The sequence below is a fragment of the Camelus ferus genome, chromosome 2 (assembly GCF_009834535.1).
Source record: "Camelus ferus isolate YT-003-E chromosome 2, BCGSAC_Cfer_1.0, whole genome shotgun sequence".
NCBI lineage: Eukaryota > Metazoa > Chordata > Mammalia > Artiodactyla > Camelidae > Camelus > Camelus ferus.
In genome coordinates, this window is record NC_045697.1 from 35,330,831 (window position 1) to 35,391,778 (window position 60,948).

The 60,948-nt window shown below is 41.1% G+C and overlaps 1 protein-coding gene across 6 annotated transcripts; it reads left to right on the forward strand.

The window, feature by feature from the left end:
• Nucleotides 1-4,805: 4,805 nt before the first annotated feature.
• Nucleotides 4,806-58,157, forward strand: CWH43 (cell wall biogenesis 43 C-terminal homolog). 6 transcript variants are annotated; one of them, XM_032497264.1, is made up of 16 exons: nt 4,807-5,027; nt 19,494-19,685; nt 23,089-23,209; nt 23,579-23,733; nt 25,892-26,093; nt 29,284-29,372; nt 34,030-34,287; nt 36,617-36,742; nt 39,717-39,796; nt 41,025-41,130; nt 42,180-42,315; nt 43,957-44,106; nt 48,325-48,469; nt 52,331-52,392; nt 54,794-54,949; nt 57,903-58,157. In XM_032497264.1, exons 2-16 carry the CDS (start codon nt 19,532-19,534, stop codon nt 57,979-57,981), a joined length of 2,019 nt encoding a protein of 672 aa, XP_032353155.1. In that variant the 5' UTR covers nt 4,807-5,027; nt 19,494-19,531; the 3' UTR covers nt 57,982-58,157. The 6 variants fall into 6 exon arrangements, with proteins under 6 accessions (XP_032353147.1, XP_032353155.1, XP_032353142.1 ...); XM_032497251.1 differs by lacking the exon at nt 4,807-5,027 and adding an exon at nt 17,664-17,856 and having other exon boundaries at nt 48,340-48,469; XM_032497245.1 differs by lacking the exon at nt 4,807-5,027 and adding an exon at nt 17,668-17,856.
• Nucleotides 58,158-60,948: the final 2,791 nt, after the last annotated feature.

A 60,948-nucleotide genomic window follows, 5' to 3' on the forward strand; every position in this document is an offset into this window, starting at 1 on the left:
AAAATAGGACTGGACTTGTAGCAAAAGGCAGTAGCAGGTAGGCAAGTGCTCAATTCTTGAGCCAGGCTGCCTAGACTCAAAGCCTGGCTCTGTCACTTGCTGTGTGACCTTAGTCAGTTATCTAGCCTCTCTGTGGCCCAGTTTCCTCATCTGAAAATAAGAATGGTAATAGTGCTACGATAGTGGCAGATTGTTGTGAGGATTACTTGAGTTAATACAACAATGTGAAGAACTCGGGACAATGGCTGGCACAGAGCCAGCCCCAGGGAAGTATCAGCTGTTACTGTTAATAGTTATGCCAAGGGTCTTGGGCGTCAGTGTTGGAAAGGACCCTGGGGTTTAACTGACCATGACCTTGCCACCTGCCACCAGCTCATGTCGCTGCTGTGATTGCGTTGTCTGTTCTTCATCAACATGAAATTCTTTTAAGATTTGCGCGAAACAGACCCTGCAGATGAATATTTGCTTTTCACGATTAGAAGAGGCTGTTCTGAAGTTGAAAAACAATGGCCTCTCCTGCAGGGTACTAAGGAAGAAGATACTCCTTAGGAGAAACTGGTTTTGGTGCAGTAAAACTCTGAAGCACGTGCTCGTAATTGTAATACGGCAGGGGGATGGGGGTTTAACGTGCTATTAAATATCTGGCTCTTTGGATTTATTTTAACTGGTGAGGGAAGCTATGCTTCATATCTGTCTTAAAACATTATTCCTCTAAAATACTCCAAAGCACCAAAGCAAAACATCTGGTACCAGGCAGTGTGCAAAAATAACCTTTTATCTTGCTGCTATTAAAAAAATTTTTTTTCGATTTACAATGTTGTATTAGCTTCTGGTGTGCAGCATGGTGATTCAGTTATATGTTCATATATACATACTCTTTTTCATTACAGGTTTACTACATGCCATTGAATGTAGTTCTCAGTAGGACCTTGTTGCTTATCTATTTTATATATAGAAGTTCATATCTGCAAATCTCAAACTCCCATGTCTTCGGCAACACGGGCTGTGATTTGAAACTGCTCTACTGCACTTGCCACCTGCTGGCCAAGTCTCAGTACAGCCCACAGCCCCGTGACCACACTGGTCAGCCTCTGATGGAGCGCTCTCAAAAGGCTGCAAAAAGATACCCTCATTTCTTTCTATTAAGAAAATATATTGCCATTTTGTTGTTTGGGTTATTTTGCAGGGTGGGGAGGTAATTAGGTTTATTTATTTATTTTTCGTGGAGGTACTGGTTCAACCCAGGACCTCATGCATGCTAAGCATGCGCTTTACCACTTGAGCTGTACCCTCCCCCGTACACTGCCACTTTAACTTACACCCTGGCCAGGTCCTGGCTTTGTGGGACCTGTAGTTTATTCAGTTCAGGAGACCCTCTTTTAGAGGAAAGAATACAAACTTAAAAATACAAAGTCAAAGTTGGAAGAGACTATTTTAAAATGAGGAAAGAAATGACAATGGTTACAAATTTCAAAATGCTGACAAATGCCACAAATAAAATATTTTTTATTAATTAGTTATCTTATACACCTCCCTAACACTCTTTTTTCCTACATTAAAAAATTCTTTGTCCCTTCATAAAAAAGATTTTGTAATATTTTCTCTGGTGAGAATAGAAATTTAATTCAGATTTTCCTTGATTATGGTTCATCAAAAATTTTTCTCCTGTTGATAGCTGAGAACTTCCCTCAGCTTCACAATCTGTACGGTCATGTGCATTTTACATTGGTGGGGAAATTTGGGGAAATGCCTATGATCCATATATGAGATTTCAGGACATTTTCTAATTTTCTGGTATAAGATGTAAACTTGAATACTGTTTGAATTGATAGCTCTTATTAACCGGTTTATTGCTATGTCCCCCTTGCAGTGATATGTGATGATTTCTATTATCTTTTTAGATGGCAGCATTTCATGTCAAAATTGCAAGAAATCAAAGTATTTTTCCAATCAAATATATTTTTCACTTCTCTTCCTTAATGGGATTATCGAGCAATCTCAAAATCGATTTATTACTTCCATTTGAAAATTTTCTCTTTCTCTTGATGAATTATTGCTTTTGGTCTGATCTGGAATTCTTTGGTCACAATTTGCTTTTCAATGTCAGAAAAATTCTAATTTCTATTGGTTTCATTCTTGATAATAACCATATTTCATATTCCACTAATTTTTTTAATCTGAATTTTCTTTCAGATGATAACTAGGTGAAGTGATGGGAGTGTTAGCTAACTTTATTGTGACAATCATTTCACAACAGATACATATATCACCATGTTGTACACCTTAAGTTTATACAGCTTTGTCAATTATACCTCAATGATGTTGGGGAAATGTTTTCCTTTTGGCTTTTTAATAAAATAAATAATTCAAATGCTGTCTGTCACTTCTCACTTGTTTTACTGAAACTTTCCAAAACAACTTTCAAAATTGTAGCTGACACAGTCCCCACTCTGTTTCTCCTCAGCAGGACCTAAAACTGCCTGTAATCACTCTAATGTCTTTGATATAAGGGAAATGACAGACAGGAAGTCAAGATGGAAGGGGACAGCTATCTGAACCAATTGGGGTTAAAATATCTTACTTTTGAAAAGTTTACGTAAATGTCTGAGCACATTGCTGGGAACCCCTGCGGGGTCACTGGCTTCACAGCGCATTTTCCACCCCTCACTGTAACTCCTTCCATTCCCAGGAAGTGCCAGGGTTTGGGGACAACTTTGTACTATTTATTGATTCCATTCTGCTGTTCCTGTCCGTGCAGAAAACTGCTTTAGTTTAGATCAGGTGGATGGAAAGTCTAAAATAGAGACAATTCAGAATTAGGAAATATTTTAAAATGCACATTAAAAAATAGACAAATCTAACATTATATTTGGTGATTTCAACTCTTTCAGTAACTGATGGAGTGGGTAGGCAGTAAGGACACAGTAAACTTGAACAACATAACGAGTGAACGTGCCCTAATTGATATTTATAGAACACTGCATACTTGAAAATGTGCATTTAAAGGTATGAAGCAGAAATCAAGAAACTGGTCTAGATTTGTCTCTGCAATAACTTGACCTTGGGTATGTCACTTATATGTCTGTAAAATGAAAGAAATGCGGATCTGCTTAACTAAATAACTAGATGGTTTCTAAGATCTCCTTTAATTCTAAAACTCTATGAACTTGATATACATATGGAACACATACTGGGCTGTTTGCAAGAAGAGAGCAAATCAGACTTTTTCTTAAAGAAAAAACTTGCAATAATTATTTGCAATTCGTGTGATTATTTCTTGTGTGCTACTAAGCTTGAAAATTTTGGTTTAATAAATGGGTTAAACATTTGCTCTCTCTATATTATTATATATATTATATTTAATATCTATATTATTAATAGGCTTAGAATCCCACATTCTTCTATTATAGTGTACAATTTACTTACAGCCCAACTCTATGGTGTTACCACTGATTCAATGTTATCAAGATAATATTGTGTGAGTATATGTCTAGGCATAGCATCATTGGATCATTAGGCTTTTTTTTATTGTTGAAAATATGCCACCTTCTGGTGAAAAAGTATTTTTTTTAAAATAATTTAAATTAAAAAAAAAAGGCCCTTTACTATAATCTCAAATTTTACTGTATTCTCAAATTTTATTGTCTCTTGGAAAGATCAATGCTACTTCCATCTGGCCAGCCAGTCTGCAAGTCTTTAGATTTCTGAAAGCAGGTGTTGAAGCCTGAGTGTTGGGACCCCAGTTCATTTTCTCCCAGAAGGCCCTGGGCTCCTTATGCAAATTCATTCCATCCTCCCCCAGCAAACTGCTTTGCATTCTGGAGGTCTCCCCGGTGAACAGTTCCAGGATTCCTCCTGCTACACCCTTTGCCCTCCTTCAACGCTTCCTGGACAATGCATTGCATAAGTAAGAGGGGCGGATCAATTGATTCTTTCCAGGACAACAAGGTGTGCTGCGACGTCCTCCACAGGACAGAGGACCAGCTAGAATAACTGAGCACCTTTGCTCATCAGGCCTCTCGTTTCAAGTTGGCCTTAGTAAAGTGCTCATCACATAGACAATCCAACGCACACATCTGGGGCACACAACACCACATAATGAGGGTGGGGATGTCTTGGCCTCTAGGAACACTTTATAGGACAATACATCTGCCCTTTCATGCCTCCTTGCTCCAATCTTCCCCAGGGAGATGCAGGTGGCTTGGGAAGGAGTTGCTGGCATCCAACCCTCAGATCTTCTTCTTCCCTTTCTCTGGGATCAGCCTGCAGAAAGCACATGCCTTGTTCTGCAATTGGCTACCCAATAAAGACTCTGTCTGGTGGGGTGAGACCTGCAGTTTTCTAGGTCGGCTTGTGGCTGAGTGGGTGGGTGAGTCTGTCTAATCCTTGGTTTCAATTGTTAGGACACCCACTGTTGCTGCCCAGCTAAAGCACATGGTCCCATTCAGTTTTTCCAATAATTAAGCTGCTCATTTTTTTTGACCTCCATCTGTTTGCTCCCTTTGTATCTCAGACAGTTCCGAGATTGGGTGGGGAAGAAGGGTGCTGTTATTGACTCCTTCGAACCTCGCACTATGTGTCAAGACACAGGGAATTAAACTAAGACACAGTTCCTTCCCAGCATGGGTGGACAATATAGCAACTGTGAAGAGGTAAAAATTACAAACTTGCAAGGGTAACACACACCCAAAACGAGGCAGTCCTAATCCTTTCCTGCTTTATCCACCAGCATGTTATTCCACCTCGGAATGAGTCATCTCATGGGACTACTCCAGACTGAACTGCATATAGTGAAGTTAGTGGTGTGGGGAGTATTGCAAAAGATTCTCCAGGTGTGTGTTTGGATGCTTTTCTAATAAAGATGGAACAGTTTTTAAAAAACAGAATGGGAGAGAATAGACAGAGAGGTGCAGGAAGAGGAGGAGGGAGCAAACTGGAAACATGTCAAGCAGACCCTGGAGCTGAGCTTATTCTGACTTGCCGGGGAGCTGTGGAGAACATCATCACATCTGCCGTGTCCTGCCCGTGTAAGTCAGCAAGTGTCCCTTGATCGTGTGCTAAGTGGCAGGTACATGTCACATTCTTTGTCCTTGATTTCAAAGTCCCTCCATTGGGCTGTGCTGGCATGCTGGGTGAAACTTTTGTTTTAGATCAACCAATTACCCCCTGAGCCCCAAATACAACTTCACTTTTCCTGACTTTGTCCCTTTTCTAGATGTCAGTCCATTTACCTGGAACGGCCTTTCCCTAATCCCTGCCCTTTGTAATCTTCTCCATCCTTCTAAGTCCACCTGCCTTGATAATCTTAGATGTGAGCTTTCGCTCTGTGTAAGAAAGACCCATCTTTGGCTATTTCTGGATCTGTTTGCTTAGTGACTTATCTGCTGAATTTCATTTTCTTCTCCAGGTTTCTCTAGTGGGGCCCCTGAATTGGTTTCTCATAGTTCTGTCATGTCAGGAGTCTAATTTAAAATGACTTCACAGAGGTGAGCGTAGCGCTCAGTGGTAGAGCATGCTTAGCATGCATGAGGTCCTGGGTTCAATCCCCAGTACCTCTGTTAACAAAAATGAATAAATTTTATTGTGTTTTTTTTGGCAGGGGGAGGTAATTAGGTTTATTTATTTATTTTACTGGAGGGACTGGGGATTGAACCCAGGACCTTTTGCATGCTAAGCACATGCTCTACCACTAAGCTATACCCTCCCCCTGTAAAAATGAATAAATTTAAAAAAATAAAATAAATAAAAATAAATAAAATGACTTCACAGACACAGAGCAATCTCTCACACTTCTCAAAAGACACGTGTGTGGATAGCTACTTGATTCATTTGTTAATGTATCTTGTTTGTTTCAGTTCAGATCATATACTTTTGGAGGGATGTATATTTTGCATCTTCTAAGATACTTACTTAACAATTGATGCTCAATTAGTGGCAGAAGAGAATGAATAGATTCTCCCTGAATTCTGGAAGACATAAATCAAAGAAGTCTACTATAAAGCCCCAAATACTTAATCCTAAAACTTTGTATGCATTTGGCATCCCTGTCTGAAGCATACCCATATTTATTTAACATAAAAATGTTATGAATTGCTTATACTAGGTGAACTTAATGCTTTGAAAAGCTGTGCAATATTGAATTTCTGAGTCTATTTATCCTCTGATACATGGCCACTGTTGTGTATTCCAGTTTGAGAAGCATGGTTAATAGATGTTCAATAAATATTTCTTGGATGAATAAATGAATGAAAAATCTGATAATACTAATGGGAATCTTGTATTTAGGTAGCTCCTTCCAGAGATTTACATACTGAGTTACTGTCTTCTGGGGAGCTAACTCACCAGCAAGAGTTTGATCTGCACTTCTTTCAAGTCAGGCCACCGAGGGCAAGGATGCAATCATTTCTTGCTATAATTAGCTTCCCTTTATAGGTGGGAAAGTGGAGGCTTAGGCAAGTAAATGAGCACCACATTAGCTGCAAGTAAAATAGACCGTAATAGCCATGACTCCCAGGGCCCGCAGTGCCCCCAGCTCAGGCCTTCACAGGGCCCTCTTCCTGCTGGGTTGACATTGCTTGAGCACTTGAAACTCCACCACTGGGCCAAGAGCTCCTCCTTGCCCAGATGATGTCTTGATCATCTCTGTGCAGTCAGGCTCCCAGGAAGTGTGAGAATGAATAAGGAAACACGTATAAATCCAATAAATTGCTGAATGAGTCTTGATTTTCCAGGCCTGGCTTCTAAGTAAGTTTTTTTTTTTTTTAAACTTGTGGTAAGATGGTTTTTTTCTTTTTTTTTTTTTAGTTATTATTTTTTTGGCTGGAGGAGGTAATTAGGTTTATTTTTATTTTTAAAGGAGGTCCTGGGGATCGAGCCCAGGACCTTGTGTATGCTAAGAATGCGATCAACCACTTGAGCTACACCCTCTCCTAGGCGTTCTTAATTATAAGTCTAAATGAAAGAAAATCTAAATGCTTGTATTAGAACATGAACTCAATATTTCTTCAGACTTTCTTATTCTATTTTTGTTGTATTGAAAATGTTCACTCAAGCAGATCTTCTTTACTTTGGATTAATTCCCTTCGATTCTTTGGGAAGCCCTCGTGACCCAGGCCATGGTGATTGTTTTTTGCTGGTCTCTGAGAACAGGCACTTCTGCATCTTCTCTTGCAGGAACAAAGCTTACTCGTCTTCTGTGGGGAGAACACTAATGGTCCCAGCCACCACTCTTACAGGACACTGAATTAAACTAGCTGTAGGTAGATTTAAGGAGAGCCCCTTGCTAACTATTTTAGAGATACAGATGGCAATTCTACAGCTTATAATAGTTTTTAAAAACAGCTTGATTGAGATACAGATCACATACCATAAAATTCACCTATTTATATCAGTCAGTAGCTCTTGGTGGATATGCAGAATTGTGCAACCATTACCACCCTCAATTTTGGAACATTTCCCCAGAAAGAACCATCTACCTTTTGGCCATCACTCCCCAATTTCTCCCCCAGCGGGGAAACTAGCTGTGTGCATGATGAGAAATCTCTGTGGCAAGTACAAGAGTTGGCTTTGTTTGAATATGCATTAGTCAGGATCACTGTGTTTCCAAGTGACAGAAATCCAGTTAAACTGGCCTGGGCAAAAAGAAAGATTTATTAGTAGGATTCATGACAACTTCAAACAAGTAAACCACAGGGAGGACATACAGGCAGCTGGGTCTTAGAAACAAATAGAACGAGGGACTTGAACTTGGCCAAGACTCTTCTTTGTTTTCTGTGCTTCTTTTCATTTTTTTCTCTCAAAGAAACCACTTTCTCCCACAGGATGGGAAACAGTAGCATCTCCCCTGCCTCCCATTGCATGCCCTTCACCACCAGGGAACTTAAAAGCAATTCTGACCCCTGAAACCTCCAACATGCACAAATGCCCCTGGAAGATGACCAGGCCAACCTGCCAAAATTATTATTGATTTGTGGGGTGGGTTTTCTTCTAGGGGCTATGATGATGTTGTGCTTCAAACGTAGGATGATCTATACAAGAGAAATGGTGGTTAATGACAGCCAACATCTGGTTACAAATTAAAAATGGAAAGTGATACAAATTAAGAGGCATGTTTACTTCACACTATGTGCTTAAAATCCAATAATAGTCATGATGCAGATATAGGGGTACGATCAAATCTGTGGGAGAGATCATAAAAATAAGGTTAGAAACAAGGATGAAATAAGGATGGAAAGTTAAGTGTCACATAGTCAGGACAAAACAAGCTGTGTGTGGAGCCTTTAGGAAGTGTCCTTCAGGGATATCCTTTTTCTTTCTACCCCCTCTTTCTTATTCTTGATGGTCTGAATGAGGATGTGAAGCCTGGGGCTGAAGCAGTTATCCTAAATCACAAAGTGGAATCTGTCTGTTGGGCATGGTGAGCAAGGGGATTGAAAGGGCTGGGTTCCGGATGGCTGTGGAGCCATCGAACCAGCCCGGGGTTACTCATGCCAAAGTTTCTATGAGAGAGACAAGCCTCAGTCTTGTCCAAGCCACTGTTCTTTTGGAACTTCTGTTATACTTGGTCAAACTTTGGGATGAAAAATTGCAATAAAGTATTTCCTAGTCTAATAACTTTTCAATCTCAATGGATTACACTGACAGGGTAGCACAATGATTTTTGCAGATAAAGTCTCAAAAAAAAAAAAAAACCCAAAAACCAAAACCCTTACTTCCTATGTGTTTGTTGCTGACGAAATGAATCACAGAGCTGCTGTGGTACAAAATGTCTCCCGAGATTTGGGTTCCTTTATTTTTTATACCATCTACACAAAGGAGTAACTCTTGCCAAGCAGAGAGTAAACTTTTTTAAATTGACGCATGCGCACTACATCTAAGGCTTCCTTATCTTAATTACATTCAGACCCTCCTGTTCCCAGGCCTGTTCCTTTTGAGGAACTAATAAACAGCAATGTTTCCCCTGGGAACGGGCAGAGTCACTTGGCAGGAATTTCTGTTTGCAGACAAGTCCGGCCACTTCTGTGAAATGTCCCGCGTGCAGGCACACCCACAGTTTCTATGCTAAGTTTCCTTCATGTGTTCTTTCTCAGGAAGTCACTGGAGTAAACCAAGTAAGAGGAAGACAAGGGATTCTGGCAATGGGGACCCTACACAAGAGAGAGGTGAAACCATCTCTCAGATGGGGCTGGAGGGAAGCACCCCCTCCCTCCCAGACAGCAGGTGTGTGGCCAGCCTGGAGAGCAGCCTGTCCAGACTGGAGCGCACCAGGAGAGAGGACTCTCAGGAGAAGGAGGACTGCTAGAAGATCTCGCGGGTTTGACCATCAGGGTTTTACAGCTCTGGGGGATAATTTGAAAATGAATTTGTGATTGTCACAAGTGAGCAAATGAAAAAAAATCAATTATAAACTAAGGAGGACACAAAAATTACATGAAAAGTAAAATATCATCGCGGTATCCTCATAGCTCAGCAGCGACATAATCCTACTTCAATAAACACACTACGGAGTTAATAAAAGCTGTGAAATAATTGAAACAACCGTACTGGATGGAAGGAGGTAGGATCGTGTGTGTGAGTGTATGGCCGTTGCGGGTGTGGGTGTTCGTGTGTAGGGAGAAGAGATGTGAACTCCCATTTTCTACAATAAAAAAATCAGTAACGTCTAATTTTTTAAAAAATCAAGAAGTAGAGATATGGAAGTAAATACCAAAGAAACAGCTGAAGAGTTGAAACTGGTTGCCTCTGAGGAATCGGAATCAGGGCTGGGAGGAGTGGGCCAAGGGGAAGATGTTTTGTCCTGACTATGTGACACTTAAAACTAAGTATTCTATTACTTTGATAAGAGTACAACTAAATTAATGAAATGAAATAAAACTACTTGACTCTATAATCTCTAAGCTCCTTGGAGAGAGGTTAGATTGAATGTAAGAACACCAGAAACAAATGAGGAGAAGAGAGGACATTTTTAGGAAGAATTAGTCTGCAAAACAGAATCCTAGTTCAAAACGATTCATGTAGCTTTGTCTTTGTTATTTATCAATAAGAAAAAAATGTCTATTCATTCACTCATCCATTCATTCATGAACAAATGTCTATCGAGGGCCTGGTATATGCCACAGTCCACACCGAGGGCCAGGCCTACAAAGACTAGCTTGGCTTAGTGCCCACCGCATGGAGTTTACACTCTAATCTTGGCGCGCCCTACTCTGCTCACTGCAAAGTAAATATATCCTACTCTGGGCTAACTATTTTCTATATAGTAACACAAACCTTCACTATGACTCCACAAAGGCAGCCTTACAGATGAGGAAACTAGGCTCAGAAAGGCTAAGTCCCTTGGTCAACTTCATCGGGAGGCTGGAGTCAAGATCTGAACCCAGGGCAGATGGATTCCACAACCCATTCTCCTTCCACCGCCCTCCCTGACACTCTCAGGGAGGTTAGTGAGGATGACAGCTACTGTTCATCCAGTGCCTGTTACGCACCAGGCATTGGGCTAAGGGCTTTACACTCATTTGTTCTGACTTATGTTTAAGAAGACTGTTGGTGCTGAAAAATGCCAGTCACCTGCTCCCCCAGGCATCCTTGCATCAAGGGCATCTGGTCTAATCTCCATCAGACTTTGACTCAGAAGCCAGTGACGCCAAAGGAAAAGATGGGAGCAATCCTTTGGCAGCGTGGAAATGCCACTCAGATCTCCCGTCAAGAGACCTGCTGTGGGGGTATAATTAACTGAAAGCTGTTGACAGCCTTTTGCAGCATTCACGACAAGTCTCTGCTTTAACCAAGCAGCTTGATTCAGTGCAAGGGAACAGAGCGGGTGCAGGAGCTGGGCTATTCCTCTCCAATGTGGGATGCTCCAGAGGCTCCTGTTCTGCCTGTTGGAGACTTTCACAGAAGTCACTATGGCCTGAGGCTCTTCTTACCCGAACCTGCCTCCTTCCTTCTCTCTTTTCACAGGTATCAGCCCTGCACCGTGGTCTGAATGCTCTTCCTTCCTACTCTTGCTCCCTCCCCCTTTGTCTTTTCTGGGCATTTCCCTCAATCAGTCTCTTCCACTTCTAATTCTGTCTTCACGTCTGCTTCTCCAGGGGCCCAAACTGACCCAGGCTCTCTGGAGGTGGTGGCAGAAATGGCAGCTGAAAAGGCAGGCTCTGGGGCAGTGGTGGCTTGGACGCCCATAGCAGAGGCTATTGTGAAATTGCTGAGTGCCCAGCCTGGACAGGACTATGGAGCAAACTATGACGTCCCGGCTCAACGTAGCAGAGCCTCTCTCTACAGTTATACGGCAGGGATTTTCGGCTACTGTTCTTGGAATTTTAGCCAAGAGTTACTCCACGGCTGAGCTGTGATTTAAAAAAAATTTTTTTTTTAATTGGAATGAGCTGTGATTTGAATACAGGTTGGTTTATTTCCAAGGTCCTACTCTTAATATTTGCATTACGTTCCTCATTTTGCCAGTTCAAAAGAACGTGGAGATCGCACGTGTAACTTTAGTTGGAAATCCAACAGTGGGCTCTGGGAGTTCAGGCTGGCTCCGTGCCTGTACTGATTTCTCTAGTTGGTGTTTACTGAACAAATATTCGTTTGGGGCAGCATAATTGTTCCTAGAGGAGAAATTAGTTCAAGCCCCACACTTGCATTTTGTAACCTGAGTAGTCTTCTTTCTGTCTTTCCTGTGCCCAGAGGGACATAGGATGAATGCTCAAAGGCATTCGCTTTCACTTTTATACCCCCTTAACTTCTGGGGAAAACACTGGACGTGGGTGTCTTGGTTTGGGCAAAGCTGGTTCTGTGTTGAGTAAACCCCAACATTTCCATGGCTCAGTCACACATCGAAGTCCATGGCCAGGGTTCCCAGTTCAAGGGCTAGTCTTCCTCCTTGGAGTGATTCAGGGATGTGGGCTCCCTTCCTCTTGTGGCTCAGCCTTTCCCAGTGCTGAAAGGGAGAGAGGGGGAGAAAGGCAGCACCTTTTAACCTCCTTGTCTGGCAGCAACACCCATCACTTGGTCACCTTCTGCTGGTAACAACTAGCCACTCAAGATCCCACAGAGATGTCAGGGGAATTGAGAAATGCAGCCCCTGGCTGGCAGTTTCTCTCCAGTAACAACTCTTGGTATGGACAGAGGACAAGCAGGTAGATAGTTAACTTTCTCTGCCATAGGGAGCTTCCACATTTTCTCTATGCAAGGAAAAACATTTACCTGTTCAAACTAGAGAGGAATGGGGGCAAAGAATGTGCCTCCATTTCCTTATTGCTGCAAGTTGAAGGAAGTCTGATTATCTCAAGTAAAACCCAGTACTTTGAAGACTCTGGCTAAAACAGATCCAAAGGCCATCAGCTTCTTAGAGAAGTTCATTACTTTTTTTTATTTTATTGAAAACAAGTGACTTCTTTCTTTTGAATAGATCGTATGGGAAAAAAAAAAAAAGATGTTCATGTTTTCTAGGTAAGGAGCCTGTCCATTTGAATATTACCTCCAAACAGAGCCACCTAAATATCCATCCAAGCAGAACAGTTAAGTGAATTACATATAACCATGCCATGGAAAAATAAACAACTATTGAAAGTCACATTACACAAGAGAGTTTATCGACAAGAGAAAATATTCGTAATGTATTAAGCCAAAAAAAGCAGGCAACCAAGGATAATTAAATAAATACTAATCAATTGCTAACTAAAATGAAAAGAATTAACAGAACTATACATTCTTCTTTTTTTTTTTTTTTTTAAAGAGGATTGTGATAGATTGCATGATTGTTCAAAAATACTTCCTGCCTCCTTTGTATAGACTCTGCCCATTGAGGTTGGCTTGGCCACTGAGTTTGGCGTGTGGGAGGAAGTGATGTGGTCCTTCCACGAGACCTGCAGGCAGGTGCTGTTCCTAAGCCTGTGTCCCAGATGTACGATGATGGAGAGGGGCGATAGCCGGCCCATAATGGGCATGTGATGAGAGTGAGAAATGAACATGTAAGACACAAACTGAGCTGATCTTCAAGTGGCACAGATGCTTTTGAAAAAAATTAATGAGCATAACTGAGAGCTTGAAGTGACATGAATGGGTTTCTCCTTATTTCACCTCTTCAAAGAAAAACATTGCTGTTCTTTTGCTAGATTAGAATATCTTTATTATACTATAAAAAGTATTACCTCCTAGCAGAGATTCTTGTCTTCTGGTAAAAAGAAAAACAGTCTCAATGTGTTCTGACAAAACTTAATGTGTTCATACTCCAAGGAATAGGAGAGACAGAAGGAAGCAGTGGGCAGTGCTTATAATAATGGGTTTCATTTGTTTTCATGTAAAATTAGGTATAAATGGAAATTTGAGGTCAAAGAAGAGATTCTGACAAAAATGAAATGGCCATCACCTTTGAAATTAAATTAAAACCAGGCAGACTTTAAATATAAAAACTGAGGTAGCAGAGGTGAATTACATATCATGGATGCATTCATAGAGCAGGGCAAACCAAATGATGCTGTGATCAGTTATACAAGCAAGTCATGTCCTGTACGTGATGAGTAAAAATTATCTGGTAACAGTAATTAAAGAGCAATGAAATTCAGTGGAGAACAAGGTAGTTAAAAGTTCATATAAAAAATTTAAAAAGAAAAAAGAAGAAGAAAAAAGAGAACACTAATGAACTCATCTACAAAAGAAACAGACTCGCAGACATAGTAAATAATCTTATGGTTACCAGAGAAAGGGGGTGGGAAGGGATAAATTCGGGAGTTTGAGATTTGCAAATATTAACCACTATATATAAATATAGATAAAACCCAAATTTCTTCTGTATAACACAGGGAACCATATTCAGTATCTTGTAATAACCTTTAATGAAAAAGACTATGAAAACAAATATATGTGTATACACACACACACACACACACACACACACACACACACGACAGGGACATTATGCTGTACACCAGAAATGGACACATTTTAACTGACTATACTTCAATTAAAAAAAGTTCATATGAGCATTTTGGGAATGAAATTAAAAGTAACTTTGTAGTTAATTGACTACAGGAACAATAATAACTCAAACTTACAAGCTACAAAGGAAAGGGTCAGGACTCATGGTCATATTACTCACAATATGCCACGGAGGGACAAAATGATAAGTCAGAAAAATGATTGTAAACACAAGTAAAACAGTATCCCTTTGTAGAAGGGGAGGGAAAAACTCTGATCCCTTTGGCATCCCGAGTGCCACCCTTGTCTCCGCAGTTGGAAAACAGTCAGAATGAGTTAGAAGCCTAGAGAAGGCAATAAACATGATCTGAGGGTGGAGAGGCTATTGCTGTAATTGCTGTAACACTGTACTCGCCTACTACATGCTTAGTACAGGCCAACGCGATATATACAACTTTATAGCAGAGACTTTGACAGCTGCTCACCAAAACTTGGTTTCTTTCCTTTCTGTTTAGCTCACAGCTAGACAGCATTTTCCAGACTCCCTTGAAGTTAGCTATTATTAAAGTATTAAAGAGAGGACCAAACTCCACTAAGACAAAAATTGAGCTCTGAGTGGAAGAGGAAACACAGTGCATCTTTAGTAGAAGCAAAGATTTTCCTAGCACTTAGCTTTGAAAAGCGATAAACTTTACAGGGCACCTACTAGGTGCACACAACACAGAATTAGATGCTTTTAATATGGGTGCATGGAAAAGAATCATACATGGGCAAAGAGAAAGGAAGTGTCTGATGTTTTCAGTCACTGAAGTCTATCCCACATTGAAGAATGCCTGATACCAAATGGCTGGAATCCAGTCAAAGCATTTTTACAAGATATACCTAGAATGAATTGCATTTTAAAAACTGCTTTATTAAGATATATTTCACACTCCATATACTTCACCCATTTAACATGTGCAATGTACTGTTTTTAGTGTATTCATGGGGTTGTGCAACCACTGCCAAAGTCTAATTTGAGAACATTTTCATTCCACCTTGAAAGAAACTATGTATCTATTAATTCTCTTTCCTTCACCATCCATCCCCTCAGCCCTAAGCAACCACCCATCTACTCTTGGTCACTAGGAATTTTCCTTTCATATAAATGGAGTCACATAATATATGATTTAGTCTGTGTCTGGCTTCTTTCACTGAGCACAGTGCTTTTGAGGTTCATCTATGTGATAGTGTGTACTGGCATTTCACTCCTTGTTATAGCTGGATGACACTCTATTGTATGTATATACTGCATTTTGTTTACCCACTTATCAGTTGTGGCACATTTGGGCTGTTTCCAATTTTGGCTATTATGAATAGTGCAACTATGGATATTTGTGTGCAAATTCTGTATGTTTTCATTTCTCTAGGAGTAGAATTGATAGATCATATTGTTGCCAAAAGATCAGTCCCTGTCCCTGACAAGCCAAATTGAAACTCAGAGACAAGGTTCTAGAACTTAGAAGAAAAGAGACAGCTTTATTACTTTGCTGGGCAAAGGGGACTCACAGCAGGCTGGTGCCTTCAAAACTGTGAACCCATCTTGGGGATGGGGTAGGGTGATGATATAGCCATAGCTTACACATTAAAGCATTGATAACAATCAACAGAATTATTTTCTTCTCATAAGACTCATAGTGGCATCATGGTGTCCCCAGGTGACCAATTCTATAGAGGCTAGTGGTTGTCACTCTTTCCATCTCTTTATAAGTGCCCGAGGTGTGGTCTTCTTGGTAATTCAGGCTATTTTGTAAGGTTACAGTCCTGTGAACTTCTTTGTGGAGAAAAACTCAGAAACCTAGCATGATTATTGTTTTCGATTAGTGGAATAAAGCAGAGACAGTACAATTACTAGCTTCATTTTAACAATGGAGCTGTGAACAGCAACCAGTCAGGATAGTTGTCCAGTTTAAGAGCAAGCGTAAGAATAAGCAATCTGTTAGCCTAAGGGCAGCCATTTTATGAATTCTCCTTCCAAATGGTAACTCTGTGTTTAATTACTTGAGCCTACGTTGAAGCGTTTGAGGAACTATGAGACGGTTTTCCAAAGTGGTTACACCATTTTACATTCGCATCAGCTGTGTGGGGGTTTTCTACTTTCTCCACATCCTTGCCAGCCCTTGTTACTGTCTCACTTTTTGATTCTAGCCATCCTGGTAAGTGTAAAGTGGTGTCTCACTTGTTCTGATTTGTGTTTCCCTGATGCAATGATACCGAATGGGTTACCTGATGTAGTTTGCTTGTTGGCTACTTGTAGATGTTCTTTGGGAAAAGGTCTATCAAATCCTTTGTGCAACTTGAAAATGGGTTGCTTGTCTTTATACTACTGAGTTGTACTTTTCAAAATATATTTTCTGGATACCAGTTCCTTTCCAGAAGCAAGATTTTAAAATGTTTTCTCTCATTTTGTGTGTTGTCTTTTCACTTTCTTGATACTGTCCTTTGAAGCACAAAAGCTTTTAATATCAATGAAATCCAATTTATCTATTATTTCTTTTGCTGTTATATCTAAGAGTCCATTGCCTAACTAAAGATCATAACGATTTACTCGTACATTTTAAGATTTTTATAGTTTGATCTCATACACATAAGTCTTTGATCCATTTTGAGTTAATTTTTGTTGAGACAGGGGGTCCTACTTTTTCGTTTTCATGTGGCTATTTAATTGTCCTAGAATTATTTGTTGGAAAGACTATCCCTTCCCCCACATAATTGTTTTGGAAAACTTGTTGAATATCATTTGACCCTAAATGAGGGTTTATTTTTGGACTCTCAATTATATTGATCTTCATGTTTATCTGGCAACAGTGAGTCCTAGTAAGTAATCAAGAGATTTGGAACTCGTTGCTCAAAACTGCTATGGACTTACAGCTATAAATGCTCTTAACTGATTCTTACACTTTAAGGCAACCCATCATTGTTTAATTTCAGAGCAAACCTTCCAGAAACGACAAACTGTTTCAAAAAATTAAAGTGAATTGAAATAAATTGCTTTGAGAAGGTTCTAAAGAAAATCCAAGACATTCTGAGACGTGGTAAGAGTTGAGCAAGAAATAACTGGCCTAGTTCACTGGCCCCCTTGGTTAATTAGAGCGACTCTCACTTTCTCCTCAGGGACAGGCACTCTAAAAGATCATTATTTATGAAGTGGAGGAGGGCAGAGTTTCCTCTCCCCTGAGCAAGTGTTGGGACATCTCTAAAAGCCTCAGAAAATTCTGTAATCTCTAGAATTTTTCAACCACCCTTCCAGAATGCGATTTGTTTACTACCAAAGCTGAGAAGTGCGCACAGGTGGTTGTCGCAGGTGCCTGATGGCCCGGCAGCATCGCTCAAGCCTTAGGAACGCCAAGGCCCAGTTCACACCTGCTCGCCCAAAGCGCCAGAGGCCCTGGCAGCTCAGGCTCGCACCTGGGTCTCAGCCTCCGTCTTGCAACGCGCCCCCGGGGCCTCGTTTAAAGGGCACCGCGGGTCCGAAATTGCAAAGCTGCCCCCTCCTCCGGGGCGCTCGGAGCGTGCCCTCCCCGGGGCCGACCAGGGATCTGATTTTTTTGCCCCGCGGCGGGTCCCAGGCCCCGGGTCCCGCACACTGTGCGGTGGCGCCGGCGGAGGCCGTGGCGGTGGCGCGGGGCTGCTGGGCGTCCGAGACCGCGGGGAGTGCACGGGCGGCGTGAAGCCGGGCGGGCCGAGCTGGGTGTGGCGGGGCGGCCCCACCCTCGCCTCAGCGGAGCGCGCGCGCCGCGCGGGCGGAGGGAAACTCTTAGCGGGCCGGGAGGACGCGGCGGCCGGCCGGGGGCGCGGGGTGTGCACGGCGGGGCGGCCGCGCGGCTCCCGTCGAAAGCGCCGCTCCTGCCGCGGCCATGCCCTCGCCGTGGAGAGAGGTGCTCCTGGAGAGCCTCCTGGGTAAGCCGAGGCCGCCTGCCGCGCGTTCGCGGTGCCCGGCCGGGTTGGCAGAGCTCCGGGAGGGAGGAAAGCGCGCTCGGAGCCCGGAATAGAGATGCTTATCGCCCGTGGGAACTTTTGCTGCTGAAGGGGTAAAAGAAAAAGAAAAAAAGAAAAAGAAAAAGAAAAAGGAAAAAAGCCTTAGATTGAGGTTCGGAGCCGAGGATTCAGAGCTCCCACGAGTCCTCCCGAGCTCCCGCGCCACCCTGGGGTGCGGCTTCTTCACGTTTCGCCCTTGAACCGCGTGGCTGGTACCAACCCCAAGACCCATCACCCCATGAACTTGACCTTACATAAAGAAAGGGGCACCTGTTTCCCCTGGCGGCTGTAGGTGAGCACCCAGGGCGCTCGGTTTGGCTCAGCCCAAGTGGCCTTGGGTAGTGGCTGCACATTTGAGCACTTGGCCGAAAGCGTCGAACTCGAGTCCTGTGTGCTCACTTAGCAGCTTTGCAAAAAGTCCCAAGAAAAATGATTGGTGTCATTCTGTCGGGTTTGTAGGATTAAAATCAGAAGTCCCAGACAGACCTTTGGGAGATTGCTAGAATCTCGCTGTTCATGGGGAAACAAGCATTCCAAGTGACCCGAAAGGGGCACTTTCCTAAGAACTTGATTTTCTGGGAGTTTTAAGTGCCCAAGGGGGCCCATTTTTTGGCTTAATCTGTATCTCCGCGATGTGAAGCGAGTTACATTCAGTAAGTACCCAGGGTGCTAGGTGCTCTGTGTGCTTGATCTCGTTTTGTCTTAATGGCTCTGTGAGGTGGTTAAAAGTACTGTTTTGCTGACTAAGAGTGGACTGGAACCGGACTGCTCGGTTTTAAGTTCACTCTGCCATTTGCTACTTTTGTGACCTTAGGCAGTTACTTAACTCTCTGAGTCTTGGGGGGCTTTTTTGGTGGTGGTGGTGGTGGTGGTGGTTTGAGTTTGCATTTGTAAGAGGGGAGTAGAAATAGTGTCAATAGGGCACGGGTTGTATGAGGAATAAGAGAGAAGATGGCTGTAAATACTTAGCACAGTGCCTAGCACATGGTAAATGCCCACCAGTTAATTATCACCATTGTAGAAGACGACAGTTTGTAGTAGCAGAGGAGAAAGTGAGTATTCCACTGCTGGATACTGTACCCGAAGGGCTAGGTTTAAAATGGTCCACTCACAAGATAATGATTATTGCCTAACTAACCTGCCTTTAGCTGAAGTGGAAGGAAAGAGTCTTGCTGTTTGTTGCTCTTTTTGATTTTCATGATATTATCATTGAAGAAGGGTTGACTTAGGAAATTTTATCAATCAGGGTTCTGACAGGAAATCACATTCAACCCAGAAGTTCCAAATGGAGAGTCTTTAATAATACCGATAGGGGTATGAATGAGGTTAAAGGGACAAACAAGGGATGTTGAGGGACTCAGAAAAGCAGGAAGCCATTCTCATCCTGGGCCTGACAGGGGAATGGGAGGAATTCTGTTACTGGAACCCAGTTAAGGCCAGAATCCTGAAGGAGAGTGGTCAGCTAGAGCAGTTGGAGTGGATGGCAGGGCTACGGTTTGAAACCATGACGAAAGTAAACTTTGTTTCTTAGAAACTTTTTTTTTTTTTTTTTTTTTAAGGATATGTTTCTTGGTCTCTCTGCCATGGCCTGGGACCAATGATCTATTACTTTCCTCTGCAAACACTGGGACTCACTGGGCTGGAGGCTTTTGCCATAGCATTTCTTTCTCCAGTCTTCCTCATGATTACTCCTTTCTGGGAGCTGGTTAACAAGAAGTGGGTGCTCGCCCTGCTGCGGATAATCACCGTTGGTAAGATTTGACAGTGATTCCTTAAGTTTTTTATTTTTAATTAACAATCAAGTGACAGTATGTAGACTGTTCTTTTGGAAGCTAAGTGATTACATAAAAAATAAAAGATGTCTCTTCCTCTTACTACTATCTTGAAGAGTTTTAGTGGAATTAGAAGACTAAGACCCAGAGTCAGCATATTTACATGTCTAACTTTCCTGTCAGACTGGAAAAGCTTAAAGATCACTGAAATGAAGAGGGAAAAGATACCTTGCAGAACAGGTCAAGTCTGGAATACATGGTGTTCTTTTTCTGTGACACAAATCTCAGAAGCCATTAAAAATTCCTAAATGATACTGCATAAAAATGTGAAAATTATGCATGATGAACAGCATAAAAAGCAAAGGTAAACAACAGATTAGAAGAAGTATTGCACCTCTTCTACTCAAAGAGCTGATTTTACTAATATATGGAGTTTTTACACATCAATAATAAAAAAGAACCACAACTCAATGGAAAAGAAATATGATCAGTTTACTGGAAAGGAAATAGAATTCGTTCTTAAAAAGATACTAAAATGTATACAATACAATACATACATATATAAAACACATACAATACAGTACATATATACACACATATTTATAGATAGGTTTACATGTCAGATTGGCAAAGAACAAACTGATAACACTGTCTTGTAACCATGGGAAACAGGCACTCGTGCACTGCTGGTGGGAATGTAAATTAGCATAACTTCTGCAAAAGACAATTTAGCAGTATTTATCTAAATTACCACACACACACACACACACACATTCAGCAGCTCCACTTTTGGGAGTATGTTCTACAGATAATACTCACATATGTGTAACATGATAAAAATAGAAAATTATTGAATCATTGCAACAATGTTTGTAATAATGACATTAGAAATAAGCTAAATGTCATTTATGTGGGATAGATTAGTTAAATAAATTGTGGTTATGAAACTTGGAATATGATAGAATATAAATGCAGCTATATTAAAGAATGAGAACATTTATATAAGGAAATGGAATGTTCTTCAAAATACATTATTAAGTGGGGAAAAAAGGAGCACTAAACAGTATGTGCAGAATACTAATATTTGTGTAAACTAGGTTAGATGAAAATATATTGAGTAATTAATTGAACATGCAGTAAATAGCTCTGAGAGTATTTTTTAAATACCCAGCTGATATCATTTTAGTAGCTTATAGGGTGAAAAATATGGTACCTAGACACAGGGATGAAATGGGAACTTTGCACTGTGTACCTTTTATACCTTTGAATTCTGAATTTCGATATGTTACATTGCCCAAAGCCAGCAACTAAAAAGATTTGACACATACATTTACTATCACAAAGAATTGAGATTATTAATATTAATAAATATTGAGAGACCTTGGAAAGGGACTAGTAGTAAAAAAGTAAGAAGACGAGGTCATGGAGAAAATGTTTAAAAAATCAAAACGCCAGACTCTAGTCTGGTTGAATCTGCAGTTGAAAAATCTTGCCCTTCTTCTGTTAACATGCTTGGTTTCTCTGAGTTTTCCAAGTGGCATTTGTTCATGAACCATGCTGTATATTTCTTCCATCTGGGAACAGTCATTTGACATTTTTTCAGAAACAGTGACAGAAATCCCTAGGGAGTGGCCTGCTTTTCTGTGTGTCAGTCCCTGAAGAAGGCAGAACATGGGTAGCAAGTGCAGTGAGATCTGTGGCAGCCCACAGAGGTCTTGAGCTCAGAAACAGCAGTGGTAAAGACCACAGGAAAATGCATCCTTTGAAAAGATGGTATCCACAGGAATGAAAAGACATCACATAACTGTGAAATTTTCAGCTCCAAAAATAATAGAGGTGAAACTTTCTACCCTGAATTGAGTATATATAGAACTAAGTTCAATTGCCCTTGGCTTACAGCATCCTGTGAGTGACCGCGGCCTCATCACTCCTCGGCTGGAGGGATCTCGTCAGTGGCACTTTTCCGTTGCCTTTGCTCAGTGCTGCCCCTGCCAGCTTTACCTATGAGACCACCCACCGAGCAGTTCCTGGGACAGTTCTTTATATTTGAGTCCCGTTCTGGACCAGTAACTTCTGGTGGCTATAATGTAATAGTAAATAAGTTTGGGGTGTGGTGTTTGGGATGCTTCTTGTCGTTCCCCTTTCATCTCCTTCCTCTGAGCAGAGGCAGAGTTGTATTCGAGAAAGTGGAGCAGGTAGGAAAGTGACTCAGAGTTGAGCATGAGGAGGCCAGTTTCTGCCAGATACTCTTCCACGTAACCATTGAGCTTCGCTGATGCTAAACAGAAGATGCAGTAAGCCTTAAACTCCCTTTTCAGATGCTTCTTAAGGAAATGAAACAACTTTGTTTTTAAAGAGTCCTAAAGTATTCTTACATAACTACAAAAAAGTGTTACATGCTATCCCCCTGCTGACACATAGGATATTCTAGGTTAATTACTATGTAGTCAACTATTTAAATAGTTCATACAACAATTGATTCACATTATTTTTGACCTTAAATATTTTGACCCACTAATGTGGCTATGATCAAAAAGATAGACAATAATAAGTATTAGCCAGGATATGAAGATACTGAAATCCTCAGGCATTGCTGGTGGGAATGTAAGATGGTGCAGCTTATTTGGAAAATAGTTTGGCAATTTCTCAAAATGTTAAACACAGTCATCATATGACCCAGCAACTCCACACCTTGGTATAGACCCAAGAAAAATGGAAATATATGTTCCCATAAGACCTGGTACACAAATGTTCATAGCAGCATTATGCATAATAGCCCAAAAGTGGAAACAACCCAAATGCCCATCAACTGATGTATGGATAAATAAATTGCAGTAAATCCATGCAATGGGATATTATTCAGCTATAAAAAGGAATGAAGCACTTATACATGCTACGACATGGATGAACCTTGAAAACTTTATGCTAAGTGGAAAAACTAGTCACAGAAGGCTATATATTGTATGATTCATTTATATGAAATGACCAGAATAGGAAAAATCCACACAGATGGGAAGTAGATTAGTGGCTGCCAGGGGCTAGGGGATGGGGCTGAGGGGAAGAGGAGGAAAAGAGAGTGACTGCTAACAGGTATGGGTTTCTTCTTGGGGTGATGAAAATCTTGTGGCGTCAGTGGCAGCAGTGGCATAACTGTGAATATATTAAAAAACATTGAACTGTGCACTTGAACATGCTGAATTCTATGGTATGAATGATATCGCAATAATAATTTTTCAAAAGATTTATGAGCACTCACAATTATATAGTAACTCATCTTCCTGAGTGTAAACATGGTATCAGACACAACAGTTATCAAACGCATATCGTTGAATACCAGTGCATGATGGCCAGAAATGTTTAGTTCTCCTTAATTTGTTTGTAGGCAGCATTACCTCCTTCCAGTCTCCAAATGCTGAACTTCGGCTGGTGGTCCTTGCACTTGGTCTGTCTTCCTCGCTGATAGTGCAAGCTGTGAAGTGGTGGACAGGCAGTGGTTTGCAAAGGTATGGTTCATATCTTATGCCTAGAGACACACAAGTGTGATCAGTTACCAAAGGGAAAGTTGGGACCAGGGGTTCCAAGATATAGTATTTACCTCGCATAAGGCCTTGTAGAAGTCTCATTTTTTTTTCCCTTTTAACCAAACCAGGATGTGAATATTTGCCATCAGTCGCAATAATGTAAGAAGTAAGGAATTATAACAAGTTGTCCAGGTGATGGGCTGTATAATGGCTAAGGCATGTGAATCATGGCAGATTACCAACAAGACTATCTCATATACTCATATACTACCATGACACTGTGAAATTCATGATGGACAGCGTACACTGAAACCACATAAAAAGTCATTAAAGATATCTTTGTACTTCCAGGTACCTCAGAATCTGGGGATTCATTTTAGGACAGGTTCTTCTTGTTGTTCTCCGCATTTGGTACACCTCACTAAACCCAGTCTGGACTTATCAGATGTCCAACAGAGTGATACTGACATTAAGTACCATAGCTACATTAGATCGCATTTACACAGGTAAGTGTAGGCCCAATTTATTTAGCGATTTTCTCTCTTGCATAGTTCACCTTTCTTATCTGAATGAAACGCATCCTGAAAAAATGGAACTAATCTTTCTGCACTCTATTTCCATTTTCATTTGTTTTTCTTTCCCCCAAGAGAGTCATGGGCACAGGCAATGGACTGTCATCTAAGCAGAAGGCACCTTTTTCTCTCCCGCACAGAGGGTGACAATGACAAGCCATCTCTGGCTCATCTCAGCGTGGAGTGGCAGAGCAGGCCTCACACTCACGGCTGGCTTTCAGCTCTGTCTTCCTTCTTTTTCCCTCTGGACAAGGGTCTCCAAGGATCCTCTGTGCTGACCCCAGAAGACCTTTCACACTCTGGGAAATTATTTGTGAGTGAGGGCCCTGGTTGCTACATGGGTTTTGTTAGTTGATTTTTGGTCTTGTTTTCCCCACGCCTAGACATCGGAAGATATTTTAAGCTCCAAATCTGAAACTTGAAAAGAAGGGAAATTCTATGTATTCACACCACCTTTGAAATCACTCGTCTCCCTCCGGAGCGAACTTTCTCGGAGACACACACATACCTACCTGGGATGTTTGCTTCCTATGCTGATGTGAGCCTCTCCTGAGAAGAAAGGAAAAGTGTTCCTAGATTCTGAACTTGCTCCTGGCTTTTTGTGTCTGTCTCAGTAGATTGCTGTTCTTTGGCAAATACAAGGAGAAATCTCAGAGATGAATGGAATTTTAGAGGGTTTGGCTCACCCTGAACAAAGGGCTTGTATAATTCCCAGTTGGCCCTGATTTGGGCACAAAACAGGGGAACATGATGCGTGTAAATTGGTCGAGTGACATTAGTATTAGTTAGGACATCTAGAACTCAGTCTGGTGCCCTAACATGTTTTATGTTTTATGAAACTAACACGTAAAGGCGGAAACTCAGGCAGCAAATTTCACAGGTGCAGCCTGATAAGTATCAGGACTTCAGGGGATCGCTTACAGTTCCTGACTTCAGTTTTCTTCTTTCTTGCCTCTGTTTTAAATGTATGTGACCCAGTTGTCAGGTGCTTCCTGTGTTTGCTCTGTGCCCCATTTACAAAACTTGACTCCTCACCAGCTCTTCCAGGATATCTGATCATCCTTGGTGTTTTCTGTAGCTTTACTGAAGATGGCCTGGGTCTGGGGGACGGGTCACCCGTCACAGGATGCAGCAGGGTTACTCAGCACGTGCAGGTTGGGTGTCTCTCTTCTCCGAAAACTGCTTAGCCTTCAGGCCCCTGCCTCCCTCTGTCTTCACCACCCTCTCCCGCAGCCCTGTAGCTTTCAGCTCTGCTTCTCCTTTCTCTGACTCCTTTATTGGCAGAATGGCTTTCTTCCTCCTCATGCAATTGGGCTGCCAGCTGCACAGGCAGACCCTGAGGCTGCCTCCTACCCTGCAAGGGCTTCGTGGTGTCACAAAGCACCTGCCCCACGGGTCCTCTGTTTCTACAGAGGAGTTCTCCTGCCAGCATTCTCTCCAGTTGTTACATGGTTGTGTGGGAAGTCATTAATACAACAAGCGTACAGGTGCTGCCTAAGCTCTCTTTCCCAGCTGTGTGAGCTCAGACAAGTTACTTGGTTTTTGTGGGCCTCAGTTTTCTAATCTGTAGAATGGGTTTAGTAAGAAAGCCTACCTCATAAAGATGTGAAGATGAAATGAGTTCATATAAAGGGCTGGGGCCAGGGCCTGGTACCTAGTAACTGCTCAGTCACAGCACTGTTATCACTCCTGGGATGCAGAGGGTTAGACAAGAGGCCTGTTCTCTTGGGCAGAAGCAGCCTGGTGTACCGGAAGCGTTCTGCTCAAGGTGGACTGCATTTGTTCCCAGAACATACTTTTCACTTTTCCTATGTGCATTTTAGCTCCTACTGTGGACTTCACATGAAGTCAGTAACTTTCTGTGTTTTCAATTGTCAGATTCCAAAATGCTTTCTTCTCCCTAAACTGTCCCTGATCTAGGCTGCCTGACATCACCTCTCCCAGCGCATTCTGCTTTGTGCTGTTGCCTGTCTCCTCTCCCCTTCTAAAGTAAGCTCCTTGAAGCCAGCTACCATTTCTTACTGGCTTAAAGTCTGTTAAATATGGAGGGTAAATTGCCATGTAACTGACGCTTTCCCATGTTTCATTCTAGATGGTGACGGCTGCAAGCCGGAGGGGAAGAAGCCTGGGGAGGCGGCCAAGGGGTTGGCTGCCAGACCTAACTGGTTGTTGGCGGGGGCTGCCTTCGGCAGTCTCATGTTCCTCACCCACTGGATTTTCGGGGAGGTCTCTCTTGTTTCCAGATGGGCAGTGAGCGGGCATCCCCATCCAGGGCCAGATCCTAACCCGTTCGGGTGAGTTGGGGTTTGGAAACAATCCAGAAATTGGCTAGTGCAGTTGAGGAAATTCCTCCTCTGTTTGAGCAGCCAAATGTTTCATATTCCACTTGCCCTCGACGCTGGAAACATTGCATGAAATTACTGTGTCCTCTGGAGATGAGGGAGCCGGGGGGCATTTACCCCAGTGCCGAGGGACTGCTGGGAGGTACATGAGGGAGGGCTGAGGATTGTGCACGGCTCCGTAAGAGGTCCTGGGAGCTCCTGCCCAGGGCCTTCTGAGGAATTCCCGCAGAGCAGAGCCTTCTCAGTGGCAGGGGAGGTGCGGCATCCCCAGGCCGTTTCCTCCAGATCTTCCCATTACAGTGACAGTCATCTGGCAAGACGAGACCGGGGTCGGATGAGAGACCAGGTTGGCAGTGGGGCCTAGAGCTCTCATCTCTGCAAAGGAGGAAGCCCAGGGAGATCTCTGCCTCCTCTGTACCCTGGGACTCATTCTAACCAGGGGCACCCAAGGAGTTAGCAATCGTGAGCTTAAGTGTTGGTGTATGTGCTGGGTCCTCACTGACCCTCTCCCTGCTCTTCCTGACACCTTTTTTCTCCCGTGGCCAGGTCCAGCCTTTCATGTAAAAAAGATCAGAGGAACCCTGAAAACATCTGTTCTCTCTTAATGTGCTGGAATCCCCGCATTTGCAGACACATTGGCTCCTTCCGCTGCCGACATCTGGGCACATCCCCCAGGTGTCTCACACTCAGCATGTCTGAGTCTGGGCTTCGTAGTTTTCACTCCCTGGACATGTTCTTCCTCTTCTATGCCTTGGTTCACTCTGTCTTTCACTCCACCATCCAAGCAGGAACCCAGGAGTCACCTCAGAATCCTGTATCTTCCTCATTTCCTGCCTCTAATTTGGCATTAAGTCCAATCAATTGTACTGCTTCTCTGAAAGTATCTGCCCCTTCCTCCCTGTCCCCAGCCATATCTCATTTCATCAGGCTATTGCTGTTGTCTTCAGACCATCTTTCTTCAGCCTGGCCTTCTCCGCACTGCTCCAGAGTGAGCTCTCCAAAGTGCAGATGTGACTCCATCACCCTTGCTTGAAACCTTTCAGCATTCCGCCCCCAAACCAGGTCATACAAGGCGGGACCTGCACCCCACCCTCACTTTTACAGATGCCCCCTGACTTACCCGCGTGCTTCACCTGGGCTGATCACTTTCAGTTCCCCAGCTGTGCCCGACTATTCCAGTCCTCCATCCGTGTACATGTGCTCTTCTCTCTGTCTGGGCTGCCTTCTCTGCCTTGATGTCCTGGCAAGCTCTTACTCACCCTTCAAAACCTAGTTCAAGCATCTCCTCCATGAAGTCTTCCCTGATTACCCCAAGGCTTCCTTAATGCCACTGACTACTTTGAATCCCCACCCCATCCTCTACCCTACTTCTTATATCTCTGATAATTATTCTGTATTACAGACTGTTTATATGACGTTATTTTATGTCCTTCATCCTTTCTAGACACTAAGCGCCTTGAGGGCAGGGAATGGGAAAAAGAACTAATAACTAATGACTTTCTCTGTGTTGGGCCCTGAGCTAGGAAGTTTACATATGTCATCTCATCCACGGTCTATATCTTTTTGATCCTGGGTGCTCTAGCATATTTAGGAGGAAGGGAGAGAAGGAAGAAAGGCACAAAGGAGGAGAGGGGAAGGAAGGAGTTTATTCTCATGGGTTAAAGCTTTGTTTCCAAAGCTCCCATGAAAACAAGCATAGGTCATGTGGAAGAGCCACAGGAGAGCTGGGCCAAGAGCCCAAGGGCTGAGGGCCGGCTTGGCCAATAGTAACTCATTATTCACCTTTGGACCAGTCACCTGACATCTCTGGTCCTGTTTTCCTTACCTGTAAAATGAGGGTTTTCTTTTCAGACATTTTATGATTTTCTGTGTGCTGGAGTGAGACATTAAAGATGGAGATGCAACTCAGGAGACGAGCGTTTCCCAAACTGTGTGGTGCAGAACAGTGGCTTCTCAAGATGTTAATAGGTACCCTGAGAGAAAAGACAAACAAAACCAAACCTCTTTCAGATCTGTAGGATTTGGAAACGCTGCCCTTCTCCTTCCTTCTTTGTGATTCACAAGGCCCATGAACATCACAGAGATTCTAGGGGAGAGGGCAGTTCTCAAACGTACGTGAGCCTGGAGTTCCTTTTTTAGAACACCTATTCACATCTCATGAAACGCCACGCTAGACCATCATACCCTGTGACCATTGTGGTAGGAACTGCTTTCTAAAATTCTCTGGGTTCTACTTAAGGGAATGGGTCATAAGCAGGTTTTGAAGGGATGAAGATGTGGGAGATGGGAGGAAGGCGAGAGAGCCACAGATGGCGCTGAGGGGATTTGGGGAAACCGAGGATCAGCACAGACCACAGGCCCTGGGAGGGTGAGGGGCGGCACACACCGTGTTGTTAGTCCGTGCTCCAGTTTCCTGTCTGCCCACCCCAGCTCTCCCCACCCCATTGCTCTTGCTCTCCTGACATCCTTCATTCTCTGCCAGTTGTGTTTACTGTCTGTCCTCCTCCCCCACTGGAACGTGGGCACATGGAGGAAAGGGATCTTTGTACACTGATGGATCCCAAGCACCTAGAACAGAGCCTGGCACATAGTAGGTCTTCATAAACATTTGTTGTTGAATTAGGGATAGGCAACAGTCAACGATGTCCTCCATGGCCTTTTTTAAAAAATTGAAATATAGTTGATTTACAGTGTTGTGTTAGTTTCTGGTGTACAGCATAGTGATATATATATGCATATATATTCTTTTTCTTATTCTTTTTCATCATAGGTTATTACAAGCTATTTAATATAGTTCCTTGTGCTATACAGTAGGACCTTGTTGTTTATCTATTTTATATGTAGTAGTTAGTATCTGCTAATCCCAAACTCTTATTTTATCCTTCCCCAACCTCTTTCCCCTTTGGTAACCATAATTTTGTTTTCATTCATGTCAAGTCAGAGTTGCTTTTATGTCAGTGTTCTGAATGTATGTAATATGGGTCCTAGTGGACTTTTGTTATCTTGTTGGTTGTTGCACACTCATAGCATCTCTTAGATGTGCCTCAAGGTAGGAGATACGTTTCTGTTTTGTATTTGGGATGGTGTCATATTAACAATGTCAGGTGTCTTATAACATGTCATTTTTTTTTTTTTTTAACAGGGGTGCAGTTCTGCTGGGCTTGGTGGGTGGATTAATGATTTCGCCTTGTTCATGGTTTCCTGGTTCCAGTCTCATCTGGTGGGTTACAGGTACGTGGAGTTGCTCTGCAGAAATGCTTGGTTGCTCAATTTACTTGCAAGCTTGAGCACCTAGAGTGGAAGTAGATGACTGTACAAACACATGCAGCTGCCAGGTGGCCTGCTCAAATCAGCTGCAGCCACTGGAACCCAGACGTCCCCCCGGTTCCCAGTGGCTTCGGGCTCCACGTTCCTGCTTCCTTCTGCTCCGTTTCCCCCGCTCCTCCTGCAGCTGTCTTACTCCCCCGGGCTATACTGACATAATCTTGCCTGTCTCCTAAATGACTTATCCAGGCCCAGGGGTCATAACCGTTTTCCTGATGGTCTGAGTTGCTGGAGGGTTAGATATTGCCACGTAGCCGACCTTTTCCCCTCTCCAAGATCCCTCGCTTCTCTGGTTTTCAGGAGTGCCCACCTTTGGGACTCCACATGAAGCTCAATTTCCCTTTCTCTTTCGTATATTACAGTTTCATCCTCACGCCTCTCCCCAGCCTTGGGGTCCACGTTTACTCATTCAAAGGCTTGAACCCTCTCTCCTCAGTCACTCCCTTTAGGACTACAGAATATTGATGAAGACTGTCATGTTTGAGGAGCACTCCTTATTTTTATGCTTATGACTGTTTTATCACTGGGACTGAATTACACCACCCTCCTCCCTTCCCCTCAAAATGCAGAAGTGGGTAGAGTCAGTGTTAGTGTTAAATAAAAAATCCCCACTCTGTGCCAGGGCAAACACGTGTTTGGTTTCTATGAGGAGAGATGTCCTTATATATTTTAATTAAGCAGGCGATTCAGAGGGTTGTGCTAAATGCTGGGTGCGGCTTTGTGAGGCTACAGGTAATGGTAATAGACGAGATGGGTTGAATAACACAATAGGTACATTCTCCTACACCGTAAGCGCCACCACCCTTGCATGGAGACGTGTGCGTCATCCAAATAGGCTGCGCAGTTAATGAGGTTAACCAGGTCCTCATCCTCCTGGAGCTGTGTGAGCAAACAGCTGCAGTCACATTGATTACTTTTACTTGCTTGTGTAATTTCGGGTCGGCATTCTGTATGGGGTCTGTGGAAGTTTGTGTGAATATAATATAGGAGTAACCTTCCTTCTCATCAGAGAGATACCTCCTGAGATTCCGCAGGAAAAGAGGCAGATAACATTGTAACTGCTGAGTTTGCAATGAGCATGGAGAGCTTCTTAATCTGCCTGCAATTTGTCTAAGGAACATGGAATACACTGAAAGTCTGTTCAGCATTTATATTATGCCTTTTCTCATGGAATAGAAGCAAAATACCTACTGGGCAGGGAATTAGCAGCTTCATGTTAAACATGGGAAAACTGAGGATCACAGAAACATAAACTTAAAGAACAGAAAAGCTGTGAACTTAGAGTTTTATGCTTATCCTTATTTCCCCAGATAAGTAAGCACAGCCTTGAGAGTCAAACCTAATCTAGTCTGGCTGTCTCTCTGAGCTATTAAATAGAAGGCCTTAGGGGCAGCAGATTTAAGGCTTCTGGTGGGCTGTTTGCAGCAGAGAGGAAAGCAGGACCATAACTCACAAGCTTCAGCTCCCTCTCTGATGCCTGCTCACCTGAATTAAGTCGGAGCTCACATTTAATTACCTAGAGATGGTGCCCACTTTCCACTGTGATTCATCTCTGGAAAACACCCATAAAGCAGAATATAGAAAAATAAAATTATTTTTTCATTGTACCATTGAAGTTTGCAATCCCAATTGGGTCTTAGCATGAAATTAATTATGTCAGTGACCAGTAGCACATCCGAAATGCAAAGATAAAGGACCTTTAGATCTTGATGGCAATTAAATTAGTAAAATCTAAGTTCTTTTTTTTGTTGTTGTTGGGGGTGGTAATTAGGTTTATTTATTTATTTAGTTACTTTAATGGAAGTACTGGAGATTGAACCCAGGACCTCCTACATGCTAAACATGTTCTCTAACCACTGAGCTATACCCTCCCCCTACAAAGCTCTATTAAAAAAGACATAAATGTACTAAATGCATTGATAGGATCTATGCTGTGTGCTTACAATTTTACTGTATGAGAAATTTGGCCCATTGAAAATAAACATGTTAGTTATGGTAAATATTACTGGAAAGTTTAATTACCATGCATTCTGCTCAGTGTCTTACATGTTGTAAAGATCTGGGGGAGATTATTTGGAAGGACTCAGCCTCAAATGAAAAGTAGTTAAGCTGTACAGTTGAGAGAAAAAGGCAAAGTGACTCACAGTGTATCATATGCTACCACTGGTGTGCAGAAAGGGAGGGAAATGCACATTCGTGCACATTTCTTTCTATGTGCAGATTGTCTCCAGAAGGATGCAGAGGGAAATGCTAACATTGGTTGCCTTCACTAAGGGGAAGGAATAGATGAACCTCCAGGGTTCAGAGGGACTCCGTTTTACTTTAGATTTTGAATGTATAACCTATTTCAAAATACAGTTTTAGTGGATTTAAAAATATGTAGCCCATTTAAAAATAGAAACTAAATTAAAAATGCAAGTGATAACAGTCAAAGGAAATTTGAAGCGATGTTTTCTTTCCCTTCAGATAATTCTTTGTTGTAAGAGAAGCAACAAAGCTATTTTGCTGTCTTTAGATTAGAATATCAAATTAGGACTCATTCTTTTGAAAAATAGTCATTGTGAGCTGGTAAACAGGAACAATTCACTGTCACTAATAATCAAATAAATGAAAATCAAAGTATGGTATGACTTTCATCATTAATTTGATAAGGATTTTTAGAAAGACATACTTTTGGCGGGGTTCAAAAGGGGAGACTTGGCAGGGATTCTGGAGAAACTGGAAACTGGGGTAGCCTCTCAGGAGGGCAGGTAACCACAAGAAATGACTCTTCAAAATGCTTGCCTCTTGATGCAGTAGTTTGTGCTTCGTTTTTTTCTTTTAGGGGAGGAGGCAATTAGGTTTACTTATTAACTTATTTTTTAAGTGGAGGTACGGGGGAATGAACCCAGGACCTTGTGCGTGCTAGGCAGGCACTCTACCACTGAGCTATCCCCTCCCCCAGTAGTTTATACTTCTAAGAATCTTTTTAAGAATTATTTTCAGGAAATAATCAGAGTTGTAGTAAGAGATTTACTGACAAAAAAAGATGTTCCTCATAGTGTCGGAAGCTTCCTAAATGGCCAACAATAGGAAAATGGTTGCTTACATTGGGGTATATTTATCCGGTGGAATAGTATATGTACATAATATGTTTTAGAAGAAAAATATTAATAACATGAAAAATGTTCTTGATATAATGACCCATAAAGAGCAGAATATAGTCCTCAATATGTGATGTGATTCCATTTATGTAAAAATACTTCTGTATGTACATGGAAAAAGACATGGGGAAATAAATACATAGGAATATTAGCTGTGATCATCTCATCTCAGGCTTAGGCCATCCCTAATTGCTTCTTTATAGTTCAGTGGTCTTAAATTTTCTACAGTGAATAAGCATTACATTTGTTTACTGCAAAATGAAAAAAATTTTGGCAATGAAAATAACCATTGTCAGGTCTAAGAATTTGAAGGTCTAACGATGGAGTTAAAATCTTTGGGTTGTAGTGGGCCCTGCGATCTGGTTCTCGTGTTCATCTGAGTGATGTTCTTTTTGAAGTGGGGAGGAATAGACAATCACATGGCAGTTGTCCTGGGATGGAACAAGTTGACAGGTGAGAGCTGTGGGATACTCAGAAGCCAGCTGGATCCACTTCCTGGAGCGCTTGCCCCAAGCAGGGAGGAGTCTACTGTGGACACCCCTGCAGCGTGGGTCGCAATTATATAACATTGATTGAAATTTCTAATGTCTAGAAAATGTCCTGTTCTATGGAAAGGTGTTATATTGGTGGCTCCAAAATGAGGTCCTGTAAGACCCTGCTGTGCTGCTGTCTTCAAGCGAATTTCTTAGGAATATGGAGAAATGTCTATTCCCTCAGATTTGGCTCAACATATTAGCAAACATGTACTAAGTGTCTGCTGCGGACCAGGTGGATTGCGCATCTCCCAGCACCTCTCCAGTGGTGTGTGACGGGTGAACTGCCTGCAGAAAGAACAGGAAAGCAGTGTGTCTACCATGCTGCCTCAGTCACAGCTTCCTGTGGGGCTGTGTGACTGGGAAAGGCAGTTTATGTATCATGGGATGATGGGCAGCATTTAAATGGATGGAAACTCCTTTAGAAAGTTTCTTAACAAAAATGTTCTAGAAGCCACACTGACTCTACATGTTTTCTAATGTCCTAGATCCGGCTGGTAAAATTAATATAATTTTGGTGTTACAGATAATTGCAGTTTTTGCTATAAGGGTCTTAACACAAATAACCTTCTCCTAAGCTAAATGCCTTCTCCTCTCCCCCTGCTCTTCCCGAAGAAGCAGCCCTGGACTGAGACTCACTGGACTCACATTCCACCTCCAGCTGTGCAAGTAACTAGCTGCGTGACCTTGAGCAAAGCGTGTTAACCTGGCTAAGACCTTAGTTTCTTACCAGTCTGAAAATTGGACCAGTACGCCCCTGAGGTCCCTTTTGGCTCTAAATAGCTATAAGCTTATTATTCCTCTCTCTCTCTCTTTCTTTTTTAAGAACATGGAAGAGCCTGTTACTGCTTTTCTGGCTGATGCTTTTCCTTTCTGTCTCTCAAACAGGAGCGGCCTCAGCTGCGGGCCTCCTGTACCTGCCCACGTGGGCAGCCGCTGTCTCGGGCTGGGTGCTGGCCCTCTTCACGGCGTCCATGTGGCCTCACGTGCTTGGACACCTTATGAGCTCAGAGTCAAGCCCTGGGAAACCCATGACCATTGCCATGATATTTTATCTTCTAGAAATATTTTTCTGTGCTTGGTGCACGGCTTTTAAATTTGTCCCAGGAGGTGTGTATGCTAGAGAAAGATCTGATATGCTTCTGGGTAAGTACATTTGAAAGGTCTGGGTTGAAGGAAGTACTCAAAAATACTCTTCAGGACCGATCAGGATTTAGTACTTTACACAACTGGAGGAAATAAATAGGATGGTCTTGCCTTTCTTATTAAAATAGACTCTGGAGGAATGTCTAAATTACTATTTAAAAACAAATTTCTTAGTTCATTGAGTTTCAGTAATGTTTCTTACTGCAAAGGCCTTTGCAGTGAATAGCAGTTAAAAAAACCGTTTGATCTATGACAATATATGAAAGAGGTACTCTATAATGCTCATGTTATATGATAATGATATCATAATAATGATGTGTATTCTATGATTACAGGAAGAGCTATGAACATGGTGCTCACATTGCTATTTCAGTGGTAGGCTCATAAATATATATATGGAAGTGTGATTTTTTTTTTGTTCCCCTGAATTTTATGTATGGTTTTTATTTACCCTATGTTTACCGATAAAATATATTTTGCAGACATGAATCTTAGTGTAAATGATAAATTCTCAAGTCATAGACTGCATATCTTCCATTTCAGTGGTTCTGAACTTACGTACCCAGATTAAAATTTCATGAACTTAGTTCAGTATTTCAGAAGTTGTCTTCTGGAAATAATGAAATTACCGATGTCTACCAGGCATACCCAGATCAAATGTCGCCTGTCGTTTTCGTTTAAGTAAAACATGTCAGATGCCTTCGGGCTAAAATCTTTGCAAGCTGAAGAAACAGAACATGTTAATAGGGGATTCAGTTCTTGTTTGTTCAAGCGTTTTTCCATTTGCTCATTTATTCATTAAAAAATCATCGTGCTCCTACTGGGGTCCAGGCACAGTGCCGGGTGCTGGGGATTTAGGAGACAGAGTCCTGCCCACCTGGAGCATCAGGGTAGTGGGGGCAACACCACACATCAGACTGGACAAGTATTAGGGGGTCACCGCTGGGGTGGGTGCTGCTCACAAGTCTGGGCTTCTGCTTGTGCTCGTCTGCAGTCTCCTCCTTGTGCCCTTGGTGCACATCCAGCCGCTCTCTACATTTTAATGTAAACTTTGCTGCTCCATGAGCCAGACATCTGTCAGGACAGGCTGATTTGGAAGAGAGATTTTTAAATTACATGGAATGTTTTAAAACAACTTTTGAGAATTGGATATTTCTAGCTTGACACCCAGGCTGTCGTCTGATCAGAGACAGACATTGCTGCATCTCCTCTGCGATACTCTTGGCTCTGCGAACTTGGTATTTCTTCTGATTTCTTTCAGGTGTGTGTACTCTGTCCTGCTCTGTCTCCCTGTCCAATGCCCTGCTTCTTTCTTACTCCAGCTTGCTTAGAGGTCTGCCATGTGGAGCTAATGACTGAAAGTAAGAGCCATTCTAAGCATGCATTTCTTTCTTTAGAATATTATGAATGATGGGCCGTTTGAGTTTCTTCTTACTTCTTATGGGACTGCAGAAACAATGCTTTATTCTAGCTTCAAACAACTAAATTCTTTTTAGTAAGAGTGACATTATGTTGATAAGGCCACAAAAACTAAGGAACATTGGTCATGTTCAGAGTAGCTTTGAATAACCATTGAAAAGAATCTGTATTACATGAGAAACTAGTTATAAGTCTGTTGTCTAGTTTTCTCCTATCTCCTGGAAATTGCACATAACTTTTTTTTTTTTTTTTGCTAGCCTTCCACCTAAACATAACTTTCACTGGACATTCCCTAATTTATGTACTGTTCAATCACACCTTTGTTTCCATTCTTACTATATACGACATTAGAAGTACGTACAATTCACCTGTAAGCGGTGTTGTAACACACCCCACTTGACAAGGTGTGAGCTGCAGCGTGCGTCCTCTGGGCAGACCCACAATCCAGGCCAGAGTTGTTGCCACAAACGCTGCTACATTAAGAACCTCCGTATCGTCCTTGTGTGCTCCTCGACTCAGTGAATGTGGTCCCTTCACTCAGGACTGAGTCCCTGAGGCAGTCCAGAAGGCTGCTTTCTCCTGTCTTCATCCTTCCCTGCACCATCAGCAGTCAGTGGCAGATACCAATACCAACTTAACAACTAGGAAACACTCAGGAAATAGAAGGAAACCCCTCATCAACAAAAGGCTGGTTTTGGTCTTCTAAAGCATAATTTCTAGAACTCTGGCTGATTTCTTATGATCATCCCAGTGATCAAAAGTAATATTGGAAGTAATTGCTTAGGTACTGAGATAATAAGGGCATTTCCAGGCTGTGTCCATTTAAATGAAGTCTAGGCTCCTAGAATTTACCACTAGAAGAATTTTTGGATTGAAATGTAATATATTTGTCTTTCTTTTTTTTTAACAGGGATAATAATGCTAATTATTGGGCTGAATACGCTATTTGGTCCAAAGAAAAGCCTTGACTTTCTTCTTCAAACAAAAGATAGCCCTAAAGTGCTTTTCAGAAAGAGTGAAAAATACGTGAAACTTTGTGAGTATAGTTTTGCTTTATTTTTAAAAGCATTTTATTATAAATCAAAATTTTCAAACATGTGAAATTAAAGAGTATGAGGAACCCTCATGTACCCTTCAACCCAGTTCCAACAATTATTAACATTTTGCCAGTGTTGTTAATACTCATCTTCCTTGCTTTTTTTTTTTAGATAAAACTTTAAAGCAAATCTTTAATATCATGTCATTTCAACAATAAATACTCTATATTAATTTTGGTTCACTTCTAACATAGATTTAACAGGAGAATTTCCAAAATACTTTGTTCTAATAGTTGAAACTAATTCATTTTTTGTTCTCCTTTTTGGGGAGATTAAATATGTTAATGTTTGGAATATTGGTGAACTAGAAATTCACGTATGAAACTAGTTTACTATTCAGTCTGACTCATCTCAAAACATACTAGATTAAATAAAAATGTTTATTGACTGTATAACATTTGCAGATAGTGTGTTAGACTACAATGTACTGCATAACTACGTAATATTATGTAGAATACAAAGACATGTAAAAAACTTGTCTCCACCCTCCAAAACTTACTGTTTTAGTAGAGAAGACAGAATATTATGGTGTAAAAAGCTAAAAAACAATTAAGAAGCTAAAAAAAATTTCAATATATTTCTAAATGTCATAAAGCAGTAAGATCATTATATAAACACTTTCATACATGTTCCATCATAATTTGAAAAGATTATATTAATATTTAGGGGAAATTTTTTAAATTTAGGGTTTTTTTGTGTGTTCTTTTGTTTGAGGCATGTCCCTTAAAACCAGGAACTGGCAGTTTTGTTTGTTTTTATTCTTAAAAATCTTTGTTATTATTATTATTATTATTATTATTATTATTATTATTATTATTATTATTATTATTATTATTAAATTCTTTATTCATTCTTCAAATTGAGGCATTTGAAACAGTTTATTTTCAAAGTTGTTGAGGCTGCTTTGTGTGGTTTTTAAAAACAGACTTTATTTTTTTAGAGCCATTTTAGGTTCACAGCAAAATTGAGTGGAAAGTACAGAGATTTCTTCTGGTCCCCTCTGACCCTACTTATACACAGCCTCCCCTACTGTCAGCATGCCCCACCAGAGGGCCACATTTATGACAACTGATGAACCTACAGTGACATGACACTATCACCCAAAGCCCTTAGTTTACTTTAGGGCTCATTCTTGGTGGTGTGCATTCTGTGGTTTATGACAAATGTATAATGACACGTATTCACCATTATAGTATCATACAGAGTAGTTTCCCTTCCCTAAAAATCCTCTGTGCTCTGCCTGTTCATCCTTCCCCCTCCCTACCAATGCCAACCACTGTCTTTGTCTTTTTAAAAAAATTAATAGATTTTAGTTTTTAGAGCAGTTTTAGGTTTATAGAAAAATTGAACAGAAAGTGTAGAGTTCCCTTATTCCTCCTCACACTCCCATCTCCTCAGTTCTCACTATTGTTAACCTCTTGCATTTTTGCAGTACATTTGTTACAACTGATGAGCCAATAATGATATGTTATTACTAACATCCATAGTTTACATTAGAGTTCACTTTTTTGTTATACATTCTGTGAGTCTGAACAAATTATAATGACATTGATCTACCATTACAGTGTCATGCAGAATAGTTTCACTGCCAAACATCCCACATGCTGGTCTGGTTCATCCTTCCCTCTTTCCTCCAACCCCTGACAACTGCTGATCCTTTTACTGTCTCCATTGTTTTGCCTTTTCCAGAATGTCAGTCTTTGCCTTTTAACTCGAAAATATAATCTATTTTTGCTGTGATTTCTCATCTGCTATGATTATCATTTTACTTTGCTTTGGCTTTTTCTACTTTCTCCAGGTGTATATTCCATTTTTTCTTCTTACTTTTGCATTGAAAAAAATTTTCTTTTTCTCTTTCTTTTTTTCTTATTCTTCTCTTCCTCACTCCTCTTTCTAGTTTGGAAATTACACCTTCACCTTCCAGTTTTTTAGTTGTTGGTTATTTTTTTCTCAGAACATGAAAGATGTTATTCCCCTGTCATCTGACTTCCATTTTTGCTTTTGAGATGTCAGCCATCAGTGTAATCTTTGCTCTTTTGAAGATACTCTGTCTTTTCTCTCTGGCAGCTCTTAGGTGTTCTCTTTGTTTTGATATTCTGGAGTTTCACTGCAATATATTTGGTTGTGGATCCAGTGTGAGTGTTTGGGCTTTCTGAATCTGAAGAGTCATGCTTTTTTTTAAAATCAATTCTGGAAAATTCTCAGCATAATTTCTGCAAATACTTCCTTTTCCCCATCTATTCTCTCCTCTGCTTTTTGACTCCAATTAGATGTGTGTTGAGTCTTCTTATCCCTTCTTCATGTCCCTTAACCTCTTTCATATTCTCTACCTTTGTTCTTAAGCTGTCCCTGGCACTAATTCTCTATTTGGTTTTGTCTGATCTGCTATTTATCTTGTCCAGTGAGTTTCTAATTTCAATTATTATGTAATTTTATTTTTAGAAGTCTATTTAATTTCTTTACAGATATTCCTGACGATTAATTTAATCTCATATTCCTTAGTCATCCTATTGAAGACCCTCTTTTATTTTTCTAAAAATGTTAAGCATGCTTATTTTATATTCTGATTCTAAAAATGTAAATATTTTTGGAAGTATTTTGGGCTTGATTCTGCAGGGTGTTTTCACTATGGTTCCTCCTCATGAAGACTTGTTTTCTTGTACACTACTTCTTATCTATATTTATGGTTTATTTTTATTTTAGTTTGTGGTTCTTGGAACATTTTTAGGGAAGAGTCTTTGAACTGAGTTTAAAGTATGGATTATATATGCATGCCACACATGAAAAGTAACCCAGGAACTAGACATTTCTCCTTTGCACAAAATCCTTGGTTAATAAATTCAATAATTTCATAAATTTTTTTAAAAAACAAACTTAGTTTCTTCTAAACAATTATTTCTTTTTTCTGTTTAGTTTTGTGGCTGCTTGTTGGTGTGGGGTTGTTGGGATTAGGACTACGGCATAAAGCCTATGAGAAGAAATTGGGCAAAGGGGTGAGTAATTAAAAGTTTTGTTATAAACTTTTATACACTATATATATATATATATATGCATACATTTGTACACTTCACCATTGTGATTGAACCCTAGACCTGGGTCTAAGGACTTCAGGGCCCTGGATCTCACCTCTTTAACCTTAGGTCATAGGCTGACAACATAGTGGAGTTATTTTCTGAAGTTTTTGTGGGTGGTTCCATTCTCTTTATAGTCACTAAACTGAGTAATGTTTCTTGTATAGAGATGAGATGCCCAGCTCACTGCTGAGCACACTGAGTTGTGTAGGTTAAGTGGTGGCCCTCCTATGCAGAGAGGTGGTGCTTACCTGAACTTCTGCAGCCCACTTTGACCTGTGTTTTTTCGGTTGCTCTAATCCAGCTGTACTCTTTCACAGGATCCTTGTTGCTGATCAGTTTGTATTAATTTGAAATGGATGGTTAGGGTCAGGCAGTGCATCCTCTGGGCCCATGGACCCCAAAGAGCAACTTTCAGAGTGTGCTGTGCTCCTGAACCTCTGCCTTGCCAGGCCAGTGGAGAGTAACAGCATGTATAACTCAGAACTGGCAGACCACTCTCCAAATATGTTAAAGGACTCTGTGTATCCATCTGTGGTCTCATCTTTCTCCGATGCAAGGGTGACCTCTGCCCGGAATATGCTGTTTATCATCTTCATGCATTTCTTTATATTGTTACTACACATGACATATCCCTAGACAATATTGTTGGTTTTTTTTTTTTTAACACATTTTTAACTTTATCTAAATGATATCTGACATATATATACTTTACAGCTTAATTTTTTACTTAAAATCATCATGGTGAGATTCATCCATATGGAAATATGTAGCCCTAACTCATTTATTAGGGCTGTGTAGTACTCAGGTGTATATACTAGCATTTTTTATTAGCTTTCCCACTTTCCACACTGAAGCAACAGCCAGGTTGTTTCTAATTTTTTTCTATTATAAGCAATGCTTATTATAAATATTCACTTTCCAAACATTCCTCCTAACTTCCAAGCCTAAGCTAGAAATTAGATTCAGATTCATTAGGATAATACCAACTAGCAAATATCTCCTTGTTATTATGAGTTAAATGTGGACAAATGCCTAAAACCGTTCCTTTGCTGAAATACGAATTTTGGTAGAGAGAGATGGAGTAAAGTGGGTCGCTGAAACTGCCGTTGTTCAGTCATCCCAAATTATCATTAAAACAATTCCTCAGGCACCAGCCACAGAGATCTCTGTCGCCATCTGGCCTTTCAGGTTTGGCTTCGACAATGAAGGATGGTCTAGCCTAGAAAGAGCAGCTCAACTGCTCAATGAGACAGGTAAGTCTTACTGGAATTCGTTCCAGGTTTTAAGAAACTACTATTATTACTTTTATTTTGAGCAAGGTCGTACGTGGTGGGAGAAGGGTTTGCTGGGTCATAAACTAATCTCTTAAGAAGGCTTCACTTGGGTGGGCAGCTGCAGGAGGATTAAGCTGCTGTACCCACATCTGTGTTTGCTGGAGAGCCATTCATTCAGCTGATTCTGAACAAAGTCTCACACTGCGTATCTGCAGGAGATTTTTGTCATGCCTTTGCTCTTAGAGATGCCCCTGCTGGTGGCTCCTGTAGCTTGGGAACCCTCTGTTGGGGACCAGAAAACTGTCAGATTAACAGGCAGATTGGGTTGGAGCGATATTCCTTTGCAAAGCAAATCGCTTGCAAGACCCTGAGAGCCAATTTTGTTTGTTTCCAGGCCCTGGGGTGTGCATCTTGGTGTGAAGCATCCTTTAAAATATGTGTGCGTTTGCTTCTTAGATCAACTACGTGGAGCAAGATACATGAAGGGATGAACTTTTCTGGTTATTCCTAACGATAACCGTGTCTCCTGAGAAACTGCAGTCCAGATGATTCTAACACCATTAAGAAATTTCTTTGGTCCTTAGTCCTTTAGCCCTGATTACAGGCCTCTGGGGCACATCTGACCAGGGTATCTGAATACACTTACTTCTGTGCCAGTACCATGGAGGTGTTTGCCCAGGAATAAGGCTATTGTATACTACCCTGTTGTTTTTGAACATAAATTAGGCATTTGAGAAAGGCCTTAAGCTTACTTGAAATTTTGGGAATGATATTAAGAATATTTGAAAAATTAGGAAAATTATGCCTTTATCCTGTCCCGCATTTCCTCAAGGTAACCCATGTTTTAATTACATTCTAAATATGGTAAAATTCCTCTATAGCTCAGACTTGAACCAGTTCACTTTAGTAGCTCATTAGGAACTACTTTGTTTTTTGATTCATGAGTAAAGGCAAAGAATCAAGTTTTACTAACGGTCTTTGTATTGCTGTGGGTAATCACCATGTGGGTTTTTTTTTTTCCTGAACAGGTGCAGATTTCATAACAATTTTGGAGAGTGATGCTTCTAAGCCCTACATTGGGAACAATGACTTAACCATGTGGTTAGGGGAGAAGTTGGGTTTCTATACCGACTTTGGTCCAAGCACAAGGGATCACACTTGGGGGTGAGTGTACCTGGGGAAATAATCTTGAACATATTCCTGAAAGACCAGGCAGCAGAGGCTTGGAGTGGGTAGTTGATATCGTTATTCCTTAGTCCTACGAATATGTCCCAGTGATGCTTCTTGGGGGATGGAGAGACATGCATGTTCCATCATCATTTTAATGGTTTCCCTGTTGCTGAATATATTCAGTTCTTCACTATTATAAACCATTCAGTGTAGGAACTGAGGTTACAGCATTAGACACATTGGACTTGGATGCTGCCCATGGAGCTTACATGCTGCTGTGAAGAGACAAGATAAAGAAATCAGATATCAGATAATTTGAAATAGCAGTAAATGCCGCATAGAAAAGAAGAGTGTCTGGGTGGTCAGGGCAATGGGGATACTGAGGTAGTGTGGTCAGGAAGGTGTCTCTTCGGGCCCCATGATGAGAAGGACCCAGGGCCCAGACGTGGGAAGAACCAGTGTAAAGACTTGAGGCAGGATCAAGCTTGGTGTGCCTCAGTGCAGGGATGGAGGAGGAACTAGTAAGAAATGAGGTCAAACGTGAGCACCTAATCTTAGGGGACCCCATAATCCATGCTTAGGACTGATTTAATTCAGTTTTGATGGGAACCAGTTGGAGAATTTTAAACACAGGAACAATCTGATCTGATTCACATTTTTAAAAGATCATTCTGGCTGTTATTCCTAGAAGGACAGGTGTCAGGGGGTGGGAGGCAACAGTGGGACAGGGAGACAGGTGATGAGCCGGAGACACTAGCACAGGTGAGAACTGGCAGTGGGAGCCATGGAGATGGAGAGAAGGGGGCAGATTCAGAAAGTATTTTGGAACACAGCCGACAGGACTTCCTGATGGTTTAGGTGATGGGGGCTGAGAAGTGACAAGAGCAACACCTAGGTTTTTTACCTGGGTATCTGATACGAGATGATGCCATCCAATGGGACAGGAATGACCAGGTGAGCAGCAGGATTGTGCTAAGTTTGAGGTGTGCCTGGATGGTCAAGTGATATCCAGGAGGCAGTTGTGTGCAGCCTGGAGGGCTGAGTGTGACAACACAAGCTGGATGTGTGCATTCAGGGATCCTCACTGGAGGAAGTTCATGACAGGGTCAGAGAGATGGTGCATGCAGCCAGGGAGAAGCCTGCTGAGGTCTGCACTCTGATTGTCCTTTCCATATGTAGTTCTTTGACTTGCGGGGGAGGGACATATTTCCTATCTTTATTGGACCATTTGTAATTTATAATTTTGTCAGTTGTTACTTTGTGTCCTGGCTGGCAAGACTGTACATCCCCAAATGCATTGATTAATATTAGAATTGTTTATGCAGATATGTTGCCAGAGTAACAATGCAGGTAAAGTGGAGCTTGGGTATCACTAATTCTTCCTTTTTCATGTTTCCATAGCGCTTATTAAACACAGTTGCTAGCGTTGTGCTTAGTGCAAGACGTGCTGAATAGCCCATAAGCATTCACTCATCCAGCAGACTGTCCCATACGTCTCCACATCGTTGCTCTCAGTGCCCCTCAGCAGGATGTTTGAAGTGTGATGCATCCCTTTATGACACATACTACTAGTCCTGTCTGCACGAGGCGGAGGGACTAATAATGATGCTTGTGTTTCTTTTCATTCCAATACAGGATTATGGCTTTGTCGAGATACCCAATTGTGAAATCAGAGCATCACCTTCTTCCGTCACCAGAGGGCGAGATTGCACCAGCCATCACAATGACTGTTAACATTTCCGACAAACTGGTGGATTTTGTTGTGACACACTTTGGGAATTACGAGTGGGTTTCTTTGGTCTTTCTCATAGTACACAAATGCCAAGAAATATTATTAACATGTTACTTTGATTTCCATGCATTGACCTTTCTTATTTTCTTCTCCCACAGTATTTTCCCCTGTGTTGCTGGTTTTAAAAATCAGGCATAGAAACATTTGAGATGCAGGCAGTCCTTAGCAATGGTACAAGGCAGCAGTGATGGCTGGGTTAGCCAGCAGTTACTGAGCAGGTGCTGTGCTAAGTGCGCTGTTGCATTTAATTTTCATTTTGTGTAACGTTAGTACTGTTACAGCCCCATTTTACAGCTAAAGTCCGAGAGGTTAGGGGACTTGTCCAACCAGGGTCACACGGCTAGGAATTAGGTAGACCCAACTCAGAGCCTGCAAGTGCTTGGAACCACATGGTAAACCGGACTACAGAAAGATGAAATTCCAATTATTCCAATTGGAAGTAACTATTGGGATTTGAGGGTCCTAAATGACATTCTTTTTCCTCTCATGTTTTCACAATCAACTGAGAGGTAGGCAGAGGAGTCTGGCAGGGAGATCAGAAGATCTCTTTGGATTCTGATAAACCTGTTTGGACAACATGGCTTAAGTGTGTCCTCACGGACCTGCTAATATGTCCCCCAATGATACACGACACTGTCTCTCTCCACAGCAGCAGCCCTACCCGGCAGGGGTAGAGTCCACCCTGCCCAACTGTCCCTTTAGTGGAGAGGATGATGCAAGAAAACAGCCTACCTGCAAACTGGTGGGTTCCAAGGAGAAGAGAGAGAGGAAGGGTTTGAGAAAAGCATGCCCAAGAAACACCTTCTGTTTCTCCCAGTAATTTTCTGGTAGCAAGGACAGCATTCAAAAATCATTCTCCTGAGCTTAAATTGCACTTGAATTGGGTTTATCTTTTAAAAAATAGACATTTTTGTGTTTAAAGGTTGCAGAGTCTCAACCTAAGAAACAGTTGAATATACTCCACCCCATTTTTACTTTGCTTTTCTTCACCTGCCCCCTCTAACTCCCTCCTACCTCTTCCAAAATGTAAAGACTAGACTTGGAAGGGAAGACTAAAAGATAGCCATCAAATTGTGTTTGGAAAAGAGGAGGGAAGGGCTACCTTCTCTAACTTTCTATTAACCACATATTAAAGCTCTCTAACTAACAGCATACCTTTTATTTGCCATCTCACTTAATTTGGTGTAATAATAATGACAACCACAGCAACAGTAATAATAATGGCTAACACTTACCGAGATGTCTAGGGCGGGAAGCAGTGTAGTTTAATGGTTAAGGGCACGAAACTCCAGAACCTGGAATCAGACAATATGGTTTGAATCCTAATTAATTCAAAGTATATCTCCTCCACCAAGGTATTTAACTACCTTGAACCTCAGTTTCCCCATCTGTAAATCAGGCGTCTACTTATGTTATCAGATTCTTGTGGGAATTAAATAAGATATATTACATCTCATGCAAAGTATGTGTCTAGAGTAACTGCTCCATTAATACTGGCCATTATTATTAAACCAAATCAGGTTTTTTGAGCAGCTTAAAAAGGAAATCATTCATCAAACATGCATCAAGCATCTGTTGTGTCTTGTCCCTTTGAGCCTCAGCTCTTGTCTCACTCCTTAAAAGACCGGTCTATCAACCCTGGAGCCTCCCAGCAAATGACAAGAGAAAGTTCTTTCTTCGAATAATTTGTGAAGCCATCATGACATATTTTTGTTTGTCTTTGTTTTCTGTAATACTAGATAAAGAATTCTTACTGTGAGTAAATATTTCAGGATTTCGTTTTCTAGTGATTATGGCCCACAAACATGAAATCATATTAGGAATGAATTACAGAATGATTATGCATGTTGTTAGCTGATTCAACAAGATTTTTAAAATTAGTGACTACACAAATAAGTCTTTACAACTGATCAACAGAAAACAGAAATTCCTTAAAAGTTATTTAGGTATACACCATAAATAAAATTGGTATTACTTTAGGTAATTAACTGAGCCACAGTTAATCACATTTTTTTTTTCTGTAACATGCATAAACCTACAAAGAAGAAAGAACACAGAACCTGTAGCCTGTAGTTATAGTTTTGGTTCTGTTGTAAGTTCAGTGAGTTCCAGTTCTCTTGTCTTTGAAAATCAGATAAAATTATTTTTCCCAGCTCACATCGATAGGGCTGTTGGGCTGATCAAATGTAAAGAGATAAGGAAGCATAAATCATGTATTCAGTCTGTCTCTTTTTCCCTCTTTCCTATCCCCTCTCCTTTCTTTGTATCATAATACACATTTTATTTTTATTATCATCACTGGATAAAGTTTACCTACTGAGAAAATGTAAAACCAAATTCAGAGATTATTTTCCAATAATATGTTGCTAAAATATATTTGAATGAAAACTCTTATCTGTGGTGCAGTGACTGTGGAATTCTCTAGACAGGATTTAAATCCCAATTGTATGTATTGGAAAGAACAGAATTCACTGCAGGCCTAATGAAGGGACTACTTACCAAGATGTTGGAAGGGCCACAGGAACAGATAAGAGATGCTAAGCCACTCAGACACTAGTAACGGTGGGGGTTCAGTACCATCCATAGGGCTGAAGGGACAGGCAGAGGAAACAGTGTTCCCAGAGCCCCGTGAGATCGGGAGCCAGGACTAGGGCCATCAGGCATGAGGAATGAGCTCCTGGGGAAGAAATACCCCAGCTTCTCTCTCCTCCTACCTGTTCATCTCCTGCTGGTGCCACCAATTGGCCAAACCTCACTGGAAATTAGCAGACAGGAGAGCCCAGGAGATGAAATCTGCTTGGGATCCGCCTCCCAAGAGGCAGAGAAGGGCTGGGAATGGATCTGGACAGAGGTGTTTAGCGGATGGTCATTCTTTTCACTCTTCTATTTCTTGAGATGTCTTGTACTAGCTCTCAGCTGTCTGTACATAAAAATGCATAAGCTTAGTTCTGTCTTCCGAGCCTACCGCAGTGAGGTTTCTCCCGTCTTCTCAGTCTTTGGTGATCTCCCTCCTTCTTCCTTTGTCATTTCTTTTTCTTAACAGTCATTTATTAGCTATCGTACTCTGTCCATGCCTGTGATGGTCTACTGCCTGTTTGCTCTTGGATCCGATCCATTCCTGGCTCATCTCCCTTCCGGCTACAGATGGCAGGAAACCACATTTCCCAGTGTCTGTTGCCTTCTGGCTCCTGGGTAGGTGTGGCCAATAGAAGGCACTGGTGCAAGGCTAGAGGGCTGGAGGAGGGGACAAGACAGGGTATTTTGCATTCTCTCTCTTGTCTCTGGCAGTAGCTGAGTCTCTTCTGTGGCTCCAACTCCTCCTTCAGTGGCTCCAGCTCTTTCCGAGTAGCCTCCTCCAAAGCTCCGTTTCCCGGCAGTTAGGGCTGGCTTGTGGACTCTGGGAACATCACCTCTTCCTGTTTTCCCTCTAACTTTAGAGGTGTCATGGTTTCTCACTGTTACTAAACTCTGGCTGCCTCACTGATTCCTGTTTGGCGTCCTGCCACCTAGTAGCCAATTCCCTATATTAAATTCACTTTGTTTGAAACACCTAGAGTGGTTTCAGGTCTCCTGGCTGGATCATGCCAAATATGATGTCCCTAGTTTTTCCCCCAGACAGACTGACTGTAAACCATCCCCCCACCAAAGCCTAATGTACAGGCCTGATTGTCCCAGTCACACACTCACAGTGCTTCGCATAATAAAAGCAGCATGTTTCTCCAGTGTTTGACCAGGAGAGCCAGGGAGGCTTTTAGAAAGTGTTCAGTTGAAGGAGCTGAGTAGGTTAATAAGCCCGGTGTGCTCTGTGAATGTTAGGGTTCTCATTCTTACTGGTACTCCTTGCTCTTTTTTTAATAAAACTACTAGTCTTTAGCTGTAATATTAATGACCAGGTGTCAGATTATTGATAGAACTTCTTTTGATGAAAAGTTAAGCAAAAGCTGTTTTTAAAATTGATATGTAGATCAACTCAACTCCAAATGATTTGTGGAGAAAGGTCAGGTTGTTGCTGGTCAAAGGTTTGTCCTCCTGCTCAGCTGGAGCACGGTAGCTGTCTTGTTCACTTGCATAATGTTAAGTCATGTGTCCAAGTAGGAATTATTCTGGGTTTGTGCACTGTTTGAAGATATTCTTTGGGAACTTAGGTACCTAATATTTTTAAAAATTGTTTTGCAAATACAATTAAGAAGTATATTTTTGCATTTTTAAAGAGATGACCTTGACAGGAAACTTCAAGCTATTGCTGTCTCAAAACTACTGAAAAGTAGCTCTGAGCAAGTGATATTTCTGGGATATATCACTTCAGCACCTGGTTCCAGAGATTATCTGCAGCTCATTGAACACGGCAATGTGAAGGTAACCCTATCTTAATAGGATTTCTGATTTCTTAAGTAAAATGTTTCTTCTTAATTTTTTTTTTTAAAAAAACCAACCCAACATTTTAATATGTATCCTGATTATCTACTGCTACAAAGAAAACTACCAGAAGATATACTGGCTTTAAACAATAGCATTCATCTCTTTGCTCATGAATCTGTGTTTGGGACAGGACTCAGCAGGGATAGCTCATCTCTGCTCCATGCAGCTAGGTGGCTCAGCTAGGGACTGGACCGTCCCACTTTGCAGATGACTCATAGGTGGCAAGTTGGTGCTGTCTGTTGACTAGGAGCTCGGCTGGGGCTTTGGGCTCAGAGTCCTGCTTCCTCTCCATGAGCCACCTGGGCTTCCTTCCTGCATGATGGCTGGGTTCTAAGAGTGAGTGTCCCAAAAGAACCGGGAAGAAGTTTATTGCCATGTGTGACCGAGCCTTGTAAATCACATAGTGGGACTTCTGTCATCATAACAAGCCTGCTCATGTTACAGTGGAAGAGACATAAATCTCTCTCATCTCTCAGTGAGAGGAGTATCAGAGTCACATTATAAGAATCCTATATAGAGAGTGGATTATTTTACCCATGTTTAGAAAATACAGCCTGCCACATTTGCAGGTTAATTATGTTGAGAGGAGAAGATAAAATAAAACGTCATACAGAGAGGCTAGCTGATCAGCCAGAGACACTAAATTTGTCCTTACCTGATCGGGTCCCAAACAGTTGAATTTGTCAGTGCACCCAGATATAGTCATGCTCTGGGAAGCTGAGAGACAAATCAAATCCTTGAGATACATATATACTAGAATGTTAAATGTATTCATTTATCATGGAAATATAACTTTCATACTTAGTTAAACCCTATATGGATTTCTTGTTCCTTTATTTTTTTATTTTTATTTATTAATTTTTTTTGCTTCATTGTCTTGAGATAATATCTGCAAACAAGAAAAAGCTTATCCATCTTATTGAATGCTTGGAAAGACAGGTGAGAGAGCTTGGCAGGATGAGGGTTTTCTGCATGTGACAGAAAACACAAAATGACAGTGGCTTAAAGAAGAGAGTATATTTCTTTATGTAAAAGTCTGGGCAGGTGATTCACCACTGGTGTGGCACTCTGCGGTATCAGGGATGTGTTCCTTCTTTCTTGTGGCTCCACGTTACAAGGACTCCATTCCCAAGATTGCCTCATGGTCCAAGATGGCAGCATCCATGTTCTAGTTAGCAAGGGAAAGGAAGGGATAAAGACGGGGCCAAGAGCGTATACAAGCTTTCTCTAAGGCAAATTCCAGGAAACTGACCTCCAACACTTGTTGACTGGAATTTAGTCATCTGACCGTATGTCACTGTACAGGAAGTGGAGAGATGCAGTATTTAAACTAGATACCCTTACACCTAGCTAAAAACACTACACCTTTAGAAAAGGGGCAAGGCAGATATTAGGGAGATGAGTTAATCTCTACCATAGTGGATAAAGCAGAAGTGAAGTCAAGATGGGACTCCTGATTTTGGCTTTGGTCAGAGGGTTTGTGATGGTGAAACTTACAGAGCATACATAAGGAAGAAGAGTTTTGCAGAAAAGATGAGTTCAGCTTTAGTCTGAGTTGAGGCATCTGTGGGATGTTAGTGGAGATGTCTATTAGGCAGCTGGATATATGGATCTGGAATTGGAAAGGGCAGTCGGGACTAGAGATAGAGATTAAGGATTTGTCATCATCTAGGTGATCATTAAAACCATGAAGTAAGGTGATATTGCTTATGGAGTTGGGGAATTAGAAAAGAAAACCCCGAGTCGAGTCACATTGAACATGGCTATCATGGGGCTGATGGGTAAGAGAAGGAAGATTATTTCAGAAAAGAGATTAAGGAGAGGTCAGAAGAGTAAAAGGAAACTTTGGAGAGTGCAGAGTCACGAGGCTGCATTAGTTGGTTATCACTGTGTAGCGAACACTTCAAACCTTAGTGGCTTAAAACAACAATGGTTTAATACTCTCATAATTCTGTGGGTCTACTGAGTGTTTTCTGTTCTTGCCCGGGTTCACTCGTGGAGTCAGCTGGTGGCTGGGGGTCTGAGAGGCCCCCACGCCCATGCCTGGGGCCTTGGTGCTGGTTGTCGGCTGGGCCTCTCTCTCCATACGTTCTCATCATTCACTAGGCTCGCTGGTGGCACGTCTACCGGCTGTGTGACCTTGGGCAAGTTATTTAACCTTTCTGGGCCTCAATGTCCACAACTGTAAAGTGGGGATTGTAATACTTGTTGTATCATAGGGTTGTTATGAGGGTGGAATAGAAAAGATAATGTCTGAGAAGCCCTCGGCCTTGTAGGAGGCGTTCAGTAAGTGGTAGCTACGTTTATGCACGATGTGCGTCTGGCTGTATGTATAAAATCAGATGCATGTGTAAGTACATGGTCTAGAAGTACAGAATGTCAGACAAGATGATATTTGGAAAGTCTAAGAAAAAACTGATTGTATCCTAGTAAGAGATGGAATTTTTATTTGTGTGTGTGTGTGCAAGGAAGAGGGATTTTATTTGATTTTTATTTGACACTCTGTTGGTTTCCATTATCATAGTCAGAAGCTGAATCAAGATTGGCAGTAGATTCTTACATAACTTTTTCTATTTCAAAGTTTATTAATGCAGAGAGGAGTTTTAATCATAAATGCTTGAGTGAACATTTTTCTCTTTAAGAAATGAGTATTTAAATTCTGCAGTCTTAAAATTTGAGAGCATCTTTTCAAAATCTAATAAAATAAAAAGATAGTTAAACATATTCATAGTTTATGACTTCCAGTATATACAGCTGAATGACTAAATTTTTATCTCTTCCCAAGGCAAATCAGAACCTTACTTTAAAAATTTATTTGCTCTTTTCATCATTACAAAAATGTTAATTTAATTTTGGAAATTTATTGCAGTGTTTCCATGTATACAGAAGTCATATATATGTGTGTGTGACTGTGATGTTTAAGTAATAGTAAAGGTTAATTAACAAGCATTCATTTATCTACCACTAAGCTTCAGAAAAAAATTAAGAATTACATAATAAATTGTGATATTTCTCTTAGTGATGAAAAATATATTTAAAATTAAATTTTAATAGTAAAATTTAGTCAAATAGTCAAAAGTCTGGTACAATTTATAACGTACAGGATTTTTTTAACAGAAGAAAATGGAAATTTCTTCAGTGTAAAAGTTCCCTATTTAGGGTTTTCCCAACACATTATAGAAAAAAATGTTTATGTTCTGATTTTCTGACGAAAAATAACGCTGGTCTCAAGCTTTCGACATCAAAAAGACTCACAGTTACTCCTGAAACACGTTTGTTTCCAGTGACTCAGTTTGACAAACACAGACTGAACTCCTGCCAAACGCCAGGCTTCATGCTAAGGACCCGGGAGCCAAGGTGTCATGGAGTCTCTCTGCTCAGGAAGGGGAGAGGGGACACATCTAAACAATTAACTGTCCAGAGTGCTGGAGCTGGTGGGCAGATGAGCGCGCAGTCAATTCTGCCTGGGATGAGATGCTTGGAAAGCTAGGGGCGGGGGGGCAGGTCCCAGGTCGTAACTGCGGATCCACCTGCCTAACTCCCTGTCAAGACTACCTTCGTGTTGCACTGTCAGCATCTAATTCAGGGGCCAGGTGCCACGTGGTGGGTACTCCAGAAATATCTGGAGAATGAATAAATAACTGGGGCCTTAAAAAAACACCAGGAGGAGTCAGGCAGAGAAAATAGCGGGCACAAAGAGAGGCCTGTTTATTACTGCAGCTCACACGTTTTCTTGGCAACTCAGAACAGAGCACCGTTTTTAAGGCTTTAAACATGCTCTTCTCTCTTTATTATTAGGACATCGACAGCACAGATCAAGACAGATGGTGCGAATACATTATGTATCGAGGGCTGATCAGGTGAGCACAGGTGTTTGATTGTTGTTTTTCTTACTCTATTATTACTGTCATCTTTTGGGTCTATCCTGTCAGGAAAAACCTTATGGAAGCAATTCATTAATTTTGTTACTTTCATAAACATTGATTTGGCTATTTACCCGGCTTGACACTTTTTCCAAGCCCTGGCCTAATGATTTAAGGAGTAAACGGCTAAGCAAATTAAGTTTAATTATACAAACAGGATACTGTGTAAATTATTAAGCCTGGTAAGTGTATAACTGTCAACACATGTTAGGAATGGAACCGTTTTTGACTGTATGGCATGGTGGAAACAGCACGGACTCTGAGCTTAGAATTCCAGCTTTGCCAACTTCTAATCGTGTAAACTTGGGTGACGGAACTACCTGTTGGAGCCGGTACTATATTGTGGTCAGCTCTCTAGGTAGATTATATTTTTAAAAAATGTCACCCTCTATCAAAAAGGTGAATATTATCTCAATATACATATGTATGTCTATAAATATTCCAAAACACTGTAGCTGAAAGATTGCAAAATTCAAACATGTAACTGCAAATCTGTTTTGAAGGCAGTGTTTCTTCAAGCAAAGAGCAGTTTAATACCAGAAAAAGGGACTAACCATTCATTCATTCATTCAACAAGCATTTATTAAATACCTATTACATGCTAGGCATTGTTCTAGGCACAAAATGAAATCCTTGACTCATGGAGCTTACACTCCTGTGGATGGAGACAGAAAATAAGCCCGGAAGAAATAGACTAGGACAGGTGGTGATGAGTGTGATGAGGCAGGTGAATGAAGCCGGGTAAGAAGGATGGGGAGCACAGGGGAGGCCGCAGTGTGTGACATGGGGTGGGCAGGACAGCCACTTGCTTGGATGCGGTGCTGTTCAGCCAGCAGACTGAGTAAGGGGAGGGAGTCCACCTGCATCCATCCTGAGGGAAGCATCCAGGCAGAGCGAACAGCAGGTGCAAAAGTTTGAGGGGTTCATACTAGTACCTTTTGGTGACAATGAGGAGGCCAGCGTGGCTGGAGTAGAGTGAGATGGGAGGTGACGTGAGACAGGTGAGGAGGGACAGATCATGGAGACAGTGACTGATCCACAGTCCCTCCACTCACAGGATTCTTCAGTGGAAACAGCATGTTGGAGACCATTCCTGAAACTCATCCCTAGTTGGTACAGGATCTGTTTGGAGATATTTGACCTGAGGCCTCTAATTGCCCTACTTGGGGCAGTGCTGGGAACTGTGGGGACTGTGTGGGCTTCTAAGACGGACTTCACTGGGCCTTAGTCCTTCTTCCATACAGAGCACTTCATCACTCAGAGGTGTCTTGGCATCACCTGCCTGAAGAGAAGGGCTGGTGTTGACCTGATCACCCCTAAGTAACCTTCTGTTCCAAGATCTGTGGTCCACACTGATGAAAGGAATGGCTGTCTTCTAGGGATGACACAGAATCGGAGTCAGTTTCTCTCCCCTTGGACATATGGCTTGTTCCGTTATGAGTCATAGTCCAGTGAAAGCAAACCATTCCCTGTCCTCTTTACTCCGCTTGTTCCCCCATAGTCCTTGGGCACTTAGCACCACCCGATAGCCTTAACACGTATTTAATTTGTCCTCCCCACCTGGAATGAAAGCGTTATGAGGGCAAGAGCTCCATTTTATTCACTGTTTATCCCCAGTACTAGAACAATGCCTTCATGTAGTAGGGACATGATATGTATTTGTTCTTTGAATAAATGAATGACTGAAGCTGACTTCAGTATTAGTTTTTTGGAGAGGCAAAATAGAAATAAAATAAAATGAATTCCTGGCTGCTCATGGCTCCCCCATTTTTCTGTCTGAGCTTCTCAGTAGCTGTTTGGATAACATCTATAAAGTACTTTGAATTTCCCAGAGAACTGAAAGCTCTAACCAAAAACAAGATGTGCAATTTTTTCAGACATTAAAAATGTGTGATTTTTCAGATGTTAAAAACCTTTTATTTTAGATATTTAAATGTGAATGAAAATATACATGTGGTATTTGCATTTTTAAAGGTAAGAAAGAATTGAGGCATATGATCCTGTCATTCTGAAGAATTCCTGCTATTGACTCAAAACATAATTAATTGTGTAAGAGGCAATTTGTGTAGACAGACTATTCATTAGTGTAAAAAAGCAGAGTAAGGTTGCCAAGTATGTTTGGTTAATTAAGTCTATGTGCATGTTCCTTATTCATTTATATCAGAAAAGCAATATTTGGATAAATATTTAGAGTAATAAATCAAGTTAATTCTTGTGATACATAGAATAGAGTTAGAAATGGGAAACTAGCTTAATAATAAAGGTGTTATCTACTGGATCTCATCAGATTTCTGTTTGAGGATAAAATCTTTACAAACCATGTCTATTTCTGCCACAGATTGGGTTATGCAAGAATCTCCCATGCTGGACTGAGTGACTCTGAAATTCAGATGGCCAAATTTAGGATTCCTGATGACCCCATTAATTACAGAGACAACCAGAAAGTAGTCACAGACCACAGGAAAGTTCCCAAGGAAATTCACTTCAATCCCAGGTGAGTGAGTTTTTATGTTGTAAACTATAGTTATGAGGTCGGGCATCCCCTCCAGGGAGCTACAAATTAGATTTGGTTCTAGAGATTTATTCATGTAAAGGAGCTCATGGTAGAGGTTATAACATCCTGCTTGGGTTGAAATTATGGTCCCTGCTTTCTGAGATAGAGAAACATGTTGAAGTCCCGACCTCAGGCAAAAAAGATCAACATGGCACCACGATCATCACCATCATCACCATCGTTAACACAACGGTAGCTAATGTTAGAGTGCTGCTGTGTCCCAGACCCTGTTCTAGGTGCATCGTGTGTTATCTTGATTAATCCCCATTGGTTGGGTTCTCTTGTTCTCCCCACCTTAGAGGTAAAGAAGCTCAGGCTAGGACTGTGACATAACTTCACTAGAGTTACATGACCGAGCTCAGAAGTGGGAAGGAAGCCTGTTGGCATCATTGGGTTGCTGTGGTTCTCAGCACTCGCTGCACATTAGACTCACCTGGAGAGCTTTTAAAAACTACCTCTGCCTGGGTCCCACCCCGACCGATTCATCAGAATCTCTGGGTGGCACCTGGGCTTTGAGTTAAAAAATCTTTCCAGGTTATTCTAATGTGCAGTTATGATTGAGACTGTGGAGAGTGGATCATTTATTTCCATTACAGATATTCTGCCCTGTGAAATATCCTAGGTTTTGTTTCGTCTTAAACAGAGGTTATCTGAGAAATCTATTTGCAGCAAAACACATGGTTTGGAGTAGGAGTTCTTTCCTTGTCCAGTGACTGGATAATGAGAGGAAATGTCCGCCTAAGACTAGACCCCGAACGTGTCATACGCTGTTACTCTTATGTGACATTTCTCCTACTTTTACTAGCTAAAAGCTGTAGAAAATTCTCAGACCTCATTTTGTTTGGGGGAAAAATGACATTTATCCCTTCTCTTTTTCTTCCTTGTCTCTCTTTACAACAAGAAAATACTGTACCAAAGTGTAGGCAGTGAATGCGAGGAGAGCTACCGTCTTGATTTGTATCACTATTTGATCTTGCCCTTTGTCACTGTAACGTGGTTGTGTGTAATGTGGTTGTGTAATGTGGGCTCGGGAGTCAAGCTGCCCAGTTTAGAGCCCCACTCTTGCCAGTGAACAGCTGGGCAACGTGGGCAAGTTGCTTAACCCCTCTTAAGCTTCAAATCTCATCTGCAAAATGGGAAAAATAGCGGCGCCTAACTCTTCAGGTTATCTGAGGTCTGAATGACGTCAAGTTCTTAGAATAGTGCATGGTGTAAACTCAATCGCCAGGAGCTGCACTTGTAGCAACAGTGTTTGTAGCAGTAACAGAAGTAAAATCAAAAGCTTCCCTCCTTTTGGTGACTGAGGTGACTTCTTAAATGGAAGCTAAAGCATCTGGGAAAGGAAAATAATTTCCTGTTTCCTTATTCTCATATACTAGGAGTATAGAAAACTCCAAATAAAATACTTTTGGCTAATCGCAGTGGCAGATTGATCCAAACCAACTGTGAACAGCCTTAGATCTACTTTCTTGCTCTGTTTAATGATGAAAATAAGAGAAGCATAAGTGGAAGGCCTGCTTTAATCTTAAAAGTCCCTATTATAAAATATATGCAGATGAAAATCTATCAAATAGAAATAGTCAAAGAATACTAAGTTCACCAAAAAACCCTATTCCTTAATTAAACAAATAGACATTAAGTACCATGATGCTAGAACCTGAGGACAGAGCAGTGAATAAGACCAACTTTGTGGAGCTTGTGTTCTGGTAGGGAGATAAGCAATTCAAAGATTATCACTGGTAATAGTTTTGCATACATCTTTGTTTCTTATATGTACATATATCTATATATCACACAATCATCCCAACTTAGTAAATGTATGAAACATATATATGTGTGTGTTTATGTGTATGTGTGTTCATTCTATTGGTTTAATTATTTTTTTAATGGAGGGGGTACCTGGGATTGAACCTAGGACCCTGTGCATGCTAAGCATGTGCTTTACTACTTGAGTTGTACTCTACTCCCCATTCTGTTTGTTAATATGATTAAAAAAAAATCTAAATAGTATATGATGAACTTCCTTCCATAATGAAGTACTCTCCTGAAACTATTTTTAATGGTTGGATAATATTCCATTGTATGGCTGTACCAAACTTGGCTGACCAGTTGTTTTTTTGCACATTTAGTATTCCATTATTACAGAAAGTCTTCTCAGGACTCTTTATGTTTTGCATATATCGTTGATTCTTCTTTAGTACTCAGTTCTAGTTGTGAAATAGTAGAATCAAAGGTTATGCAAAATTTTTATATCCCTTATTGTTTGTTGTTTTGAGGTGACAAAGTAAACAGATCTCCTGTATCCTACATTATTGAGATTATTAGAACATTGCAATTGCTGATGAAAGAAAGAAAGTCATCAGTTCTTTTCAGTGCCTTTTCAGTGCTTTCCATCATACCAACCAGAGCTATATCATTATCTAATTATTCATTGCTAATGTAAATCATTAATCTGTAGCGCCTGAGCACTGTAGTAGACTTAGAAGTTGTGATTATACCAAAATAAATTCTACATATGCATAAATGTAACATGAATCACATTTCAGGTTTCATGATCCCTTCACTTATACAATGGCTATACAATGGCTGAGGACTAGAGAGCAAATCCAGACTTATTTTTTCACAAATGTTATCACCCAATTAATTCCTAAACAGTTGTACTTTTTGGAATGGTCCATAATCATGGAACGAGGGCTTCAAAGATTAAAAATTTAGTCTGCCTTTCCTTAGGCATGAATCCTTTGTTAATTCTTCACTTGCTGTTTTATAAATTAATTGCATCTCTCCTGGTTTTATGATAGTTAAGTAAAACCACAATAGATTATGGTTGAAATTTTACATAAGAACATACCTTTCTGAATGGTTTTTACATGTCAATTACTTTTTTTTTTAGATTTGGATCCTACAAAGAAAGACACAATTCTGAGAACAATCATCATTTTCATATGAACACTCCCAAATACTTTTTATGAGCCATTTAAAACAAGGACTCATTGAACAAGCCTAAGGAAAACAAAAAGAACAGATGAATTGAAGTGGGAAACTACACACAAAGAACCTCAGTTTTGAAAAGATACAGTATGTACACAGTGGGAAATTTTTTAATCAATTTACAAAATATATTGCTAAATAAAAGCATTTCTCCAAATTGTTTTTCTTAATTTTTTGGTAAAAAAATAGAATGTAGGGTCATATAAGAAAGTTCTACTATGAGAGAGAAGATAACAAAAGTGTGTTACCTTTTTAATGCTTAAAAATAGGAAATGGAAAAAGAAGGAAAAAAACAGGAAATGGACTTTTTGATGAGCTGGAAGGACTGCTTGCAAAAATCAAACAGCCTTAAATCACTCTTGGGTCAAAGCAGGGAAAGAAATGTTTAGAAATTAAGTCTAATTGTTAGAAGACGAATGTGTACCTATAATGAGCGTTGACGCAGCAGCTGCCGCACGCCCTTCACCATCCTCTCCTGAGCTGTGGTAACATCATCTGCCTCTTGCCATGTTTCTATCACTCCATGGCTGTGCATGGCACACTTTGTGATGTCTCCATCAGTCAGGCCACCAGCTGTCAGGGAGCACACCTCTCCACGCAGACGGGTCCCACAGTGCATTTTCTCCCCTAGATCCAAGCAGGTAGATGATGGGGAAGAATTCAGCCCAACAGCACCATCTCTGCAGGGAATAGTGAATGGACTGTTGTTTAGGGAGGCACATGTGACATCTTAGAACTGGAAAGGGTCCTGAATGTTATTTTATATTTTGGGGCAAACATAAAAATTACAGAAGAATTTTCAAAGGTTTTATGTCACAATCTAAGGATGTTCCTTGGATCTATTTAACAAAAATGCATTGAGCATATCACCATATGCAAAACATGATGTCCCGGTGGTAGCTTTAAGAAAAAAATTTATTTGTTTATTTTTAAAAATTGAAGTATAGTTGGTTTACAGTTTTGTGTTAATTTCTGGTGTACAGCATAGTGATTCAGTTATATATATGTATATTTCTTTTCATGTTCTTTTTCATTATAAGCTATTACAAGGTATTGAATATAGTTCCTTGTGCTATACAGTAGGACCATGTTTATCTATTTTATATATAGTAGTATCTGCAAATCACAAACTCCCAAATTACTCCTCCCACCTCTTTTCCCCTTGGTAACCACAAGTTTGTTCTCTATGTGAGTCTTTCTGTTCTCTAAATAAGTTCATTTGTCTCATTTTTAAAGATTCCACATATAAGTGACATAATATGGTATTTTTCTTTCTCTTTCTGGCTTACTTCACTTAGTATGATTTTCTCCAGGTCCATCTATGTTGCTGCAAATGGCATTATTTTATTAGTTTTTATATCTGAGTAGTATTCCATTGTGTGTATATGTGTATGTGTACACACATCGTCTTTATCCAGTCATCTGTCAATGGACATATAGGTTGCTCCCATGTCTTGGCTATTATAAATTGTGCTGCTATGAACATTGGGGTACATGTATCATTTTTGAATTAGTTTCCTCTGGATATATGCTCAGGAGTGGAATTGCTGGATCATATGGTAAGTCTCTTTTCACTTTTTTAAGGAATCTCTGTACTATTTTCCATAATGGCTACACCAAACTACATTCTTACCAACAGTGTAGGAGGGCTCCCTTTTCTCCACACCCTCTCCAGCGTTTATCATTTGTGAACTTTTTAATGATGCCCATTCTGACTGGTGTGAGGTGATAACCTCATTGTAGTTTTGATTTGCATTTCTCTGATAATTAGCAATATTGAAAAAAAATTTATGTGCCTATTGGCCATTTGTATGTCTTCATTGGAGAAATACTTGTTTAGGTCGTCTGTCCAATTTTGGATTGGGTTGTTTGGTTATTTAATTAAGTTATATGAGCTGTTTGTATTTTCTGGAAATTAAGCCCTTGTCAGTTGTGTCATTTGCAAATATTTTCTCCCATTCCATAGACTGTCTTTTTGTTTTGTTTATAGTTTCCTTTGCTGTGCAAAAGCATATGTTTAATTAGGTCCCATTTGTTTGTTTTTGCTTTTATTTCTATTGCCTTGGTAGACTCTCAGTGGTAGTTTTAAAAATATGTCCACAAATGATTTGGTACTTCCTTCCAAAGGTGAGGCCTAATTCGTCTCTTTCTGAGTGTGGGCTAGACTGAGGGACTCACTTTGATGAAGGGAAGAAAGTGGAAGAGATGGCATGTGACTTCCAAACTTGGGTTGTAAAAGACTGTGACTTCTGCCTTAGTCTCATCCTCTTGGGTCTGAGAGAAGCCAGGTGCCATGTCATGAGCAACCCTGTGGAAAGGTGAGGAGTTGCCGAGGCCTCTTATCAACAGCCATGGGCGTGAGCCACCCTAGATGCGGAACTTCCAGCCCCTGCCAAGCTTCAAATCGTACTTCATCCCCAGCCGGCATCATGACTGCAACTCATGAGAGACCAAGCCCAACCACTGGCTTAGCTGCTCATAAGTCCTTAACAGATAATAACTGTTGTTTTAAGCCATCTGCGTTCAGATCTTTCTCAACATGTGATGGGGATATGTCCCGAAAAACCCATGTAAGTCGAAAATATCATTAAGTTGAAAATATTATTAATTTGAAAATGCGTTTGATACACTTAACTTTTCAAACATCATAACTTAGCTTAGCCTACCTTAAAGCTGCTCAGAACTCTTATATTAGACTACAGTTGCACAAAATGATCTAACACAAAGCCTATTTTATAATAAAGTGCTGCATATCTGAGGTGATCTACTGAATACTGTACTTGAGAGTGAAACACAGAATGGTTGTCTGGGCACAGAATGATTCTAAGTGTCTCAGCTGGTTACCCTGCAATTGTGGGGCTGACTGGGAGCCGATGGCTGCCCACCATCACGGGAGTATTTGTACTGCATATCACCAGCCCGAGAAAAGATCAAAATCCAAAATTCCA

Coding starts and splice junctions, on each gene's coding strand:
- CWH43 (XM_032497245.1), top strand. CDS start 17,814: ATGCCCTCGCCGTGGAGAGAGGTGCTCCTGGAGAGCCTCCTGG. Junction 23,210..23,578: donor ACAGGCAGTGGTTTGCAAAG/GTATGGTTCATA, acceptor TTGTACTTCCAG/GTACCTCAGAATCTGGGGAT. Junction 54,950..57,902: donor GAAATTCACTTCAATCCCAG/GTGAGTGAGTTT, acceptor TTTTTTTTTTAG/ATTTGGATCCTACAAAGAAA.